The sequence below is a fragment of the Triticum dicoccoides genome, chromosome 2A, assembly GCF_002162155.2.
Source record: "Triticum dicoccoides isolate Atlit2015 ecotype Zavitan chromosome 2A, WEW_v2.0, whole genome shotgun sequence".
NCBI lineage: Eukaryota > Viridiplantae > Streptophyta > Magnoliopsida > Poales > Poaceae > Triticum > Triticum dicoccoides.
This window is the reverse complement of record NC_041382.1, coordinates 674127984-674200072: the sequence shown is the minus strand read 5'-3', so window position 1 is coordinate 674200072 and position 72089 is coordinate 674127984. Positions and strand designations below refer to the sequence as shown.

The 72089-nt window shown below is 52.9% G+C and overlaps 1 protein-coding gene across 1 annotated transcript; it reads left to right on the top strand.

Annotated features, from left to right (window-relative positions):
* Positions 1 to 39295: 39295 nt before the first annotated feature.
* On the top strand, positions 39296 to 44646 carry LOC119356144 (squamosa promoter-binding-like protein 7). Its single transcript, XM_037623058.1, has 3 exons — positions 39296 to 39954; positions 40099 to 40226; positions 43925 to 44646. Exons 1-3 carry the CDS (start codon positions 39503 to 39505, stop codon positions 44392 to 44394), a joined length of 1050 nt encoding a protein of 349 aa, XP_037478955.1. The 5' UTR covers positions 39296 to 39502; the 3' UTR covers positions 44395 to 44646.
* Positions 44647 to 72089: the final 27443 nt, after the last annotated feature.

Here is a 72089-nt window from a genome sequence, read left to right as displayed (position 1 = left end):
CTTTGCACTACGGGCTAATTCGCTTAGCCATCTGGAGCAGATTGAAAGCTACGCCCCTGGCCATCAGGTTAGATTTGGAAGTTTGAACTACATGGCCTACATCCGCGGAGACTTGATCTCCGACGGATTCGAGCCACAGCCGGGCGCGCCGCACTGTCACGATGGGTATGACCTAGCTCTGCCGCTGAACAGTAACCCAGAAGCCGCGCCCGCATGAGCTCCGACCCTTAGTTCGGAGCCAACTGCGCCAATCGAGGACGAGTGGTTAGACACTGCCTCAGGGGCTGCAGTCTCAATGGTGATCGAGCCGAACACCAGCATAACCCTCTGCGCAGCCCGTGAATCCAAGGTGCGGGACTCCTTTTCTGACTCCGAATCGCCCGCGCCCCTGCCAATCGAATCCAATTGGGCGTCGATCATGGAATTCACCGCCGCGGATATCTTTCAGCACTCGCCCTTCGGCAACATTCTGAATTCACTAAGGTCTCTCTCTTTGTCAGGAGAGCCCTGGCCGGATTACGGCCAACAGGATTGGGATGCGGACGACGAAGAAATCCAACGCCCACCCACCACCCACTTAATAGCCACTGTTGATGACTCAACCGACATGCTCGACTTTGACTTTGAAGACATCGACGGTATGGACGATGATGCGGGGGGCGAAAAGGAACCGCCGCCCACAGGGCGCTGGACGTCCACTTCATCATATGACGTATACATGGTGGACACACCAAAATAAGACGATGAAGAGGAACGGAAGGACGCACCGGAGGCTTGTTCCCTCGAGAAGCAGTCAAAGCGGCGGCGCAAGCGCCGCCCCAAATCCTGCCTCGGCGGTAATAATGATCATACAGACCCCGTTGGAGCAGGGCGAACCACTGTCGGACCATGGCAATACAGAGAATCAAACCGAACAAACCAATTTTGTGAAAGATAATAGTCCGGACGACATAACGCCGGACAGGCACCCAGAGCAGCAGAATACCCGTCAAAGGCTCTTTGCCATCGCGAGGAGTCTGAAAAAGCAGAAGCAAAGGCTCAAGGCTGCGCAAGACACACTCCAAATCAGATGGAGTAAAGTACTCAATACAGCAGCGAGGTACGGCGACAATCGCCCCACCAAGAGCTACCCAAAGCGGAAGTTGCTACCTGAATTCGATGAGGAGGCCTCAGACCCCCCACAACCAAAAATCAAAACAGCCACCTGGCCGGATAGACGACCTCACGGCCAACATCAAGCGGCAAACAATGCCACTCACAAGCCAATACGCGATCCACGCGAGGGCTCGCACCAAAAGGACGGCGCAACCAGATCCATCTATGGACCACACAAGCGCGCCCCAGCATATAATGTAACACAACAAACATCTGAACAACGCGGTACACCCAGATACAGGGGTGCCGCACACCCCCTATGTTTCACCGATGAGGTACTGGACCATGAATTTCCAGAGGGATTCAAACCCGTAAACATAGAGGCATACGACGGAACAACAGACACTGGTGTCTGGATTGAGGATTATATCCTCCATATCCATATGGCTCAAGGAGATGATCTCCACGCCATCAAGTACTTGCCCCTCAAGCTCAAAGGGCCATCTCGTCACTGGCTTAAAGGCCTCCCCGAAAACTCCATTGGAAGCTGGGAAGAGCTCGAAAACGCTTTTCGGGCAAATTTTCAAGGGACTTATGTCCGACCTCCGGACGCGGATGATTTGAGTCATATAACTCAACAGCCCGGAGAGTCAGCCCGAAAACTTTGGAACAAGTTTCTTACTAAAAAGAACCAAATTGTCGACTGTCCGGACGCCGAAGCCTTGGCAGCTTTTAAGCATAGCGTCTGTGACGAATGGCTCGCCAGACACCTCGGCCAAGAAAAGCCCAGAACAATTGCAGCATTAACAAGCCTCATGACCCGCTTTTGCATGGGTGAGGACAGCTGGCTAGCCAGATGCAGCACCAGCGACCCCAGTACATCTGAAGTTACAGATGGAAACGAGAAATCACGGCGCAACAACAGTAACAAACGACAGAATAAAGAAGACAGCACGAAGAGCACGGCAGTAAACACCGGATTCAAAAGCTCTCAGCCAGGTCAGCAAAATCCGCCCTGTAAAGGCGCCAGAGATGAACTGTCCAGCCTAAACAAAATTCTGGACCAAATATGTCAGATCCATAGCACCCTTGGTAAACCTGCTAATCATACCCATAGAGAATGTTGGGTCTTCAAGCAGTCCGGCAAGCTCAAGGCCGTACACAAGGGGGAGGATACACCAAGCGAAGACGAGGATGAGCCTCTCAAGCAAGACACTGGAGAGCAAAAGAAATTCCCACCAGAAGTCAAAACAGTAAACGTGTTACACGTGATCAAGGGAAGAAACCAAACGGCACTCCCAGAAAAATATGCCCAAGTGCCTATCACCGCGGAGTCCTGCCACTGGTCGTCTCAACCGATCACTTTCGACCATCGTGATTACTCAGCAAGTATCCGGCGTACAGGATGGGCTGCCCTGGTATTAGACCCAATAATTGATGAATATCACCTCACATGAGTCGTGATGGACGGTGGCAGTAGTCTAAACCTGATATATCAGGATACAATCCGCGAAATAGGGATAAACCCACCAAAAATTTGCCATAGCAATACTACCTTTAAAGGAGTAACGCCGGGCCCAAGGGCTCATTGCACGGGCTCCCTGCTACTAAAAGTTATATTCGGCTCCCCCGATAATTTCCGTAGTGAACATTTAACCTTCCACATCGCTCCGTTCCAAAGTGGCTATCAAGCACTACTCGGACGTGAAGCTTTCGCTCGCTTTAATGCAATACCGCACTACGCTTCCCTCACACTCAAGATGCCCAGTCCACATGGCATCATTATAGTAAACGGAAGTATTAAGCGATCTTTGCGCGCCGAAGAGAGTGCGGCTGCCTTGGCAGCCGCACACTAAAAACGGCCTCACCAACTAAAGCATTTAACAGGTCGTCAAGACCTCGGACATGGTTAGACGAGTCCGGCACAGCTATATGTAATTCATACCGGATCAATGGTCACACCCCTATACAAGGGGCTCAACGCGCGCAGACAAGTGGCAATTTTTACTCATCTTGAATTATACTTGGTTCCCTTAAAAACTATCCTTTTGCACGACAACTTTTTCACGTAAGTTCCTCTCTTTTATAGATGATCATCGTGCTACACCCGTCCAGGATACGGCACAGCGGAGACACAGGCGCAGACGTGCAGCAGGGACCCGCTCCAAGGATTCTTTTTAGATTAAGACCCTGCATAAACGTTTTTTACTGTCTCTTGTTGATACATATCCACCGAATTCTCAGCACAGTTGAGATGGATGCTGACGTCTTGGCATGTGGCCACGTCAGAATAATGCACGTACCTGGACACAAGAGGCTTCTTACAAAGGGCACTATTTAGGCCCGGTTTATACCATAAAGACCGAATACCTTAGGGAGTGTTCGGCGTCGCGAGTTTGGCCTTATATGCATCAGCTCCGAATCATTGTCTTTGGTCAAATGTTGGGTTTGCCCGGCTCCTGTGTTTTGGTGCCTTACGTTCCGCTTTACCAGCTAAGGTAGCACCAGGAGAACTACTGCGGTTGTGCCCTGGTTCATCCAGACGAGCACCTCAGTAGAGAAAGCCGAAAACTGACTGTCATGATATAGCGTGAGACTGGTCAACCACTCAGTGACCTATCGGAATGTTAGAATTCCTCTGCCTTAACGAAGGGCCGTTTTCCGGCCAGGCATGTACGCACCCCGCGATCGGGAGAGTGCGGAGCCACCAAGGGCTATCTAGTAGCCCCACTGTCAAACTCCTATGGCTAAGTGAAAGTGTTAAAGCATTATAGTTCGGTTGCCTCGCTCGCTATGCTATCACCTCCTTAATAGGACCAAGACGTTGGGTTAAGTGTGAACACGCGTTTTTTGCGAGCACCGCCGCATTATATGCGTGGGGGTTGAAGCCGACGGCTGCAATCTTTCAGGTTATACACATGTATACATAAACGGCCGCACAGGAGGCATCATACTACTTTCAGGCAAAAAGTATAAACATAACCTTATAAAAACTTCATAAAAGCATTGTGCTTACAATGAGAATACATATCACTCAAACATAATATTCTTCAAGCACTGGGCCTCTATCAAACGAGCACCCTCGAGAACCTCCTCGAAATAGTGCTCGGCAGCCACCCGGACTATGGCCGAACCCTGCGCCGCAATAGTGGTAGCATCCATCTCCGCCCAGTATGCTTTAACACGGGCAAGGGCCATCCACGAGCCTTCTATGCACGCCGACCTCTTCATCGCATTAATGTGTTGCACCGCATCAAGGAACTGCTGCACTAAGCTGAAATAGTTGTTCGGCTTTGGCCTTTCCGGCCATAGCTGATCCACAACAAACCTCATGGCGAGTCCGGACAACCTATTCTGTTCGGCCCATTCGGCTAGCTGGTTAGTCAATGAAAGCGGATGCTCTGGAACGTAGAATTGCGTCCAGAATAGCTTGTCCACTTCACGATCTGTCTGACCTTGGAAGTACTTGGCCACATCGGCAACGCTCGCCGCCAAATCCATATACGCATCTGCCGAACTCCCAGCCGATCCAGAGGGGCATACCGTGGATCTCCGAACTTCCTCCGTAACATGAAGGGTTTCCCAGCCGTAATATCCCCGGCTTCCCGCAACTCCTCCTTCTTCGCTCTCATAGCAAAAAAGGTGTCTTTGTCTGCCGCCGCGGCCTTCTCAAGGTCCGTTGCCTTCGCTCGGTTTTCTTTTTCAAGGACCCGGCAATGGTCAGCAGTGTCTTTTAATTCTACGGCTATCTTGGCTATCTTCTCTTGGCTCTCGCAATGTGCGGCCTTCTCGGCTTTCGACTCTTCGGCCGCCTTGAAAGCAGCCGCATTACTAATCCTCGCTTGTTCCTTGGCTCGGGCAAGTTCTGCCCACAAGGCTTCCACGGTGGCAGCTCCATCTGCAGTCACAACATATTAAATATACTGGCGTCATGCTGCTCTTACTATATGGCGTTCACCGGATAAATAACACTTACCCTGTGCCTCGTCAAGCCTCTTGTTAACAAGCTCGATGTCGGCGTCTGCCGCATCCAGTTGTCATTTTAATTTGGCAAACTCACTAGTCCGGCTAGCCACCGGAGCTTCCACCACCTGCACATAGGGGCAGTTTGGTTATTGCCTGGGAATATGATCCTCTGTTCGCCGCCGTTCTTGACGACAACCAGAGTCTCAGGGGCTACTATCTATACAAGGCACACCTAACATGTGCAGTACTATCACATATTATCTCACGCACCTCAAAGCCTGTCAGTAGACTCATAAAGGCTTCATGTAATCTGCTTTCGGCGGACGAGATTCTCTCCATCACCGTACCCATCAGCATACGGTGTTCTTCTGAGATGGCCGCTCGCCCCACCAACTCCCTCAGAACGTCCGACCGCACACCAGACGGTGCCGGACTCTTTTGTATGCTCTCTTCGGGAGCCGGACACTGGGGACTTCGGGGGTCTACGGGATTATCTCCTGGCCTCGCCGGATCCGGAGAGGCCCTCCGTGACAACACTTCAGGGTCGCCCGCTTCTGGAGCGGAGGAGTCCGAGGGAGGCGTTTCGCTCTCCATCATCTCTGGAATAAGATCCCTCGAAGACGAGCTCATTTGAGAGGGGCTAAGGCCCGAACTGCAAGATATATGCGGTGGTTATTTTCTCAGAGAAAAGAGATAGCATACCTTTACTATTAAAGTATTTTGGATCACTTACGACTCGTTGGAGGGTTGATCCCCCCGCGGACTTTGTGCGGCAAAAGCACCCCCCGAGACAGGACCCTCTGTGGGAGACTTCTTCTCCCGTTTGGAGGCTTCCGGATCCTCGGAAGCAGTCCTTTTCCTCCCCCGATCGTCCTCCTTCGTGGTGACGCTCGTTCCCTTGGTTGGAACGGGCAGCGACGGGGCCTGCGTCCGCCCGTATTATACCCCCGGTATCTTCCTTCAAGGGCTCCGGGCAAGGTGCGACCTCGAGCATCTTTTCCAATACCGGATTCTCCAAACCCTCAGGGAGGGGGGCCAAACACCGAATCATCTTCGCCTTTGTTAGCCAGTCTTGGTCAAAAAGCAAACTCTCAGAAATAACTTTGAATAAAAGACAGTGTGTTCGGCTAGAGGATTTCTTACTTGTTCGGCGGCGCGGTTACTGCTTAGGCCCACATCCTCGGTAATATCCGGACATTCTACTTGAGGTCCGAAGAATGCCTTGTACATCTCCTCATGCGTCAGGCCGAGGAAACTTTGAATGGCACGTGGTCCCTCTGGGTTGAACTCCCACAAGCGAAGGGGCTGGCGTTTGCAAGGCTGGACTTGACGAACCAGCATAACTTGTATTACCGCAACCAAATTAAAATCTCCCTCAAAGAGATCTCGGATGCGGCTTTGCAGTATAGGCACGTCCTTGGCTGGACCCCAGCTCAGACCTCTGCTAATCCATGACATCAGTTGTGGTGGGGGGCCCGAGCGGAAAGCGGGGGCAGCCGCCCACTTGGCACTTCTAGGAGCCGTGACATAAAACCACTCCCGTTGCCATAATTCGGACACCTCTGGAAAGGAATCTTTCGGCCATGGAGCTCCTTCCATCTTACCTATTGATGCACCTCCGCACGCTGCATGTTGCCCCTCGATCATCTTCGGCTTTACTTCAAAGGTCTTGAGCCACAGGCCAAAGTGAGGGGTAACATGGAGGAAGGCCTCACATACGATAATAAATGTCGAGATGTGGAGAAAGGAGTCCGGAGCTAGATCGTGGAAATCTAGCCCGTAATAGAACATCAAACCCCTGATGAAAGGATCCAGAGTGAGGCCTAGACCTCGCAGGGAGTGGGAGACGAACACAACATTCTCGTTGGATTCGGGAGTAGGGACGATCTGCCCTCGAGCAGGCAGCCGATGCGAAACCTCGGCGGTCAGGTATCTGGCCTCCCTCAACCTCTTAATGTCCTCTTCCATAATGGAGGAGGGCATCCATCGGCCTTGAAGGCTGGATCCGGACATGATTGAAGATCCGGAGCACCTAACCTGGGCTTTGGGTGTTAGAACTTGAGGCGGGGGAAGGGTTCGATTGAGCACAAAAGGGAAAAAGTGAAAACCTTGTCCCCTTATAAAGAGGGTGAATATCAAGCATCATCTCCGTAGCCATTTGGGACTTGCCTATAATCTAGGAGTCCTAGACACGTTTGGGTTACCCACGACCGCATTAATGAGAATCCCGTAATTGGGGGAACACGATCTCCGCTTTGGCAAGACGTGTCAAGAAACCGCCTCGCGTTATGTGTGGAGCTGGTTAAAAGAAACGGTTCGAATAATCACCGGGCCATGACATAACGTCATACTGCCAAAACAAGCCAGCAAATTAGATCTGCGAAAAAATTATTCTTTCTACGATGGAATGTGGAACTTATTTTGCAGGGTCGGACACTATCCTCGTATTCAAATTCTTTTGTGATGTATTCGGAGAAGGAACCCGCCTTGCAATGCCAAAGATAATACTGCGTGCCGGACTCATCGTCATTGAAGCCTGGTTCAGGGGCTACTGAGGGAGTCCTGGATTAGGGGGTCTCCGGACAGCTGGAATATCTCCATTACCGGACTGTTGGACTATGAAGATACAAGATTGAAGACTTCGTCTCGTGTCCGGATGGGACTCTACTTGGCGTGGAAGGCAAGCTAGGCAATACGGATATGAATATCTCCTCCTTTGTAACCGACCCTGTGTAACCCTAACCCTCTCCAGTGTCTATATAAACCGAAGGGTTTTAGTCCGTAGGACAACAATCACAACATACAATCATACCATAGGCTAGCTTCTAGGGTTTAGCCTCTCTGATCTTGTGGTAGATCTACTCTTGTACTACCCATATCATCAATATTAATCAAGTAGGACGTAGGGTTTTACCTCCATCAAGAGGGCCTGAACCTGGGTAAAACTTTGTGTCCCCTGCCTCCTGTTACCATCTGGCCTAGACGCACAGTTCGGGACCCCCTACCCGAGATCCGCCGGTTTTGACACCGACAGCCTACTTGAACAAGTGTTTTTCAATGAAGGACCTTGGACAAGCTGCTTATATATTAGGCATCAAGATCTATAGAGATAGATCGAGACGCCTCATTGGTCTTTCACAAAGTACGTACCTTGACAAGATATTGAAGAAGTTCAATATGGACAAGTCCAAGAAGGGGTTCTTGCCTGCATTGCAAGGTATGAGATTGAGGACGGCTCAATGCCCGACCACGACAGAAGATAGAGAAATGATGAGTGTCGTCCCCTATGCCTCGGCCATAGGGTCTATCATGTATGCCATGCTGTGTACCAGACCTGATGTAAACCTTGCCGTAAGTTTGGTAGGAAGGTGTAGCGACCAAACCTCAAACAGTCTGATCTCTGTGCTCAGGTGTCATCCCTGGATCAGTAATGCTGACACCACACAGTACTTGAAGGATTTATAATAGAGTATCAATCACACACTTATTACAATAAATATGGCTTAAGGCCATCTAATAACAATAACAGCGGAAGGCTTGGAAGATAAGTGAGTCCATCAACTCCAACGGCATCACTGAGTATAGAACCATGACCTAAAACTCCTTAATCGTTGTCTGAAAAGTCAGCAACATTAATGTTGCAGCCCGAAACGGGTCAGCACATGGAATATGCTGGCCGAGTAACACATAGAGAGTAATGGAATGAAACAGCTATAATATATGCATATTTGGCTGGTGGAAAGCTCTATGGTTACAGTTTTGCGTAAAGCTAATTTTTCCCTACTGCAAAGGAATAAATTTTATTTAACTATCATGGTAGTTGTTAAACATTCAGAATGGTTGACAGCATTCTCAATCTCAATTAAGCATCATCAATAAACAAAACCCATCAAAATTAAATTTTAGAGTAACATGATGAGATTCACATGATAATCCAAGTACTAGATACTCAAGACTCTGTAGAGGTTGGCGCACTTTTACCCACAAGACTCGATCGCCTCCGTTTGGTTTCTCGCACTACACGGTGTTTGAGAAACGGATGACCGAGACATAGTCTTTCAGAAGTGCTGGCACCTTACGATGGATAGACCGTTACACCTACTTTCCCCTACATCTGCTAGTCTACCCTGTAAGAGTTCGCACGACTTAATCAACTATGCTAGAGCCCATAATAGCTTGTGGCTACACACGAAAGTTTCTAGTATGAAAAATCTCATGATCCCTTTGGGCCTGGGTGGCGGTCCATAAAGAAAAACAGGCAATCCTGGAATACCCAGGTACCTCAATCCACCCATATGTGTGTTTAAGTCGCCACCTTAGATAAACCATTAATTAACAAACTCACATCTGTCATGGATATCACTCACCCAATCCACGTCTACTAGCATAGCATGGCATAATAGGCAAACGTAGAAGTAACTCCCAAAGGTTTGATAATACAACAGGTAATAGGTACTACCTCAACTACTTCCCATCCCACAATTTAATTAAATCCTAATCATGGAATGTTTGAGGATTGATCTAATGCAATAAAATTGGGTAGTAGGAGGTATGATCAAAGTGTTACTTGCCTTGCTGATGATCCGCGAAACCTAGAGATTCGAAGTAACAGACGGCGCACTCCGGGTATTCTATCGCAGATAAACAAAAAAGCATACAATAAGTATTCATCTAATGCACATGTAAAACTCAAATAAGAGATCTAACCAGAAAGTTCAACTGAAGAACTCTGGTTGGCAAAAAGAATCAAATCAAACGAAGCAACGAAAGTCAAACCGCAAAAGAAACACGCTACGTTTACTATTCTGGATCTAGGGAAATTTGTACAGTGGCAAAAACTTGTTTAAGTTGGTTAAACGGATAGAGGGTTTCGAGACAAAACTCCAGGCGCTTGAATCGCCTGATTCTGATAAACGAGCGAAAAGTTATACTAAAACCAAAATCGGATCAGGAATCGCAATCAGAAAAATCGCGGATTTAATCCGAGAAAAGAAAAACGATGAACGTTCGCTAGAACGAACGAACGAACACTCGCTATTTAAATAAATGGTAAAAACCGATCTATTTAAAAAAAGCGAAACTAAAAAACGAACAAAACCGTCGGAAAAACCGAACGGTTTTTCCGTCGGCGGCGGCGGGGCTCCGGCGGCGGCGGCGGTCGGCGGCGCAGGGCGGAGGCGCAGCGCGGCAGCGGCGGCGCTAGGGCGGCGGGGCGCCGCGCTAGGGTTTGGGGGGGATCCCGGGCTGGGCTCCCTGGCTTATAAAGCCTGGACGGGCCTAGTGTCCGGGTCGGATACGGCCCGTAGGTCGGTTGCCTTTTTTTAATAATTCCGCGCAGAAGAACAAATAAAAGAAATACTAAATGGACTCCAAAAATCCCGAAATAAATTTTCCCTGGCTTCTAAAATCAAGACGCACAAGGTGAACATTTATTTGGGGCCTAAATGCAATTTTGAAAAACGCACATTTTTCCTAAATTCAAATAAAATACCAAAAAACTCCGAAATAAAATCTTAATTGATTTTATTATTAAATCCTCAATATTTCTTTATTTTGGGAAAGTCATTTTATTCCTTCTCTCATATTTTTGTAATAGAAATAATTGATGATAGAATAATTAAAATCAAATGATCCTATTCTCAAAATTTGAGAAAACTCAAATATGAAAATAACGAAATCCCCAACTCTCTCCGTGGGTCCTTGAGTTGCGTAGAATTTCTAGGATCAAAACCGAAAGCAAATAAATTATGATATGCAATGATGATCTAATGTATAACATTCCAAATTGAAAATTTGGGATGTTACAAACCTACCCCCCTTAAGATGAATCTCGCCCTCGAGATTCGGGTTGGCTAGAAAATAGGTGAGGGTGGTCCTTGAGCAAATCTTCCTCTCACTCCCAGGTGGCTTCATCCTCCGTGTGGTGGCTCCACTGAATCTTACAAAACTTGATAACCTTGCTGTGGGTGACTCGGCTGGCAAACTCGAGAATCTTAACTGGTTTCTCCTCATAGGTCAAATTGTTATCCAACTGAATTGCTTCCAATGGCACTGTGTCTCTCAAGGGTATGTCAGCCAGCTCCGCGTGGCACTTCTTCAGCTGAGAAACATGGAACACATTATGAACTCCGGATAATTCTTCGGGCAATTCCAAATTGTAGGCCACTTCTCCCATACGTTCCAATACTCGGTATGGTCCTACAAATCGTGGCGCTAACTTTCCCTTAACACCAAAGCACTTTATTCCCAAAAGTGGGGATACTCGAAGATAAACTCTGTCTCCGACTTCGTAAACTGTCTCCTTGCGTTTAGAATCTGCATAACTCTTCTGCCTGGATTGAGCTACCTTGAGCCTATCGCGAAACAATTTCACCTTCTGTTCAGACTCCTTAATCAAATCAGGCCCAAACAACTGGCGTTCTCCAACTTCATCCCACGACAACGGTGTCCTACACCTCCTTCCATAAAAGGCTTCGAAAGGGGCCATCTTTAAACTGGATTGATAGCTGTTGTTGTAAGAGAATTCTGCATATGGCAAATTGTCGTCCCAACTAGATCCATAATCTAGCGCACAAGCTCTCAGCATGTCCTCCAAAATCTGATTGACTCTCTCGGTTTGTCCATCTGTCTGTGGATGAAAAGCTGTGCTGAACTCTAGCCTGGTACCCAAAGTTTCGTGCAACTAATTCCAGAACTTTGAGGTAAACTAGGTTCCTCTATCTGATACTATACTCCTTGAAACTCCATGTAAGCATACAATCCTGGTCATGTATATCTTTGCCAACTTAGCACAGGTGTAAGTGGTCTTTACCAGGATGAAATGAGCTACTTTCGTCAACCGATCAACTACAACCCAAATCGAGTCATAGCCTGAACGAGTCCTGGGTAATCCCGTGATAAAATCCATGCCTAACTTATCCCACTTCCATTCGGGTATTGGCAATGGCTGTAGCAATCCTGCTGGCTTCTGATGCTCTTCTTTTACTCTCTGACATACATCACAAACCGCTACATACTCCGCAATATCTTTCTTCATTCCGGTGCACTAGAAGGTATCCTTCAAATCCAAATACATCTTGGTATTTCCTGGGTGAATCTAATATGGTGAATCATGTGCCTCTTGTAGAATCAACTTCCTGATCTCCGGGTCATTGGGCACATAAACATGGTCTTCAAACCATAGGGTGTCGTGCTCATCCTCACGAAATCCTTTAGCCTTTCCTTCGCTCATTTTCTCCTTTATAGAGGCAATCTCCTTGTCAGTCTTCTGAGCTTCTCTGATTCTATCCATCAAAGTTGACTGAATCTCCAATGCTGCTACATAGCCTCTCGGAACTATTTCCAAACATAGCTCATGAAGATCCTCGGCTAACACCTTTGGTATTTATCCTGTCATTAGTGTATTGACATGGCTCTTACGGCTCAATGCGTCAGCTACTACATTAGCCTTTCCGGGATGGTAATGCAATCTCATATCATAGTCCTTGATGAGCTCCAACCATCTCCTTTGTCTGAGGTTTAACTCCTTCTGCGTAAAAATGTATTTCAAACTCTTGTGATCCATGTACACCTCGCAATGATTTCCAATGAGGAAATGTCTCCATGTTTTTAATGCATGCACTACGGCTGCTAACTCCAAATCATGCGTGGCATAATTCAATTCGTGGGGTTTCAGTTGTCGTGAGGCATATGAAGCAACTCTCCCTTCCTGCATAAGCACTGCTCCAAGTCCATTGTCGTGAAGCGTCGCAATACACCTCATAATCCTTGGTCTGGTCTGGCAAAATCAACACTGGTGAAGTAACCAAGCGTTTCTTCAACTCCTGGAAACTAGCCTCACACTCCTCAGTCCATATGAACTTGGTATCCTTCTTTAACAACTCCGTCATAGGTTTTGCAATCTTGGAGAAATTCTTAATAAATCTCCGGTTGTATCCTGTGAGTCCAAGGAAACTCCGGATCTCTCCAACTGTGGTTGGTGCCTCCACTTGGTCACGGTATCAACTTTAGTGGGATCAACTGCTATTCCTTCTCCGTATATAACGTGTCCGAGGAATCCTACTTCCTTCAACCAAAACTCACATTTGCTAAACTTGGCATATAGTTGATGTTCCCTAAGCTTTCCAAGAACCAAACGCAAATGTTCCTTATGCTCCTCTTCATTCTTCGAGTAAACCAGAATATCATCAATGAACACGACAACGAACTTATCCAAGAACTCCATAAACACTTTGTTCATCATGTTTATAAAATAGGCAGTTTCGTTAGTCAGACCAAATGACATAACGGTATACTCGTACATCCCATACCAGGTGGTAAAAGCTGTCTTAGGTATATCCTATTCTCGAATCTTCAACTGGTGGTATCCTGATCACGGATCGATCTTGGAAAATACCTTAACTCCTTGCAATCGATCAAACAGATCATTGATCATTGGTAGTGGGTACTTGTTCTTGATCGTTACTTCATTCAACCCACGATAGTCAACAACCATCCTTAACGATCCATCCTTTTTCTCCACTAGAAGTACTGGTGATCCCCAAGGCGACGAACTTGGGAGAATGTAACCTTTATCTAGTAACTCCTTAATCTGCATCTTAATCTCCACCAAATCCTTTGCAGGCATCCTATATGGTCTCTTTGATATTGGCCCTGTGCCTGGCAATAGCTTAATCAAAAACTAAATATCTCTATCCGGTGGCATGCCTGGCAACTCTTCGGGAAATACGTCAGGGAAATCCCTTACCACTGGTACTTCCTCCTGCACAACTCCTGATAAGGAATTTACTTGTGTCTTATTTGGCGCATGCCGGGGTACATACTTGATCCTTCTTCCTTCTGGCGTCGTAAGCAAAATTGTTTTACTGGCGCAATCGATGTTTCCCCCATACATTGACAGCCAATCCATACCGAGAATTACATCCAAACCTTGGGATTCCAGAATAATTAAATCCGTTGGGAAAATATGCCTTCCTATACTTAATGGCACTTGGAAACATCCTTGACTAGCCATATACTCCGCTCCTGGTGAGCTTACTAGCATAGGTGTTCTAAGAACCTTAGTGGGCAAGTTATACTTATCCACAAATCCCCTTGATATGTATGAATGCGATGCACTAGTATCAAAAAGAACGAGTGCAGTAAATGACTTAACCAAAAACTTACCGATTACTGCATCCGGCTGCTCTTCAACCTCCTCCACATTAACGTGGTTCACCTGTCCCCTGTTGAAAGGGTTCGGCTTCTTCCCAGAGCTTCCATTGCCATTCTGGCCTTCAGGACATTCATTGGCATAATGCCCGGTCTTCTGACACTTAAAGCAAGTGACTTGGCTCAGGTCTTTCTTGGCTGGGGTTGATGGGTTGGTACGGTTCTGGCCGTTGCTTCCTCCATTACCATTACTATTCTTGGTGCCATTGTGATTGTGTGAGGTACCTCCTCCATGGGTATGCTGAAAATGTCCTCCCGATCTAGGGGTAAATCGCGGCTTCTGCTGAGCTCCTGAATTGTACTTTCCTTGTGCATACTTCCTCTTGCGATTTTCAATTTGCTGCTGCTTCCCTTCAATCATAAGAGCATGATCTACCAACTCCGGGTAGTTGTTGAAGGTTGCTACCATCAACTGCATGCTCAACTCATCATTCAGTCCTTCCAGAAACTTCTCCTGCTTAGCTGCATCCGTAGCAACGTCATCTGGGGCATAACGTGCTAATTTACTAAAGTCCTCCACATACTGGCCAACTGTCCGTCCTCCTTGGCGCAAGTTGCGAAACTCTCGCTTCTTCAAGGCCATAGCTCCTGCTGAAACATGGGCAGTTCGAAAAGCCTGCTGAAACAGGTCCCATGTGACAGTGTCGACAGGGAAAGTGGCTGTGAAATTCTCCCACCATGATGCTGCGGGTCCTTCAAGCTGATGTGCGGTAAACTTCACCTTCTCCGCATCTGTGCATCCTGCTGTGGTCAACTCTCTAGCTATCTTGTGGAGCTAATCTGCCGGCGTTCTGGGAACGTGGGTCCCCAGACTTGCCTGCCTGCGGCCTGCGGCGTGGCTCAAAGGTGGGCCCAGCATGGCCCATCTTCACCAACACAAACCCAAGACCCTTGCGAGGGGCCAAGCCTCGCGGGGCCGACGATGCGGAGCCTCCTTAGGCACGGCCTCGTCAGGCTGGCTCACGAGGAGGCGGAGAGATCAAGGCAGGGTACCTCACGAGGTGCCCATGACGCAAGCCATGACAACTCAGGGCGCCAGGCGGGTGCCAGCCCGCGCAGCGTCCTCCTTTCCTCTTTGGTGCAAAGGGGGCAAGCGCAGCCGCGGAGTATCGAGGCATCAGGCAAAGGTTGCCATTTCGGTGCAACGAGACCAAGACCAGGAGGACTACGAGAAGGAGGTCACTGTGGAACCCAAGACGGCGTCATCACCAGAGCTTTGCGTAGGCGAAGACTATTTTTGTCAGGATAGCTGATACTTGTTGTCCCCCTTCAAATTAGCCCACCATTGTTGGCTCCCTTCCCGCTCAATATTTGGGGAGAGGACCAGGGCCTCTATAAATAGGACCAGCCACCCACATAGCTGGGGAGAGGACGAAAAAGAGATAGGAAGGAAGAGGCCCGTTAGAAGGGTTCGGGTCGGTCGAGCAGAGAGAGAGAGAGAGAGAGAGAGAGAGAGAGAGAAAGGTGGTTGAACTCCTCCCAGCAGTTCATCGCCTCAGCCAAGAACAGACCCTCGCGAGGCTATTCTTCCTTGTATTGTTCATCATCATCAGCCCAAGAGGCAATCCACACACCACACACTGGAGTAGGGTATTACACCACAACGGTGGCCCGAACCAGTATAAACCCTGTGTCTCTTGTGTTGTTCTTTCCTGAGTTCAGATCCTAGCACGGCGGAGGGGTGCAGGTAGGTAGGAGGAGAAATCTCCGTGCGCACCCCAGTGTTCGAACCTCAAGGGTCTGCCGGAACCCGAAATCCGACATTTGGAGCGCCAGGTAGGGGTGCGCCGGGGTTCGTCTTCCACCGCCCCGTTCTCCTCTGACCGTCACGCCCATGTCTGACGCTCGTCGGGCCCGCGCCGAGCGCCGGGCCGCACTCGCTTCCCGCATCGCCCAGACGGCCCCTATGGGCGGGCGTCCACGTCATTCCCCATCACCTTCCATCAACGCCGCCACCGGCCCGGCGGGGGACGATCGGGAAGCATCGTCCCAGCATCCGTCCGTGCGGCAAGACGGCCGCACCGCAACTCCCTCGCTCGCCCCAGCTGGATCTTCGTCCTGCACGCTCCGCGCGCCCATGGAGGCTCGGGCTGCACTCATCGCGGCAAGCGAGCTCCTGCGCTACCATCCCGTCGACGACGTCTACGAAGAATGGCTCGACCGCGTCGCCGAGCTCGTCCGCGCTGCAAGGGGCTCTTCCGCGCCATCCGTTCTGCTGCACCGCACCCCGCCCCGCGCGGGCGAAGAGGCTTCGGTGGCGCCCGGCCGCCTCCTCCTCAAGAAGACGCCATGGCTCCAAGGCGCATGGCCCCTGGGCGGAACCCGCTCCGTCAGGTGCCACCGCAGCAAGAACAGAGCTGCCAAGAAGTCCCTCGCCCGCCAGAAGCTGCCCGGGCGCTCCCTGCTCCAGCACGTCGTGACCATCCCCCTGCTCCTCCACGTGGGGACATGCAAGACCAGGCTCTCCGTCACCTAAGGCCTCCCATGGCCACAGCAGGCTGCCGCGCCTACACCCCTGAACTACGCAGCGTCGCGTGGCCCAGCAAGTTCAAACCAGACCTGCCTCCTCGCTACGACGGCACGGCTGACCCTGCGGAGTTCGTCCAGCTCTACGAGCTGGGCATCGAAGCTGCCAATGGAGACGAGAAGGTCATGGCGAACTGGTTTCCCATGGCGCTCAAGGACGGGGCACGCACCTGGCTCCTGAACCTGGCTCCAGGCACAATCTCCTCCTGGGAAGAGATGCACACCCACTTCATCGCCAACTTCCAAGGTACTCGCGACCGGCCACCCGCCGTGAGCGACATGCACCGCATCAAGCAACAACCCGGGGAAACCCTGCAGAAGTACATCCAACGCTTCAACAATGCACGCCTCAAGATCCCCAAGGTGACTGAGGAGGCCATCATCTCAGCTTTCTCCGACGATGTGCGCGACGTCAAGATGAAGGAGGAGCTGGCGATGCATGAAGACCTGTGCACTTCCTTTGGAGCTGTTCAACTTGGCAAACAAGTGCGCCAGGGCTGAGGAGGGGCGTCTCAACCTCCTCGAGCTGCCTGCCGCAGACCCAGAAGAGAAGAAGCTCAAGGCCAACGATGTGAAGCGCAAGAGGGCTGCAATGCTCGCGGCAGAACCAGACACCAAGCGGGGCAGAGATCAGCCCGAACCTCCCAAGGGCAGCCGGTACTGCGTGTACCAAGACCTCCACACCCACAACACCAACGAATGCCAAGAACTCCGAGCCGTGCATGAAGGAAGGATCGGCTGTCGCCCCGACCGTGGTGACCGGGGCTACGGTCGAGGAGGAGGAGGAAACGCAGGACGCTGGGAAGACCGTGGGCCGTGCCAAGGGTGGCGGAACCAACCTCGCGAGGATCGCTGGCAAGACCCGCCTTGCGAGGGAGGCTGGAGAGATCAGCCTCGCGAGGAAGACTGGAGGGATCATCATCGCGAGGATTGCCCGCAAGGCAACGCAGGCCTCCCACCGCAGCCGCCGCAGCCAAGGAGAAACGAGGACCGCCACCAGGATGAGGGGGCTGGGGGCTTCCAGGAGCCGCGCGTGATCGCCTGCATCCTGGGCGAGGCACAAGCCCCAGCCTCTCAGCGCATCTTTAAGCAGTTCGCCCGCGAAGTGAACGCAGTCCTCCCCAGGCTCGAAGCCACACGCCCTCTCAGGTGGTCGGCGTGCGCCATCACATTCAGCTCAGCAGATCAGCTCAAGTGTGCGGCAATAGCCGGAGTCCTCCCGATGCTTTGTTCCCCAATCATCGGCAACATGGTGGTCACCAAGACCCTCATCGGTGGCGGGGCAGGGCTCAACGTCCTGTCCGTGGAGACATTTAACGACCTTCAAGTGCCCTACAGCCAGCTTCAGCCAACCAAGCCCTTCTCCGGTATCACTGACGGCTCCACGGTCCCGATTGGGCAGGTCCGCCTCCCTGTCACCTTCGGGGCGCGCGACAACTACCGCACCGAGCTCATCGACTTCGACGTCGCTCACATTCGCCTGCCGTACAACGCCATCCTTGGGTACCCAGCGCTGGCCAAGTTTATGGCCGTAATTCACCACGGCTACAACGTCCTCAAGATGCCAGGAAGTGGCGGAGTCATCACGGTGCCCTGTGAAGAGAAGGACGCGGTGTGTTGCCTAGAACGAGCCTTTCAGGCCGCATCACTGGAAGATCCGGATCGCGGAAGTAGGAGGCTTCCCGAGACCACCCCCAAGAAGAAGAAGACATTGTCCGGCCCGGCCCCTCAGGAGGCAGGCCCCTCAGGGCCCGCGCCTGCCCAGGAGGAACCTCCTTCCATCGCATAGGAAAGCGTGCCCGGCGCCCTCCCCAGGCAGGGCTCGGGGGCTCTTCCCTGGAGGGCCATCGACCTAGCTAGGGTCACGAGGGAGGCGCTTGGGCACCACATGGAGGCGTGTTTTGAAGCACGTTTCCCTCAAGAAGGAGCAAGGCAAGGAGATCCAGACCCACAGGAGTTTGTCAGCAAGGCCATTCAGGAGCTACAGGAGTCAAGAGTCATGAGAGGCGCCCGCCGCCTACCAGCAGTGGCCCCCCATCCAGGCGAGGATGGTGGGCTGCGCGTCTGCATCAACATACCAGGGCTCAACCGAGTCGTCTCTCTGGAGCGCCTCTGACCCTCGCGAGTGGGGCGCTGCGGAGGTCCACCCCACAGCTACGTTCGCATGCCTTACGGCTTGCCGAACGCGGCTGACGCGTACCAGCGCCTCATGAGGGGCATCACGGAGGCACGAGAGGCCAGGCGTTCCGCAGCCCTGGCAGAGATGGAGATGGCCTACGAGGAGCCGCCGGCGCCTCCGGAGCCTCCCGAGGCCCCTGGGCCTGGGGGCTCGTGAGGATCGGCTCCCGCAGCCCCCCGAGCCTGCTACACCAACACCCCTTCATCCTCAACATCATCAGGTGACATCTTTCGAGTTTTACTTCCAGCTGGGAGCACCCCCAGGGCTGCATTATTCCCAGGCCGTGTGGGTCCGTCCCTGCGGCGTGTATCCCTTTATATCATGTTGTTAGCTTACATTGTTGGGGGCGCCCCTCAGGCTGCGTGATCCCCAAGCCGCTCAGGCCAGGCCCAGTGGCCTGTATCCCATTTGCGTTTATTTCCGATCATGCGTTAGACCCACCATGCTTGATTATTCGACGCCGGTCCACGGCACCTCTTCTCCTCCATGCCGACCACTTGCATGTTAAAGGGGGGGCACCTGAGCATCGCGACTCAGGGCTCTTACTGGCTCTCCAGCCCTCACCCTCTGGCCTTGTCCACGGCATCGCGACCTGGCATACCAGCGACGGCTGAGACCAGCTCGAGGGCCGGGACCCGAGGACGTAGAGTGCCGACATCTAACCAAATTTGCAGGGACACATCACAAGATAAGGCCCAGTGCCAGGCGCAACCCGCCTAGAGGTAGGGCCCCGTGAGTCCCGTGCTGGCTCACGGGTGCCCAGATACACCTCGCCAGGCCCTACCGTGCCAGCCACGTGTCAGGGCGTGGATGTACACGCCCCGGGGGCTCCTCTCGGAGGGGGGCCCCCTCCCACATACCAGTGGAAGCACCATGCTCCGCGCTGGCTGACGACACTGCCGAGGAGCGGCTATGCCCGTACACATACGGTAGCACTATGCTCCGCGCTGGTGATAATCAACTGAGGGTGGCCCCCGGGCCGCATCAACCTCAGGGAGCCCAGAGCTCAGTGTCTAGCCTCATCGTAACGCCTCCCCTCGGGAGTGCCATGCGAGGGGGCTGGGCACGGGGGCTGCGCCTGGGTCACACCCAGACGCACGCCGCCGGCCAGTCCCCCCGGGCATGGTTCGTCGCGCGTCTCTCCCAGAGCGGAGCCAAGGTACGAAGGCCGTTTGAGCGTCAAGGGGGACTCCTGAGCATCGCGACTCAGGAGCCTAACTGGTCACGTAGCCCCTCACTCCGTGGCCCCGTCTTGGTTTCCGGTCGGGACCATCGCTGGGTGAGGCACGCGCGCGGCCGGGCCCTGCAGACGTAGAACGATGGATCCACCCGCATCACACCTCCCTACTTGTTGTTCGTGCGCCAAGGGGGACTCCTGAGCATCGCGACTCAGGAGCCTAACTTGTCACGTAGCCCCTCACTCCTTGGTCCCGTCCTGGTTTCCGGTCGGGACTATTGCTGGGTGAGGTACGCACGGGGCCGGGCTCTGCCGGCGTAGAACGTAAGCAAGTAGGAAGGAAAAGCGCTAATCTCAAGGAATTCAAAAGCAAATATTACAGTCCATACTGTTATTTCAATGCCAAACGCAAGTTTAAACGCCTCCCCGAGGCATGATATGTGTGCAGGAATTAAAAGCAGGACAGGAGCCATGAGGAGTCACTTGGCGGCGGGGGAGCAGCACGGAGCGGGTTCGCCTCACGGAGCAGCAGGGTCGGCAGCGCCTTGCTCCGGCTTAGTGCTGAAGGCCCGGAACTTCCCCAGCAGAACCTTCGCGCGACCCTTCACGGCCTCGGCAGCGGCAGCGGCACGCTCACCGCTCACTGGCTCCAGCAGGCTGTCGAGGTCGACACCGGGATCGTGAAGGTAGATGTGGGTGAGGACCCGCGTCAGCGTTGTAGAAGACATGACACGCGCCTTGGCCTCAGCCGTGGGGCCAAGGCCAAGGGCGACATCTTCAAGAGCGTGAACCAGGAAGGGAAGCAGCTTGGCAGGGCCGTCCTCGGCGCCAGCCAGCGGGCTCTCCAGGCCGCTGCCGTCAAGCGTCCTCAGCGAGGAGCGAGCCTTCGCCTCCAACTCCGTGAAGGCCGCACGGTCCTCGGCAAGAACCAGGGCCTTGCCGTCCAGATCGGCCTTCCTCGCCCCCAACTCCTGCTCCAGCGCGCCTAGGCGGTCACGGCGCTTCCTGAGCTTGGCCTCCCGGCCCTCGATGGCTGCCTCGCGAGCCTTCACACCTTCTTCCCGCTCTTGGCAAAGGCGGACCTCTTCCGCGAGCCGATCCCGCAGGCCTTGCAGCTCGTCCTCCAGCGCCTTGCAGCGACCGCGGACGTCGACCACCTCCCCCAAGGCTGCATCACGGGCCGCCTTCGCCTCCAGGACGGCCTGCTTCTCCTTGTCGCATGCCGTCAAGGCCTGGACCAGCACCGCCCGAATCGAGGCTTCGGAGCGAACCCATCCAGAAGCCAGCTCCAAACACCCGGTCACCAAGCAGGGGTCGGCGCCAAGAAGATCCTGCCGCAGTCGGTCCAGCTCAGCAACAGCACGATCTAGAACGGCAGAAGGAATCAGAGAGACAGCGGCCGGTGGAGTAGGAGGAGAAGGTGGCAGCGCAGCCGCAGCATCCTGAGGCGGAGTCTGCCGCGCCCCGACAGCTGTAGTGGCGGCGGCAGGCAAGAGCACCTCGGGAGCCACTTGGGCCGTGGGGGCTTAGCTCGCCCCAGCCGGCTCAGCCAGACCTCGCGAGAACAACCGTGCAGGAGAAGCCTGTGCGTCGTGATCACCTTCCTTCCCGGGCAGAAGCACCGCCGCAGATGGAACCTCGGGAGCCCCCTTCGGCTTCTTTGCTGCGGGCGCCAACCTATCCAAAGATGCGGACGTCAAGCCTCAGAAGCAGAGCAAGAGATAAAGACAAGAATCGAATGCTTATGGGTCGTCGCCAGTGAGCTCAAGCGGCCTCCGGCCAAATTTGAAGCCTGAAAGCCGGCTGGAAGGGTCAACCTCGGGAAGCTTGGAGGCGGAAGGTGCGTCTGCGGTTTGCCCCGGGGCCGGGGGAGACCCGCAGGAGATCAGCCCGGTCCTGTCCTTCTTCGGGATCGGGGGCGAGCTCCCGCTGTCCTGCTCGTCGTTGTCTTCGTCGTCATCCTCGTCGTCATCATTCAGAGAGAGGCGGAGAACGCGGGACCTGCGCCGGGGGAGGGGAGCCCTCGACTCTCCGTTAGTCGCCTTGGAGTCAGCCCCCTTTCCGCGCTCCCCTCCCTCTTCCTCTTTGCTGGAGTCGCCGGAGGGCACGTCCACCGGTTCCTCGGGAGCTTCCAGGGGCACTGGCCCATCCCCGTTGAAGACGGGCATGGACTTCACCACCCGCTCCCAGTCGTTGTGGAGGAACAAGGGCGTAGGAGCACCCTCCAGCCTCGCCACATTGCCCCCGACCAGAGATTGGAGAACCACAGTCAGGTCTCCGGCGGCCAAGGCCGCGGGGTTCGGACGGGCCTCCACATTGGAAGCGAGTACTGCCGAAGTGGAGCCAGCCGGTGCTCCAGGAACTCCCTCAGCAGCGACGCGCCGGTCAGCTTCGCCGCCGCCATGTCGGTCGGCCTCAGATCCGCGTCCTTCTTCTCCAGCACCATCTTCGCGCGGGGATCCGAGAGCTCCGCTCGACCCCAATCGCTGGAGCTCGTGGGCTGCTCCGTGGGCAGGATGAGCCGAGGGTGGATGCGCCCAGCATCCACCAAGATCCACTTGCTCCTGAAGCCCTCAATCCTCTTCCCAGAGTTCAAGATGGCAATGGCGCCGCCGGACGCGACGAAGCTCGCGCACGCGGAAGCAGTCCCACGAGAGGTCCGGAGGTAGAAGTAGTGGTGCAGCAAGGCCACTGAGGGTTGCACCCCAACATGTGCTTCGCAATAATAAGCAAAGATTGCCAGGAGAAGGACGGAGTTGGGATGGAGATGCAGAGCCTGTAGCTTGTAATGGCGGAGGACAGAGAAGAAGAACTCGGAGAAGGGAGGCACCAGGCCAGCAACAATGGCACTTACGAAGAGTAGATAGAAGGTGCTCCTTTGACCCTCAGGGGTGGCGGAGCCGGCCTTGAACACCTTCTCCCCTTCGATGCCCCATGTCGTCGCCATCTGGCGCAACCGGGCAAGGCCCGCCTTCGACATGTTCGGCGAGTTCAGGGCAGACGAGTACCAAGCTACGGCCGGGGGCTGACGAGGCGCCGTGGCTCCCTAGGCCGCATGGTCAGAGCAGATCTGGAAATCTCGGAGGAAGGAAGGAGAGGCGCAAGAAAGGGGATCTGAGCAGCAGCCGAAGAAAGCAAGAAGCAAGGCCTAGGCGGATGCCACTCCTTTATTAACTCGTGCGGTTGCTGAGGCACCCACGTCCAGTCAACCGGCACGCGGCGCCCAAGGCCGCAGGCTGTTAGGGCCCGCAGCGCTTCTCCCTTGCCCTTCCGCCTCCCTGCACGGCCAAGCCCAAGCGCACCTTGGGCCCAGGGGCTACTGTCGGCGTTCTAGGAACGGGGGTCCCCAGACTTGCCTGCCTGCGGCCTGCGGCGTGGCTCAAAGGTGGGCCCAGCACGACCCATCTTCACCAACACAAACCCAAGCCCCTCGCGAAGGGCCAAGCCTCGCAGGGCGGACGATGCGGAGCCTCCTCAGGCACAGCCTCGTCAGGCTGGCTCACGAGGAGGCGGAGAGATCAAGGCGGGGTACCTCACGAGGTGCCCATGACGCAAGCCATGACAACTCAGGGCGCCAGGCGGGTGCCAGCCCGCGCAGCGTCCTCCTTTCCTCTTTGGTGCAAAGGGGGCAAGCGCAGCCGCGGAGTACCGAGGCATCAAGCAAAGGTTGCCATTTCGGTGCAACGAGACCAAGACCAGGAGGACTACGAGACGGAGGTCACCGTGGAGCCCAAGACGGTGACATCATCAGAGCTTTGCCCAGGAGAAGACTACTTTTGTCAGGATAGCTGATACTTGTTGTCCCCCTTCAAATTAGCCCGCCATTGTTGGCCCCCTTCCCGCTCAATATTTGGGGAGAGGACCAGGGCCTCTATAAATAGGACCAGCCACCCACATAGCTGGGGAAAGGACGAAAAAGAGATAGGAAGGAAGAGGCACGTTAGAAGGGTTCGGGTCGGTCGAGCCAAGAACAGACCCTCGCGAGGCTGTTCTTCCTTGTATTGTTCATCATCATTAGCCCAAGAGGCAATCCACACACCACACACTGGAGTAGGGTATTACACCACAACGGTGGCCCGAACCAGTATAAACCCTGTGTCTCTTGTGTTGTTCTTTCCTGAGTTCAGATCCTAGCACGGCGGGGGGGTGCAGGTAGGTAGGAGGCGAAATCTCCGCGCACACCCCAGTGTTCGAACCTCAAGGGTCTGCCGGAACCCGAAATCCGACATAATCATCTGGTACTATCGGCTCAGTGCTACTGGAAACCACCAGTGGATTCAACCAAAGAAAACGGGCTAAGTGATCAACAGGTGGTGGTGGTGGGTTGTTGTTGTTGTTCCCCTGATTCTGATTCTGGACTAGCAACTGCATCAATGTGTTCTGCTGCTGGATCAACTGGGTGAGCTCCGGTGGGAAGGTAAATCCGGGGTCACGTCTCGGAGGCATCTGAGGGTTTAGAAAAGATGAGATTTAAGAATAGAGGGAGTCTAAAGAGAAAACACTACCCATTTGCACATGAGGCAAAAGCAAACAATTCACTTCATTCAATCAAACAAGGGCATACAATCGATCTAACTATCGCAAAAGTGCTCGGACTACCGTATTTACATGGTGGACTACTACTACTGATGAGGTGGTCTACTAGAAATATCCTTCGGTTGCAGACTCCATGATATCTGCTCCGGCTTCATCAACATAGTCATCATCGCTATCATCTGGGTCCGAGTCGGTGTCGTCGATGATGATGATGTCTTCTGGGCGAATCTCCTTGGGTTCTTCGTCTTCATCTACTGGTGTAGGGCCTCCCATAAATATCCCGATCTTCATTGTTAGGTCGGCATTCTTATCCACTAACACTTCAATTTCTTCTTCATAATCTTCACGTGTAGCCTTGAGTTCTTCCTCCAGTTCCTTGATTCTTGTCCTTGCCTTCTTCAGGTCTATCATGTCGGCGCACATCTGGTTCTCCTGACGTCGAATGTGCTGGTATAATTCCTGGATAAAAGCTGCAATTGATCTATCCTTTCTGGTGCTGATCATTTCCCAGTGCTCATCTTGGCGCCCACAAATCTGGTAGATAGTATCCTTGAGATCATTGCGGTAGACTTCTCCAATGCGTCCCATGGCGATGTGAGCTGCCATGCTCTTTCCTAGACTCCAAGTTGGTGCATCAAAAGAAAACTCTATGGGCTCAGTGACTGGCATGAACGTCCTTCCTAGAACTTGAACTTGAATCATCCAGCGCTCTTCTTCAGGTAAGGTGGCGTTGTAGGTTCCGGTGAAGCTTGGTACTCCAATGTTCAGGTATCTAGTGACTTCCTTCAGGTGACATCTAAAGGGTGTATCTTCATCCGGTTGCGTGAACTTGTTCCTTGCATCCGCCATCCTAAAGAGTAGAAAAGATGAGAGGTCAGAAGGGAAGAGAGTGAATAGTGATCTAGGTCTTTAGCTTAGTGGTCATGTCCTACAATCAGCGTGTGCTCTGATACCATCTTTGTAGCGACCAGACCTCAAACAGTCTGATCTCTGTGCTCAGGTGTCATCCCTGGATCAATAATGCTGGCACCACACAGTACTTGAAGGATTTATAACAGAGTAGCAATCACACAATTATTACAATAAATATGGCTTAAGGCCATCTAATAACGATAACAGCGGAAGGCTTGGAAGATAAGTGAGTCCATCAACTCCAACGGCATCACTGAGTATAGAACCACGACCTAAAACTCCTTAATCGTCGTCTGAAAAGTTTGCAACATTAACGTTGCAACCCGAAACGGGTCAGCACATGGAATATGCTGGCCGAGTAACACATAGAGAGTAATGGAATGAAACAGCTATACTGTATGCATATTTGGCTGGTGGAAAGCTCTATGGTTACAGTTTTGCATAAAGCTAATTTTTCCCTACTGCAAAGGAATAAATTTTATTTAACTATCATGGTAGTTGTTAAACATTGAGAATGGTTGACAGCATTCTCAATCCCAATTAAGCATCATCATTAAACAAAACCCATCAAAATTAAATTTTAGAGTAACATGATGAGATTCACATGATAATCCAAGTACTAGATACTCAAGACTCTACAGAGGTTTGCGCACTTTTACCCACAAGACTCGATCGCCTCCGTTTGGTTTCTCGCACTACACGGTGTTTGAGAAACGGATGACCAAGACATAGTCCTTTAGAAGTGCTGGCACCTTACGATGGATAGACCGTTACACCTACTTTCCTCTACATCTCCTAGTCTACCCTGTAAGAGTTCGCACGACTTAATCAACTATGCTAGAGCCCATAATAGCTTGTGGCTGCATACGAAAGTTTCTAGTATGAAAAATCTCATGATCTCTTTGGGCCTGGTTGGCGGTCCATAAAGAAAAACAGGCAATCCTGGAATACCCAGGTACCTCAATCCACCCAGATGTGTGTTTAATTTGCCACCTTAGATAAACCATTAATTAACAAACTCACATCTTTCATGGATATCACTCACCCAATCCACGTCTACTAGCATAGCATGGCATAATAGGCAAACGTAGAAGTAACTCCCAAAGGTTTGATAATACAACATGTAATAGGTACTACCTCAACTACTTCCCATCCCACAATTTAATTAGATCCTAATCATGCAATGTTTGAGGATTGATCTAATGCAATAAAACTGGGTAGTAGGAGGTATGATCAAAGTGTTACTTGCCTTGCTGATGATCCGCGAAACCTAGAGATTCGAAGTAACAGGCGGCGCACTCCGGATATTCTATCGCAGACAAACAAACAAGCATACAATAAGTATTCATCTAATGCACAGGTAAAACTCAAATAAGAGATCTAACCAGAAAGTTCAACTTAAGAACTCCGGTTGGCAAAAAGAATCAAATCAAACGAAGCAACGAAAGTCAAACGGCAAAAGAAACAGGCTTCGTTTACTATTTTGGATCTAGGGAAATTTTTACAGTGGTAAAAACTTGTTTAAGTTGGTTAAACGGATAGAGGGTTTCGAGACGAAACTCCGGGCGCTTGAATCGCCTAATTCCGATAAACGAGCGAAAAGTTATACTAAAACCAAAACCGGATCAGGAATCGCGATCAAAAAAATCACGGATTTAATAAGAGAAAAGAAAAACTACGAACGTTCGCTAGAACGAACGAACGAACGAACGCTCGCTATTTAAATAAATCGGAAAACCCGATCTATTTAAAAAAACGAAACTAAAAAAACGAACAAAACTGTCGAAAAAACCGAACGGTTTTTCGGGAAAAAACCCGGCGTCTAAAAAAAACTACCCGGCAACTCCGGCGAGGCTCCGGCGGCGGCGGCGGTCGGCGGTGCGGGGCGGCGGCGGCGCAGCGCGGCGGCGGCGGCGGCTGCGGCGCAGCGCGGCGGCGGCGGCGCTAGGGCGGCGGGGCGGCGCGCTAGGGTTTGGGAAGGATCCTGGGCTGGGCTCCCCGGCTTATAAAGCCTGTCCAGGCCTAGTGTCCGGGTCGAACACGGCCCGTAGGTCGGTTGCGTTTTTTCTAATAATTCCGCGCAGAAAAACAAATAAAAGAAATAACAGACTCCAAAAATCCCGAAATAAATTTTCCCCGGCTTCTAAAATCAAGCCGCACAAGGTGAACATTTATTTGGGGCCTAAATGCAATTTTGAAAAACGCACATTTTTCCTAAATTCAAATAAAATACCGAAAAACTCCGAAATAAAATCTTATTTGATATTATTATTAAATCCTCAATATTTCTTAATTTTGGGAAAGTCATTTTATTCCCTCTCTCATATTTTTTTAATAGAAATAATTGATGATAGAATAATTAAAATCAAATGATCCTATTCTCAAAATTTGAGAAAACTCAAATATGAAAATAACGAAATCCCCAACTCTCTCCGTGGGTCCTTGAGTTGCGTAGAATTTCTAGGATCAAAACCAAAAGCAAATAAATTATGATATGCAATGATGATCTAATGTATAACATTCCAAATTGAAAATTTGGGATGTTACAGAAGGTACCAAAGTAATCCCGGCATGGAACACTGGATAGTGGTCAAGAATATGCAGAAGTACCTGAAGAGGACTAAGGATATGTTTCTCATTTATGGAGGTGACGAAGAGCTCGTCATAAAGGGTTGCGTCGATGCTAGCTTCGACACAGATCTGGATGACTCTAAGTCACAAACCGGATACGTGTATATTTTGAATGGTGGGGCAGTCAGCTGGTGCAGTTGCAAGCAAAGTGTCGTGGCGGGATCTACATGTGAAGCAGAGTACATGGCAGCCTCAGAGGCAGCACAAGAAGCAATCTGGATAAAGGAGTTCATTACCGACCTAGGAGTGCTTCCCAATGTGTCGGGCCCGATGACTCTCTTCTGTGACAACACTAGAGCTATTGCCCTTGCCAAGGAGCCCATGTTTCATAGGAAGACCAGGCATATCAAGCGTCGCTTCAACTCCATTCGTGAAAATGTTCAAAATGGAGACATAGATATTTGTAAAGTGCATACGGACCTGAATGTCGCAGATCCGTTGACTAAACCTCTTTGTCGAGCAAAACATGATCAACACCAGAACTCTATGGGTGTTCGATTCATAACAATGTAACTAGATTATTGACTCTAGTGCAAGTGGGAGACTGTTGGAAATATGCCCTAGAGGCAATAATAAAATGGTTATTATTATATTTCCTTGTTCATGATAATTGTCTATTGTTCATGCTATAATTGTGTTATCCGAAAATCGTAATACATGTGTGAATATATAGACCACAACATGTCCCTAGTGGGCCTCTAGTTGACTAGCTCGTTGATCAATACATGGTTACGGTTTCCTGACCATGGACAGATGTCATTGATAACGGGATCACATCATTAGGAGAATGATGTGATGGACAAGACCCAATCCTAAGCATAGCACAAGATCGTGTAGTTCGTCTGCTAAAGCTTTTCTAATGTTAAGTATCTTTTCCTTAGACCATGAGATTGTGCAACTCCCGGATACTGTAGGAATACTTTGGGTGTGCCAAACGTCACAACGTAACTGGATGACTATAAAGGTGTACTACGGGTATCTCCGAAAGTGTCTGTTGGGTTGGCACGAATCGAGACTGGGATTTGTCACTCCGTATGACGGAGAGGTATCTCTGGGCCCACTCGGTAAGACATCATCATAATGAGCTCAATGTGACTAAGGGTTGGTCACGGGATGACGTGTTACGGAACGAGTAAAGTGACTTTCCGGTAACGAGATTGAACGAGGTATTGGGATACCGACGATCAAATCTCGGGCAAGTAACGTACCGATTGACAAAGGGAATTGTATACGGGATTGCTTAAATCCTCGACATCGTGGTTCATCCGATGAGATCGTCGTGGAACATGTGGGAGCCAACATGGGTATCCAGATCCCGCTGTTGGTTATTGGCCGGATAGTTGTCTCGGTCATGTCTACATGGTTCCCGAACCCGTAGGGTCTACACACTTAAGGTTCAATGATGCTAGGGTTATTAGGAAGACTGCTATATGATTACCGAATGTTGTTCGGAGTCCCGGATGAGATCCCGGACGTCACAAGGAGTTCTGGAATGGTCCGGAGGTGAAGATTTATATATAGGAAGTTTTATACGGTCACCAGAAAGGTTCGGGGGCATATCAGTATTGTACCGGGGCCACCGGAGGGGTTCCGGGGGTCCACCGGGAGGGGCCACCTCTCTCGGAGGGCCTCATGGGCCATAGAGGAAAGGGAACCAGCCCCAAGTGGGCTGGGCGCATACCCCCTTGGGCCCATGCGCCTAGGGTTCGGGGAACCCTAGAGGGGGCGCCCCCCCTTTGCTTGGGGGGCAAGCCACCCCCTTGGCCCCCCCTCTACATCTCATCTAGAGGGGGCCGACCCCCTTCCTCCTTCCCCTATGAATAGAGGGGAAAGGGGAGGGCTGCACACCACATCAAAGGCGCAGCCCTCCCCTCCCCAACACCTCTCCTCCTCCGTTAAGAGCTTGGCGAAGCCCTGCCGGAGTACTGCCGCTCCACCACCACCACGCCGTCGTGCTGCTGTTGGAGCTCTCTTCCTCAACCTCTCCCTCCTCCTTGCTGGATCAAGGCGCGGGAGACGTCTCCGCTCCGTACGTGTGTTGAACGTGAAGGTGCCGTCCGTTCGGCGCTAGGATTATCGGTGATTTGGATCACGTCGAGTACGACTCCATCAACCCCGTTCTCTTGAACGCTTCCGCTCGCAATCTACAAGGGTATGTAGATGCACTCCTCTCCCTCTCGTTGCTAGATGACTCCATAGATTGATCTTGGTGACGCGTAGAAAATTTTAAATTTGTGCTACGATCCCCAACAGATCGCTGCGGTCTCAAATCCAATGAAGATCAAGTCTCCATGGATATCCGCGACGTATTTCAAGCTTCCAAACCTGACCTGGTGGCCAGGGGCGTGGCTATCGATCTGCTCCAGATGGCCAAGCGAGTTAGCCCGTAGTACGAAGCCTCCGAACACGAAAATCTGTCTGGGGAGGAAGGTTTCTCCTTGGACAGCGCCGCTGTAGACGATTGAAGGAGACATTGAACCTTTCTTGGATGGCACAGTGGAACTCTCAATGAAAGCACCAATGTCGGTGTCAAAACCGGCGGATCTCGGGTAGGGGGTCCCAAACTGTGCGTCTAGGATCGATGGTAATAGGAGACAGGGGACACAATGTTTACCCAGGTTCGGGCCCTCTCTATGGAGGTAATACCCTACGTCCTTCTTGATTGATATTGATGAATATGGGTGTTACAAGAGTTGATCTACCACGAGATCGTGATGGCTAAACCCTAGAAGCCTAGCCTATATGACTATGGTAATGAATGTGTCCTTTCCGGACTATCCCCTCCGGTTTATATAGACACCGAGGGGATCTAGGGTTTACATAGAGTCGGTTACATAAGAAGGAATCTTCGTAGTCGGTTGCCAAGCTTGCCTTCCAGGCCAAGGAGAGTCCAATCCGGACACAGGTATAGTCTTTGGTCTTCATGTCTTCACATCCCATCAGTCTGGCCCATGGATAACAGGCCGGACGTCCGAGGACCCCTTAGTCCAGGATTCCCTCAACCGCCCTCGTCACGACCGTGGCGCCAAGCGGCGATTTCCTTGAGGGTGCGGCGTTGGCGTTCCATCTCCTCGCGGACGTAGTCATCCCGCGCCCATTTGAGGGCGGTCTCGTCGGCGCCGGCCATGTCGATGTGCTCCTGTTTCACGATGACGGGCGGCATCCCCGGCTCCCGCTTTGGCCTGACCAGGCAATGATGGCCGTGGGGAGGAGGGGAAGGCTGGCGACGGCCCTCGTTTATGACGAGGCCACCCCCATGGTTGCGCAGATGCTCCGGCATCTCCATAGGCTCGACCTTGACGGTGGCGAGCGACGCTGTGCCGGGGGAGCGAGAGGAGGAGGAGCCGCCCGCCATGCTACTCGGCAGCCAAGAGCTGCCGCTCCGGTCAGAGACCGGGGGCGTCGGGTACTCGAGCGGCGGCTCGTTGCCGTCCTCGAGGTGCTCAAAGACGGCATGGAGAGTACGCCCGGGCACGCCGCACCACAGGCGGCTGCTGTCGACGTTGTGGCGTCCCCGTCCTGGCGTGTTGTTGGTGGAGGCGAGCTGCTCCTCGTGGCGCCGCCGGAAGTACTCCGTCTAGAATGTGTGGTTGCCGGCGGCGTACTCCGGAAGGCCCCGCACCTCCTCCAGCAGGGAGGCCCGAACGCGCGCGATCTCGGCGTGGCAGCGGTCGACGGCAGGGGACGGGGACGCCTCCAGCGATGAGCCTCCATGAGCCTGACACGCGCATGTCTGGCGGTGCTGGGTAGTTCACCTCGTGGAGGAGGTATACCTCCCACTCGTGGAGGTGGCGGCGGCCAAAGCCATTGGCCGCCGCTCCAATGTCGGGCTATCGCTTGCCCATCAGTGGCTTAAAGAGAGGGAGGGGGAGCAGCGAAGTAAAGAGGGTCGGCGGCGGCGAGAGAGGGAAAGGCTGTGGCGAGGGGGGTGCCCCAGCGGCAAGGGATAGTGCCTTTTATAGTGGCGGGTGCGCGGCAAGCGGGCGGCACCATGTGGATGCATGGCGGAAGAGGGCTGGGAACGCGGCGGCGGCGCCTTTACTATGCCGCCCATGAGGAATCAATGGAAGGCTGACCGACGGCAGCCTTCACATTGATTCCCGTGGGAAACCGAGGCGAGGACGATGACGAAGGCACCAAGTCGCTAACTCAGAGGGTCCACCATGCTTTCGCGCTAAAAAGTTTCCCCCGGCGCACCTGGTTCGGCCTGGGTCCGCCAGCGCCAAATTCCGCCCTAACCGGCGAAAACTGGGCTCCTGGGGGCACGACTGGCCGTTTTTTTCTAGTCGGCGATAATAAAGGGCCGTGGGGGGCTGTTGGGGAGGCGAGTTGAGATGCTCTTACATATGTGTTCCCTCTGTCCCATAAGTAATCGCGCCAAGATAAAGTGACTACCTTGCAACCACTATCTTCAAACAGATGAGACCATGGAGTAACATCACTATCCTGCTACCTCTTGGGCATGCGTTGGTTTTCCCTTGAAGAGGAAAGGGTGATGCAGCAAAGTAGCGTAAGTATTTCCCTCAGTTTTTGAGAACCAAGGTATCAATCCAGTAGGAGACTACACGCAAATCGCCTAGTACCTGCACAAACAAATGAGAACCTTGCAACAAACGCGATAAAGGGGTTGTCAATCCCTTCACGGCCACTTGCAAAAGTGAGATCTGATAAAGATAATAAGATAAATATTTTTGGTATTTTTATGGTATAAATTGGAAAATAAAGATTGCAAAATAAATAGTAAACTAAAATTGTAGATTGAAAACTTATATGATGTAAAGTAGACCCGGGGGCCATAGGTTTCACTAGTGGCTTCTCTCAAGATATAGCATGAATTACGGTGGGTGAACAAATTACTGCCGAGCAATTGATAGAAAATCGCATAGTTATGATGATACCTAAGGCAATGATCATTAATATAGGCATCATGTCCATGAAAAGTAGATCGAAACAATTCTGCATCTACTACCATTACACCACACATCGACCACTATCCAGCATGCATCTAGAGTATTAAGTTCATAAGAACAGAGTAACGCATTAGGCAAGATGACATGATATAGAGGGATAAACTCAAGCAGTATGATATAAACCCCATCTTTTTATCCTCGATGGCAACAATACAATACGTGTCGTTTTCCTTTCTGTCACTGAGATCGAGCACCGCAAGATTGAACCCAAAGCTAAGCACTTCTCCCATTGCAAAAAAGATCAATCTAGTAGGCCAAACCAAACTGATAATTGAAGAGACTTGCAAAGATATCAAATCATGCATATAAGAATTCAGAGAAGAATCAAATAATATTCATATATAATCAAGTTCATAAACCCACAATGCATCGGATCTCGGTAAACACACTACAAAAAGAGTTACATCAAATAGATCTCCAAGAAGATCGAGGAGAACTTTGTATTAAGATCCAAAGAGAGAGAAGAAGTCATTTAGCTAATAACTATGGACCTGAAGGTCTGTGGTAAACTACTCACACATCATCGGAGAGGCTATGGTGTTGATGTAGAAGTCCTCCGTGATTGAATCCCCCTCCGGCGGAGCGCCGAAAAAGGCCCCAAGATGGGATCTCATGGGTAAAGAAGGTTGCGGTGGTTGAAAAGGTGTTTCGTGGCTCTCCCTGAAAGTTTCTGGGTACGAGAGTATATATAGGTGAAAGAAGTAGGTCGGTGGAGCTACGAGGGGCCCACGAGGGTCGAGGGCGCGCCTGGCCCAGCATGGCCGCGCCCTCCTACCTCCTGGCCGCCTGCTGCACTGGGCTTTCGGTTAATAGGTTAGTCCAAAAAATAGTGTAAAAAGGTATATTAAAGCCCATTAAACATCCAAAACAGATAATATAATAGCATGGAACAATCAAAAATTATAGATACGTTGGAGACGTATCATATTCATGTAAATATTTAACGAATATCATAACACGCTGGTTAGAGCAACTCCAATGCGGCGACCCATTTCGTTTGCGCGCGTCCGTTTGGGTTAGCGCGGACAGAAAAGTTGGCCCAACACACCGACCCAAATAGACGTGTGCATCCGCTTTTTGTTCGCTTGCCGACCCATTCCCGGCCCAATTTTGGGCCTCATTTGCATCAGCACGGACACAAAACGGACGCACGCGCGCCCGCCTACTCCTCCCTCTGGCCCGCTAGTCGGTGGCTCATTGGCCATCCTCTCTCATTCCAACAGCAAACCCTCGCCCGCCTCCTTCGTCGTCACCGCCGCCGCCCATTTTCCGGTGCCTCTGCCAGCTGCCGGTGCCGCAACATCCCCCCACCCCTCCAACGCCACCATCGTCGTCTCGTCACCGGGGATACAAAAGCTTCCTACCCCCACCTCCCCGACACAGCCATGACTAGGAAGCCGCCTCTCCGCCCCGCCGGCTCCTTCATCCTAACACCGGCACGCTCATCGAACGCCGGCACGCGCGTCAGACGCCTCCAGGGCAGCCAGCTGGTCCGAGGGTGATACATCCATTTTGCATCATGCTTTTATATTGATATTTATTGCATTATGGGCTGTTACTACACATTATATCACAATACTTATGCCTTTTCTCTCTTTTTTATAAGGTTTGCATGAAAAGGGAGAATGCCGACAGCTAGAATTCTGGACTGGAAAAGGAGCAAATATTAGAGACATATTCTACACAACTCCAAAAGTCCTTAAACTTCACGGAGAATATTTTTGGAATATATAAAAAATATTGGGTACAGAAAGCACCAGAGGGGGGCCACCTGCCATCCACAAGGGTGGAGGGCGCGCCCACCGGTCTTGTGGGCCCCCTGGCGGGCCCTCGACGCCCATCTTCTGCTATATGGTGTGTTTTGACCTGGAAAAAATCAGAAGGGAGCTTTCGGGACGAAGCACCGCCGTCTCGAGGCAGAACTTGGGCAAAACCAATCTAGGGCTCCAGCGGAGCTGTTCTACCGGGGAAACTTCCCTCCGGGAGGGAGAAATCATCGCCATCGTCATCGCTAACGATCCTCTCATCGAGAGGGGGTCAATATCCATCAACATCTTCACCAGCACCATCTCCTCTCAAACCCTAGTTCATCTCTTGTATCCGATCTCTGTCTCAAAACCTCAGATTGGTAGCTGTGGGTTGGTTGTAGTGTTGATTACTCCTTGTAGTTGATGCTAGTTGGTTTATCCGGTGGAAGATCATATGTTCAGATCCTTAATGATAATTAATACTCCTCTGATTATGAACATGGATATGCTTTGTGAGTAGTTACGTTTGTTCCTAAGGACTTGGGAGAAGTTTTGTTATAAGTAGTTATGTGAATCTGGTATTCGTTCGATATTCTGATGAGATGTATGTTGTCTTTTCTCTAATGGTTTTATGTGAACGTCGACTACATGACACTTCACCATTGTTTGGGCCTAGGAAAAGGCATTGGGAAGTAATAAGTAGATGATGGGTTGCTAGAGTGACAGAAGTTTAAACCCTAGTTTATGCGCTGCTTCGTAAGGGGCTAATTTGGATCCACATATTTCATGCTATGGTTAGATTTATCTTAATTCTTCTTTCATAGTTACGGATGCTTGCGAGATGAGTTAATCATAAGTGGGAGGCGTGTCCAAGGAAGGCAGCACCCAAGCACCGGTCCACCCACATATCTAATTATCAAAGTAACGAACATGAATCATATGAGCATGATGAAAACTATCTTGACAACAATTCTCATGTGTCGTCGGGAGCGCTTTGCTTTATATAAGAGTTCGTCCAGGCTTGTCCTTTGCTACAAAAAGGATTGGGCCACCTTGCTGCACCTTGTTTACTTTTGTTACATGTTACCCGTTACGAATTATCTTATCACACAACTATCTGTTACAGATAATTTCAGTGCTTGTAGAGAATACCTTGTTGAAAACCGCTTGTCATTTCCTTCTGCTCCCCGTTGGGTTCGACACTCTTACTTATCGAAAGGACTACGATAGATCCCCTATACTTGTAGGTCATCAGAGGGCGGCGCGACTCCTTTCGCCGGTTGGCTCCTTCGTCAACGCCCGCAAGCTATTTGACAGTTTGACAAGGTACAAAATGGACTCCGCCGACTTATTTTTCCACAGTTTCCTTTGTAACTCTGACGATTCCTCGACCGATGGTGATGAGGAGATCTTGGCTGCCGTGTTGGTCTATCACCACCTCAATAGCCAGCGACCATTGTTCCATGGCTCCATTCCAGGCACCTTCCGGCGTTGAATCGCAACCGAGAGAGTAGGCATTTCCTTATTTGGAAGGACTACTTTGACACAATGAACCCGCTGTTTAAACATCAGAAATTCCGGTGCCGTTTTCGTATGAGTAGGCATCTTTTCAACCGTATTAGAGAGGGTGTGGTTGGCTACAATGACTATTTTGAGTGTAAAGAGGATGCCCTTGGAATGATTGGCTTCTCCTCTTATCAGAAATGCACTGCAGCCGTCCGGATGCTTGCATACGGAGTGCCCAGTGATCTCATTGACGAGTACATCCGTATGAGCGAGTCTACATGCCTAGACTATATGTACAAGTTTTGTAAGGCTGTGATTGCTGTGTTTGGCCCTGAGTACTTGAGAGAGCCGACTCCTCAAGATACAGTCCGCTTGTTGATGATAAATGCCAGCAAGGGCTCCTAGGGATGCTTAGCATAGACTGCTTGCACTGGGAGTGGAAGAACTGCCCTTCTGCTTGGCAAGGGCAATATAAGGGCCATGTCAGGGCTTGCACTATTATACTTGAGGCCGTGGCATCACAAGATCTCTGGATCTGGCACTCTTTCTTTGGTATGGCCGGATCACATAATGGTATCAACGTGCTTCAACACTCGCCGGTGTTTGGAAGGCTTGACGAAGGCAATGGCCCACCGGTGTACCATCAACAGCCACAACTACGACAAATGATACTACCTAGCTGACAGTATCTATCCTCAGTGGGCCACTATTGTGAAGAAAATCCCCAACCCTGTCGGAGAGAAGAGGAAATGATTCGCCCAAGAGCAAGAGAGTCCTAGGAATGCCGTCGAGCGTGCCTTTGGTGTTTTGCAATCTCGATGGGGCATCGTTCGATATTCCGCTAGGACTTGGAGCACGAAAAAGGTGTGGGAGGTGATGACTGCTTGTGTGATCATGCACAATATGATCGTAGAAAATGAACGTCCGGAACGTATCTACAATAAAGGGTTTCAGTTTTACGGTGAGAATGTTTTGCCTGAGCATGTAGGAGCGGCAACGTTTGAACAGTTCAGCCAATTTCATCATGCAGCTGCAAAATGATTTGGTCGAGCATACGTGGGCTCATATTGTCAACCAATAGATGTATCCTTTTTATCTGGCTTGTAAAACTATGTGAGAACAGTTTATTTTATATTTGGGCTTGTAAAACTATGTTTTATATTTGGTTGTGAAAAATATGCTTCTTTGTGAAACTATATATTTACTTTTGAAATATGCAAAGTGTTCATTGAAAACGGAGGCCAGCAGGCCACGCCAGCAAACATAGGTCAGGGCGTTGGATGCACTGCCAACCCAAATCAAAAAGAGGACGGACATCGAGCGGGGTCGATCCAAACGGACAAATGCGTCGTTTGTTTGGGTCGACGCATTGGAGTTGCTCTTAGTGGCCCTAAACCTCGGCATTTCTAGCAGCCTAAATCTCCCGAGGGACGAGTATTCACTGATCACTGCACTCAGTCGCTGGATCAAGCTCACGGCATCAACCGGCACACAACGCGGAGACCCTAGAGCAATGTGCAGGGCCAATAGAAGGCATCATCATCGACCGAGTAGACGTGACGCTGCGACCCTTAATAACCGAGCATGACAATTGACAAAGGAGGCGAGGACGGACGGGCGAGAGGTCCAAGCGAAACGAAACGCGACGAGGTGCCTGCGTCTGCGTGAATACACATGTCAGTGTCAGTACAAAGGGCGCAGTGGTACAAATACACGAGCCTACCCCGATCGACCAAGGGACGTACTCCCTCCGTCCGGGTGTATAAGTCATTCGCGTAGTTCTAGGTCATCGATTTAAGGAATTAAATATGTGTTATATGTCATGAAAAGTATACCACTAGATTTCCACACGGATGTAGTTTTTAAATATATATTTTTTGTCACATATAATACATATTTAGATAGTTAAATTATCGACCTAGAACTACGCGAATGACTTATATACCGGGACGGAGGTAGTACAGCATCTCAGGCTCGCAGGGAATGCGCACGGGAAAGGCCAAACTGGGCGTACCCGTACCCGTGCGTCGCGCCCCCAACACCCAGCACGGCGCTATTATTTCCCCCAAAGCACAGACATACCCCCCGTTCCCCAGCCAATAGGGCCTCCGCCACGCCACGTCCACTGACACTGCCAGGCCGGACCACGCCACGTACCGGGCCCGCCCTGCCCGCCCCGCTGCATGCATGTACACCCCGCTCTGCTGCGCAGGCTTTTTCCCCCTCACCGCCCCGTCACGGCGGCTTTCAACTTGCTCTCCATGACAGGTGGGGCCCGATTCACCCAGTCCCACCGGCCAGTGGGAGGGCGCGTGGTAAAGCTGGTACGCGGGGCATGGTGGCGTCCAGTTCCGGATATGGCATCTTTGTGCAAGTGGGAGGGCCGCCACCCTCGCTTCCCGCGCCAGGCTGCCACGCCGCTCGCCGACGGGTGGGCCTGGACGTGACCGGGGATAACGTGGTCCCACCCCCCAGTGAATAAAGGCCGGGCAGGTGGTGAGGCCAGGAAGGAGGAGCAGTTCGTGTTGTCGCGCCGCGCGCGGCTTTCGATGCGGTGGTGGCAGTCATGTCCTCATGGGGGCCGGGTCCCGCCGCGGATTGAACCCCTCAATGACGCCCATCCATGTGGCGACGGGCCCTGCGCTGTCACGAGCCGGGGTCGTACACCGCCTACTCGCAGCAGGCTACAGTGGCGTAGTACGAGCACACTCCTGCTGCCTGCCAGCGGCCAGCTGCCTCTGCGGGCAGATCCCACCTGTCAGTACGGCGCTGCCGTGCCTTCCAGACCAGCCACCAGTGCGCTGCTCCTCCCTGGGGAGCTCGCTTCGCCTCGCGAGCGGCCTTTCCTAGCTTTTATATCGGCGCCAGCGCCAAGCGCCAGTGGGATAACCTACCTCTGCCTGTACTTACTTACAGCAGGAGCCGCTGCCGTCGCCGCCATTTCCACTTGCTCGTTTACTTGCCGGCCGCAACGGTTTCAGCCTAGCCACCGCGGGTTTCCCTGCTGGCCGGAGGAACGGCGCGCGTGTTCCGTTGCAGCAAGGACATGGAAGGAGACGGCGACGCTAGGTCGAGAGCGACACTGGCCTGGGATCTCGGGGTGCAGTGGGCGCCCGCCGCCTCGGCTGCGTACCCGCAGCATTTCCTGCCGCCGCCGGGGGTGGCTAGCCAGCAGCAGCAGCACATGCAGCAGGAGCTCACTAGCCTCAAGCTGGGGAAGCGCCCGTGCTCCTTGCCCGGCGGCCAGGTGGCTGTGGCTCAGGTCGACGGGAGCGGAGGCGGCGGCGGGCGTGCCGCGGTGGAGGGCAAGAGGAAGGAGAAGGCGGCCGGGGCGGCGGCAACGGCGGCCATGCCGAGGTGCCAGGTGGAAGGGTGCCACATGGCGCTGGCGGGGGCCAAGGAGTACCACCGGCGGCACAAGGTGTGCGAGGCGCACTCCAAGGCGCCCAGGGTCATCGTGCACGGCGCCGAGCAGCGCTTCTGCCAGCAATGCAGCCGGTACGTGAATTCTTTCTTACCCACACCCCCGACTTGTGCTAGCCGTAGCTAGATCCACACTTCACGTACTCGTACGTACGTGCGTGCGGAGTCTCTCTCATGCGCTAGCGTTGACTCTCTGCTCTGCGTATACAATGCGTGCAGCTTCCACGCGATGGCGGAGTTCGACGACGCCAAGCGGAGCTGCCGGCGGCGGCTTGCCGGCCACAACGAGCGGCGCCGGAAGAGCAACGCCAGCGACGCCATGGCCAGGGGCTCTGCGCACGCACACGGTAATCCACGCCATTACTCCCCCACCTCCATTAGCGCGAGCTGTTCTAGACTTCTAGCGCGGTCTCAGCGTGACAGAGTACGGCAGGTAAGAGTGATTACACAGAGAAGAACCATCGTTAAGGCCGGCTGATAGACGCAGGAGTAGCTACTCTTAGTAGTAGTACTAAGCAAAACCGGCAGGGGATAAGAGGGAGTAGAGTGGTTTGATGCCGGGAAACAAGGGGAGATCTGCAGCAGGTGCGCGTAGGGACAGGAAAAAAGCTCTCGGGATGCGTGAGACGGGTGCAGCAAAGCAAATAAACACTCGCGATTTAATGTGCGCATTTACGCGCCCTGCCTCTGCCCGCTTGGGTAGGCCGTGTTGGCTAGCTTGGCACTGGCATGCAAGGCCGACCGTGCATATGACCACGTAAAGGAGCGCCCCAGCGGCTGTTGGCCACACGACAGTGGCTGCGATGCCGCACGCCACTGTTGGGTATTCAGTAACGTACTGGCGCTAGTTATTGAAGAAATGGCATCGATATACGGTTACTGATAGATGCTAGTACAGTGTAGTACTATGCATGGGCGGATCTGGGCCCCAGGCAGCCCAGGCCATTGCCTGGGGCGTGGGAAATTTTCTCGGCCCATATATACGGAAAAAAATGTTTGGCCTGGGGCGCAGCCCACTCTAATCCCAGGCAGCCTAGGCCAACTGGCCCAACCGCCCAGGCCAGTGCCTTTTCGCTGGCTGTGCGTGCGCTACTCACGACCAGGAGTTTGGACCGAACCTGTCCGCCGCCCTTCCCCCAACTTGACGAACCCTAGGCGTGGTCGGTGGCCACGTCCCTGCCCGCCGGCGCCGCCCGCCGTCCTCGTGCTGCCTATCCAGCCCGCCCCCCAGTCCCCTTCTGCTACTCTGCTGCCTATCCAGCTGCATGCCCGCCTCCCTTCAATCCTCTTCAATCACCTCCGTTGTGGGCTGCTGCCCTGTCCGGCGAGGCAGCAACCCCGGCGAACTGCCGGCGAGGTGGCCCTTCTCAGGAGGCGCCTCTTTCCTCAGCAGACTACAGCAAGCCGGAAAGAGCAAAGGTATCGTAGTTTATCCAATTTCGAAACCCCAATTTGTGTTTGCAGATGCTACTGTTTGATGATGAATTTTGTCGGTTGCTAGATGACACCGTTGTTGCTTGATGCAACTGTTTGTTAGATTCTTATTAGATTTGGAAACTAAATTTGACATTTAGTAAATTGTTTCTATATAATGTTACAGGACATTGAATTCTTTTTGGAACAGGACATCTATAGTATGCCTTCAAACTGGAGTTTTTTTTGAGGTAGTTTTTAGCCTTTGGTTTCTCGCCTGGGGCGTCGGCAAATCCTGGCTCCGCCACTGGTACTATGTACACCATTTGTGCGTTATACTACTACCAGAATGGTGACTTATTAAGGGCACTGTGCATTGGAGATATGGCCTAGAGGCAGTACAAAAAGACCGCCAGATTCTGAAGGTACTCGGTCAAACCCATACAGTTACATATAGGAATACATACCTAGCGTAGTAGCGGTCGTACTACTGTCAAGAGGAAAATGCGCCACGGCTTCGAAGATACTCTTTGTAGTACAAAGTTTGTACTACTCCAGTTGTTAGCTGTGTGGGATCAGGAGATCTTTTTAGGGTTTAGTATCCAGGTATAATTGCTGGTGAGGATCTGCAGACAGTAATAATATCATTAACAGGCGAATCAGTTAACTGGTGCCGATCAAATATGTAGTCGCGCTTACTTTAGTTAGCCTGGCGTATAGTATGGTATACGTACTTTCCCTGATCTTCAGAGTTCAGACTTAGAGTCTGCTCTGCTTGTCTCTAAAGTTCAAGTGCTCTCTGTACCGTGCTAGCATACATCGTGTACACAAACAGTGTTATTCGTTATACTTTGTAAATCACTGATGCATGTGGACTTCGAAGTTGCTTCGAAGTAAATACCGATTTTCCTTATATAGTTAATCAGGGTCTTTTCCTTATGTAGTTGATTGAAATTAATTCGATATAAAGAATGGGTTTAGAGTTTAGGTATATTGATAATGGATAAACAAATGATTCAAGTCCAATAATATATGGATACCACTCCCTCGTTCACAAATATAAGATGTTTTAGATATTTCAATTTAGACTATACACATTTGATTCACAAAAAAGTTAGAACATTCTATATTTGTGAACTGAGGAAATAGTTTGTCTAACAGCTTTATAAATAATACTTCTGCACGTCATCGATTTCTTTTCGCGCCTCCTTGATAGGAATGTATATGAACAACAAAACACTATAACTTTGTGGATTTGTGTGTCTGATTCGGGGGAATAGGAAATACAGAGACATCCTAATAAACATGGTCAAATCAAAGTTAGACCACAATTAAATATAAATTTCTCATGCTATTTCGCCAACACTTTTCTGATTCTTCATGTAAAAAATGTTCTAAAAAGAGTCCCGAAGAGAAATGTAGCTAGTAATCATGAGGTTAAGTGAGAACCCCTATTGTTTTTCTTTGCCTCGTTCATTTGAATCAAATGGATGCCATTGCCACCAAAGGAAAATTTGTTGTTCCTATGTTTTTTCTCTACTTTTCCTACAGAGCAAAAAAAAGGTCTCCTTGTTGTTAGAAACACCTACAACGTTCAATTTGCTCCCAAAGCAATGGCCGCAAAGATCCCACTTGGGAAGCGCAAGCAGGAAACATTGTAAACCAACATGCTTATTCTATGCTTGGACATACACAAAGATAGGTGATTATTAAGATCCTATGGTATTATCATTTTGCAGTTTCGATTGAGAAACAAGTATTTCTAAGCAACTACCAGAACAACCTTATCACACTTCAAGATTTCTGAAATTACCAAAGGGATAGGCAATTTTGATCTGATTATTACCAACGGCTGACCAAAAAGTAACTATTTCTAAGTCGACCGAGCCATAGTCATTCCAATTATAACACAGTGGGATAGGCTGTATGCTCCTGTGTTGGAACAATGATCAATGTGCGCGAATCAAATTAAGATCACGGACGTCATCCTGACAAAACTTCTTCAGCTACTGTGCTTCTTCTTCTTTTTCTTCTTTTTTTTTTCTTGCGGGAAGCTGCTGTGCATCTTCATACTATGATACTAAGCATGAAAATAAGCGAATCTGAAAAAAAAACAGAATAATGTCCCGGCGCTCCTGGTTTTCGACAGATAAGGTATCCTGGAACAGTTGGAGAAGGGCCAGACCTGCATCAGCGTGTTCTTTCACACGGTACATGTGATACGAAGCTTGGTAATCCTGCAGTTATTTAGTTTCCCACAAGTCACTGAGGAGGAGAATTACTTTGCATCAGGTTGGCGAAACAGTGACCAAATCTTGATTCCCACCTTTACACGTACGTACATGTCGTGTTTCACTAGGGTTTTTGTGATGTCTGTGGACAAAAGCTGCAGTCATCGTCTACTGGTGCAGACCAACCTGGTAGCCGTCTAGGTAGCACTCGAGTTAATTTCCAGCGCAAATGACGAGGACGAACTCACAAACATGCCGAAACCTTTTGGATTTTGCAGTTCAAAACACAACTGGACATCGTGCGTCTCGTAGCCTGATCTGCACTAGCAAGGAAGGAGTCTATCTTTCGGTATATATACAGTAGTTTGCATGCAACTAATAAGCTCGCTTAATTGTTGCAGGGGTGGCGTCGTTGGTGCACGGCTTCGCGCCGTACGTTGGCCTGCCGACGTCCCCGGCTGGTGCTCTCTCTCTTCTGTCATCGGCCAGAGCCGCCCCCTGGCTAGTCCCGACGACGCCCGGCGACGCATTCTCCGCCCGCTCCAGCAGCGCCGCGCTGGACGAGCTCATCGCCGAGAACCGCGCGGCGCTCCTGGCGTGCCACTTCTTCCCCCAGCGCTCGGCCGCCCGGCCGGCCGCGGCAGAGATGGCGCCCGCCTGGCACCAAGCGCACCAGCAGGCCCCGCCAGGCCATGACCAGGGAGCTCCTCTTCCGGCGGGGGCGGGGCACGTCACGCTCGACCTCATGCAGGCGCCCGGCACGGCGGGCCTGCCGTTCCGGCCCATGGCGCAGGGCAGGCCAGCCGAGGACGGCGACGCGGGCCGTAGCTCGGGCGTGTGGACGCCCCTGCAGGGCGCCCACGCCGTCTGAGCTCGCCACATGGTGCAAGTACGTATACCGGAGTAGTACGCAGCATGGGCGCGGCTGGGGCTTTGGTCGTTGTGTCGACCGTGCAATCAACTTGAGTTGGACAACAGTGTACTGTCTGTCTTGTAGCGGGTGCTAGCTGCATCCCCTTCTTTTCTTCTCCCCCGGCAAAGCGCCCCAAGTAAATTCTGGTCCTGAACTCCAGCTTGGGTTAATTCGAGATCATGGGCGGGCGGGCGGTCTTGCATGCTGTCATTCTTGTTTCTCTGTAGACGCGGGGTGAACTGAATGGAAAAGTTGCATCCATCACAGAAGCTCCGGTCGGGACGCAGTACAGCATATGGTTGGCTGTCGGCCTCGTGTGTCATCGCAACTTACACCACACGACCAATGTTCGGAATGTGCTGCCGTGACAACCACTCGCCATCCTCTCCTTTCGTGACCGCTGGTCCATGGGAACCTATCGATCTGACCTCACCGAATCATTCATCGATTATCTAAAGCTTCTAGAAGAAAGGTGTGGCCTATGTGCACTAGCTTGGCGCATTTCCCAGATCCTCTCGATCCGCGGCACACTCGGGGGAAGTTTGTCGGCTGTCAATGTTCAGAGGCAGGGCTTGTGCTTGCTACTTGCTATCCATACCGAATAGGGTACTGAGGGCAACTCCATTGCGCGACCCTAAACGAACGTCCGGTTTGACCGGATTTTGTCCACTTGGGACGGTGATGTGTTCGGCCATGTCCGCGTTTGTCCGTTGGGTTGTGGGTGTGCCCAGCGCACATCCGCATCTCAAATCATGTCCGGGGTGCACGTGATTAAAAAAACAAAAAACTTAAATAAAATGCCTAAAAAGGTAAATTAACGCACTTAAAAAAACTTAAAACATATATAAAGGTCACGGCCACAAAACGGTCCAGTTTAATGCCGCACTTAAACGGCACAGTTCCATAATTAACATAAAAACAAAATAAAAAAAGCCGCTTGCGCACTGCTGCCGTGCCTGTCCATGCCCTGGCCGTCGCTGTCGCCGTCTTCAGTGGCCGCCGGTGTCGTCTTCATAGCTGCAGAGGTCGACGTAGTCCGGCGGCGTCCAGAGATGGGCCGGCGGTCCACGGTGCACGGGGGCGGCGGGCTGGAAGGTGGCCGGTGCCTGCACCACCTCCTCCTGAGGCGAGGCGTTGCGCTCCGGCGACCGCGGCGGCGTGGGGCACCAGTTGCCCCCCACGGCGGCCGCCATCTGCTTCGCTGTGCAGGACCAGCTCCACCCATGGCCAACGAGGCCCGGGTGGAAGGCGGCCACCGGCGGCTCCTCCATCACCTCCTCCTTCGGCAGCATCTGCAGCTCGGGGATGGCGACGTTGCCGGCCGCAGACAGGGCCATCATCTCCTTGAGGCCCGGCCATTGGCGCTCACCGTGCATGTGCATGGAGTCCTCCATGACACAGGCCATGAGCCGGGCCTCCTCCTCCGCTGTCATGCGAGGAGGTGGAGGTGGTGACGGAGATGAGGAAGGCGACGGCGTGGGCGTCAGGCCGCGCACCCGCGTACGCCCGCGCACCTCCCGACGTGGCCGCCGCGGCCTCGACACTGTGCCGACGAAGTAGGACGCGCGCCGCACGTCATGCTCGTCCTGGAGCCAAGTGTCCCACAGGACAAAGTCGGGGGTGTACCTCTCGCCGTCGAATAGGTCGTCGGGGAGGAGGCGGCGGCAACGCTCGATCTCATCGCACTAGGCACGGCCGCTCGCTGGCACCGGCGGGATGGGGACCCGGTCCGCGGAGAGGTGCCAGTTGTTGGGGAGGTGCACGTCGCTCGACGGGACCGGTGTCCTCGTCTCCCAGTACCGCCAGCACACATCCACGGCCAGGTACTGCCGGTTGCGCTCGCCGGCGGCCCTAGAAGCGATAGTGAAGGGGACAGGCGAGGGGGCTCGAATGGAGGAGCGCGGCGGTGATGCGGGCTCCTCCTTCTTAACGGAGCCGCGGCGGCGTCCCGAGGAGGTGCCGGCCTCGCGGTCGTGCTTCCCCTTGCGGTTGTGCTTCCAAAGGCCCATGGCTGCGGCCGGCCGGCGAGATCGACTACGGGGAGCGGCAAGGGTTTCGAGGGTGTCAGGTTTCGAGGGGGCAGAGAGGGGCCGGAGTGGGAACTGTGGACGACGACCGATCCACGGCCTTCCATTTAAGAAGGACGGCGACCCTTCGCTGTGCGGATGACAGGTGGGGCCACCCGACCATGCGCATTTATGTTGGCGGGTGGGAGGTAGTTGGCCGCCTGCCACATGGCCTCGACGCGGAGGTTCGAAGCGTCCGTTCGCTGTCCGCGGCGACCCAAACCGGCGCAAATTTGCGCTCGAAATGGGTCGGCCCGTACATAAAACGGACCAGATGAGTCCGGGCCGTCGCGCGCTGGGCCGCCCCATTTGTTCGTTTTACCCCAAACGGACGGGACCGGACAAAATGGGGTCGCGCGGTGGAGTTGGCCTGAAGAAATAGAATACAAATTTGCCATATATTTGGTTGGTTTGAAAATTCAATCAAAACTTTGGTTGGTTGAACTGCACGACTAATTTGATAGTATCTTCGTTTATTCGGCAGATTAGCTAGGACTAAGACGTATTTGTCCTGGCAAAAAGCGCAAAGAATCACTACTCAGTCCGTTCCTAGTGGAGTAAAAGTACTTTATGATTTCAAAGGCAGTCTCTTCATGCAGCTCAACACAACCATTGTGGATTTTTGTCACGATCTATGCTCTTTCTCTAAGGGCTTTGCTTACTTCAGTTAGCACTTCCCCTCTCTTTGAAGATTATTGTTTGCCAAAAAAAGGATACATGTTGGCAATAAGACTGACTAGTGGGGATAAGGATTTTCTAGCGGAACCGGTTTCTACCAGGGTCCTTCATGCACACCATATGTGCATGTACACATATGGGATACATATTATGTATTGCTGTACTATGGATTGTGTGACCTATGTACACCATACTATCTTCTCTCTATGACCTGTGAGACAGCTAGCGAGGAGGTCAACAACAAATTGACTACAGGGTATGTTTTGGGAAAATGCCCTTTGGAACATGGTCCGTATTTACACCTGGTTACGTATTTTATTTTTTGAAAATTCATAAAAACGTCAAAACGTTCCAACCAACAAACTTGAGCTTCACGTCAAAAGAAAAACTTGAGATGTCGTTTCTGGCGTACAAAAATATTCTGACAAATATGACAAATATTCTCTGCCAATAGTGTGGACACTATGACGTATATAGCAACAAATTAGTTTCTTTACGTCCACAACAACATGATAGTCATTTCTTCGTGAAAGTTTATAGACGGGTGCAACAATAAATCTACTTTGTTTGCAAAAAGTTTCAGTTTTTTTACTTTCTTACTAATTACTAATTTTGTTTTTAAATTCAGGTGTAATTACACCCGAGAGCCAAACGTTCCCATCCGTATATTTTGTAGTTAAAAGGTAGTATGACATTTTTTGAACCAACCCACAACAGAGTTACATCCCACCCACCCACACTTTTCAATTTGATTATATAATTTGTACAAATTTTAGCTTTCGAACCAAATATCCGATTGACAAACAGTTTGAATATTAGTATATATTCACAATATTTAAATCTGTGAAACAAGATCAAATTTGAACATTTTTTAATACAAACAAAAATAAAATTATGAAACCATATTGAAACTTATACGAAACTATTACATGTGTGTTTCGTCGTATTTTTACATGTTTCATTATTTTTTCCATCACAGTGTTTCGCTACATTTCTATTCCGGCTTTAAGTACTATTTCTTTCAGGTTCCATTTCTATTTTTGAAGCTTTCAATAAGTTTTATATCGTTTTATTAAATTATCTTTCATGGTTGGACTGGGCACTAAAAGTGTTCTCTTCTTGTCGGCATCCTGGGAAAGGGGGTCCCCAGATTTGCCTGCCTGCGGCCCGCGGCGTGACCAAGCCAGCAGGCCGTACGGCCCATCTTCATCAACAAGGCATCCAAGACCCTCGCGAGGGTCCAAGCCCCGCGAGGCGGACGGCACAAGACCTCCTCTGGAGTGGCCTAGCCAGGCAAACCTCACGAGGAGCGGAGATATCAAGGCGGGGCAAACCTCACGAGGCCTTCGTGACGTGAGCCATGACGCACGACACCAGGCGGGCGCCAGCGCACGCAGCGTCCTTGTTTCCTCTTTGGTGCTAAGTAGGCCAGCGCATGCGAAGAGTGCCGAGGCATCAGGCAAAGGTTGCTATATGGGTGCAACGAGACCAAGACCAGAAGGACGGCCAGACGGAGGTCATCGTGGAGCCTAAGACGGCGTCACTACCAGAGCTTTTCACGGGAGAATACCACTTTTGTCAGGATAGCTACTAGCTGCCCCCCTTCAAATTGGCCCGCCATTGTTGGCTCCCTTCCCGCTCGATATTTGGGAAGAGGACCAGGGCCTATATAAGTAGAGCTAACCACCATAGTAGAGGGGGATGAGAGAGGATCGGGGACGATCTGAGGGATCATCTCATCTCATCTCTGCTTGATCCAACCCGATCAAGAGCCTACTCACAAGAACACCTCAACCTAAGGAGGATGTTCTTTCCTTGTACTGCTCATCATCAGCCCTAGAGGCAATCCACCACCACCACACTGGAGTAGAGTATTACACCACAACGGTGGCCCGAACCAGTATAAACCTCGTGTCTTTCTATGTTGCGAGTTCGTCGAGTTCGTCCGCGAGATCTTAGCGAGCTAGGGCGTAGATTGGTAGGAAGGGAAGACTTCGCGCGCACCCTAGTGTTCGAACCTTAAGGGTTTGCCGGAACCCCACATCTGACATTTGGCGCGCCGGGTAGGGGTGTGCCGGAGCTCCTCCTCCACCAGCCAGCTCGTCAACGCTCCTCTGCCACGATGTCCGGCGACTCAGGGCCGCCTCCGACCGCTGGGCAGCCTGGCCAGCCAGGGCAGTGCCGCCTGCCCATGAAGGTCTCGATCCCGCACTCCAGGCGGCACGGGCGTCGCCAAACTCCGCCAGGTGCGGGCGGCACGGCCAGGCGTCGTCCACCCTCACCCCACGGCAGGTACGGGCCGCCGCAAGAGTGGCGAGCCATGCCGCAGCAACGGCACCGCACTCACGGCGGGAGCAAGCAAACATGCGGGCAGCGCTCACCATGGCAAGGGAGCTGCTACAGTGCAGGCTGATGGAAAGCGGTCGAGACACACTGCTGGAGCGTGTTGCCGAGCTGCTGGACGCAGCGGCGTCGGGAGCACCACCCTTCTGCTACCGACTTCCTCCCCAAGCCACTGCTGGGCCGCGCGGCGAACTTTACCACATCAGCGCGCCATCAACTACGCCCGGGGGCTTTGTCAACATTAGCATGGCCGGCGGCGTAGGGGGCTCCGACTCCCCCATGCCGCCCGCGGCGGGCACGGGCGCAAGCGTCGCCCCCCACGGTCCCAGCCGGATGCCGTACAGTCATCCCCAGGGCGCCACGATGGGTCGAGCAACATGGAGCGTGGGGCACCAGGGCGAGGTGTTCGGGGTGACGGCCCCGGAAGCCTACGTGCCCCGCATGATGGACCTACGCACCAGAGGACGACCCTGGCTCGTTCATTGGAGAAGATTGGGAAGAGGGCGCTAGGAGTCGAAGCCTTCCAAGAACCAACGGAGAGCCACAACGATCGCGCCGACAACGACTACTACAGGGTACCGCTAATCTCTCAGGAACAAGCTTATGCTAACCCTGGGCTGCAGATGAATCAGGTTGCAGCGTCGATCGACGACCCTGGCACTGTGGCACCCGTTCCAACAAGGTAGACACGCTGTGGGCCGTCGGGAGGGAGCCAGGAGCAAGGCCCCTCCCCAAGGTACACGAAACCAGGGACCCGGAGGTAGGCCCTCTGCCGGGGTGGCTTTGACAACCCTTCCCCCGGCAGAGGACCCGTGGTCGCCGAGGGAACCGCTGGCGTCCCCTTTCCCTCCTTTGTGTCGTCCTGGTGACCGATCGGCTCAAAGGAGGTCGAGGGTGGCGCAAGGCGGGGCCCTCGACTGGCGATATGAAGCAACACTAGTACCTATGAAGAAGGCCCGGTGGCTGTGAAGCTCGCCGCCCATGACACTCTCATGTAATAATGAGTTGGGGATGTACACGCCCCAGAGTCTCAGGAGCGCCGGCCTCAGGCCCTGGGGCTCCCTCCCACACCTAGTGGTAGCACTTAGCTCCACGCTGGTGAGAAGACTTGAAGACCCGAAGACTAGACTAGGTGCCAGACGCGGCCTTTTGCTTTGGATCTCTCCTTTTGTGGCTTTGCTTTCTGGATCTGGATTTAAGTTGAAGCTGAATTTTTATCGATGTGCGCGAGGGGTGCCTTTTCTCGTTCGAGCCATTTCTTGCCTTCTAGATCTCATTTGGTTTGGGACTCATGTCCATCGCCTTTCCCTCGCAAAGCTCCTCGCGAGCCGGACCGCGCAGAGCGCACACTCGTCAAGCACGCGCTAGCACTACGCCTGGTGCTCACCTCTTATGGGGCCCTCTCAAACGAGGCGATAAGCTCCGCAGGATTCTCAGGAACTCGTCGTCTCACGACCAGCCCTAAGTTGGCGCTGACTAAGGTAAACCACGTCAGGAGGCTCACCCCCAGCTTCACGAGCTCACGAGGACACATACCCACATCGCATAGGAAAGTAAAACCTACAATTTACTTACACGAGGGGCTCCCCCTCTCAAAATGCTCTTACAAAGTCTTCCAAGGGCCACGCCCAAGTTTTGCGTGCAGGATGAAACAACAGGTAAACAAGGGATCAGCCAGAGATATCACTCGCTACATCACCCGCAGACGCGTCACTCGCGTTGTCATCATCTTCGTCGATATCGCCGCCGCCGTCGATGACGCCCCCATCACCGTCATTGACCACGTCACCTTCATCCGCGACGACCACCACCGCGTCATCCTCCGAGGTGAAGGCCCTGACCAACGCATCAACATGGTACTCTACCCAATGCGCCAGGTTGCCCTGGACGGCCGTGGGTACGGGGGCAATGGCGGCGTCGAAGTCGAAGTCGGGGTCGGCATTCAGAAGATGGCTGAAGACACGGGAGAAGGCGTGCTGAAGCAGGCCACGACCCCTCTCCTCCACAAGCTGCCGAGCTCTGGCAGATTGAGCCTCCAGGCGCGTCACCACCTCGGTGAAGAAGATCAGGTGGCTGGCGTAGTCGTTCGAGTGAGGGGCCGGGGCGTTCTCGTCGCAGATATAACCTAGTGCGGTGTTGGCCTTGTTCCGAAGGTCTTGAAGCATAGGTGCATGCTCGCGCTCCAGCGTTCGGCGTTGGAGCACTTCCTCCCTGTTTTGCCGTGCGACGGTCTCGGCGTCGTCAACTCGTTTCCGGAGGGAAAGCAGCTCGGCACGGGCGGAGGCCAAGTCCGCCTGCGCCGTGACCAGGGCGGCGGCTGTGGCCTCCGCATGCCTCTCGGCCTCGTCCAACCTAGGCCTGAGGGCGGCGACCCTGCCCGCACCCTCCTAACCAGCGAGCTTTAGCTTCAAGTCATACCTGCCTTCCAGATCTGTGTGAACCTTGGCCACCCGGCGGTTGATCTCCTCCTCGACTCCGGCTTTGCGGGCCCCGACGACATCTTCTGCTTGGGTGACTTGATGCTCCCTCGTCTCCAGTCGCTCAAGCTCGAGGCTGCGCTCAACGGCTTCCAGGGCCAGCGTCTCCTCACGCTGCCGGGCCTCCTCTTCCTCCGCAGGCATCCCCCTCAGCGATGCAAGAGTGGCCCTGCGTGCCTCCACCTGCTGCTCAAGGGACACGCTCTAGGCCTGAAGCCCCCATGCGCGCTCCTCCGCAGCCTCCCGGCGGCAATCGGCCTCGCGAGCTTCTTCCAAAGCTCGTGAGCGGGCCTCATTGGCAATCTTGAGGGACGCCTCGGCCTTCGCGTTCTCGAGGTCGCGCTGATAGCGACCAAGGTTGATGGCCACTCACAGCTTGCGCCGCTCCTCCACCAACCGAAGACCTTCAGCCTCAAGACGCGAGTCGACACCAGCAAGCTCTTCACTGAGGCGGCTCATCGCGCCCATCGCCTCCTGGAAGAGCTCGTGACGGACTACCTGCGCCCGCGCTCGAGCTCGAATGCTCAACTCACCTCGTCCTCCATCTCGAAGGCTGCGGGTGGAGCATCAAGTGGCGCGCCACCTCCCTGTTGGGGGCTGGGGGCTGGCGTAGCTGATCGAGGCTCGCTGCTTGAAGAGGAACCGAAGACCGAGGTCAGCCGGCGACTGCTCATGAGCAGAGGAGGAGTCTTGGGCACGCCCGCCAAGCCCCACACCAGACCGTGGGCGAGGGGAGGCCAAACCACGGACTCAGCACGTCCCAAGGGCGGGGATGCCCTTCTGACCGCCCCTGCTCCAGGGGCAGTAAGCGGGCCATGAACGCTCAATGCCGACAGGGGATTTGATGAAGGAGGAGGCCCCCCTCGGAAGACGCAACAACTTCAGCAGAAGGAGCCCTGGAGGACATGCGTCCGGATAATAAGAGCACACGCAGAAAGCCACGGCGACAAGATACTTACGCGTCAATAGCGATGTACTTCCGTCGCTTCAACGACCCGAAGATCTTGCTCCGCTGGCGGATCCCTTCCTCTTGCAGAGCTCCTCGAAGTCCACACAAAGGCGACCGAAGCGCTGGACATGACGGCTGGTGCGCGACGGAGCCGAAGAAGACCCAAGAGGGATGGCCTCAGGGGAGCCCGACTGAGACGAACAACCCAGCTCCTTCCCACTGCGACCTCCCGAGGCTCCTGGAGCCTCAGCCTCGGGAGCCGCATGTCGCATCTCCCCGGCAACCGACGGCTCAGGAGGGGAGTCGCAGGCCCCCGAGGACGACGCCTTCGGATCACCACCCAGCATGTGCTCCTCAGCACCTGAGCCGCCGGCCTCCGTCGCAGCTTGCTCCCCCGCACCGTCACTTGGGGCGAGCCCGGCACCGGCGGCGAAGAAGGGCACCACGATGACGGGGTCCTCGCGGGTCCCCACGAAGCCGACTGGGCGCAGCCCCCACTCATCAAAGGAAGGCATGTTCGCGGCAAATGTGGCTTTGTTCTCCCAGCGGTACAACATGCAGTTGTTCCTGGGCATCTCGTCTGGCAGAGGGACACCTGATAGGACCGTGAGCACTGTCTACCGTGCAGCGAGAGGAAGCCCCTCCTCCTGAACCTCATGTTGTCCTGTCTGCTGAGCAAATCCCACATCGGGCGAGAGTGGCGCTGGAGAGGAGCAACTCGAGGCCTGACGAACTCCCTCACCACCATGGGCGCAGTCACGCCAAGGTCCTTCAACCACCTCAGCCTGGCCCAGACAGGGGCAAGGCAGGGGCTCGTGAGCTTCTGATGACCCCAGCCAGAGTTTGGAATAGCAGGCCCCACCGGAGCTTGGAGCAGAGGGTTGAGCACGCCTGCGTCAACAAACACCCATCACGTACGGAACTCGCTCGTGGATGAAGGGAGCTCGAAGTTGATCCCCACGCCTGCCGTCGCAGCCACGGCCTAGAAACCCACGCACCCTGAGTTCTCCCGGGGACCACTGAGATGCAACGAGAAGAAGTGGCGGAGGAGTGCCACGGAGGCGTAGACGCCCACGTCCAATCATCCACCATGCGTCAATCGAGGCCGCAGGCTTTTGGGGACCACGGCGCTGTGTACTTGACCCTTGGCTTCGCCGCGAAGCCAAGCTCGAGCGCACCTTGGGCCCGGGGGCTACTGTCGGTGTCCTGGGAACGGGGGTCCCCAGACTTGCCTGCCTGCGGCCCGCGGCGTGACCAAGCCAGCAGGCCGTATGACCCATCTTCATCAACAAGGCATCCAAGACCCTCGCGAGGGTCCAAGCCTCGTGAGGCGGACGACGCAAGACCTCCTCTGGAGTGGCCTAGCCAGGCAGGCTCACGAGGAGTGGAGATATCAAGGCGGGGAAAACCTCATGAGGCCTTCGTGACGTGAGCCATGACGCACAACACCAGGCGGGCGCTATGCGGGCGCCAGCGCGCGCAGCGTCCTTGTTTCCTCTTTGGTGCTAAGGAGGCCAGCGCAGGCGAAGAGTACCGAGGCATTAGGCAAAGGTTGCTATATTGGTGCAACGAGACCAAGACCAGAAGGACGGCCAGAAGGAGGTCATCGTGGAGCCCAAGACGGCGTCACCACCAGAGCTTTTCGCAGGTGAAGACCACTTTTGTCAGGATAGCTTGTACTAGTTGTCCCCCTTCAAATTGGCCCGCCATTGTTGGCTCCCTTCCCGCTCGATATTTGGGAAGAGGACCAGGGCCTATATAACTAGAGCTAGCCACCATAGTAGAGGGGGATGAGAGAGGATCGGGGACGATCTGAGGGATCATCTCATCTCACCTCAGCTTGATCCAACCCAATCGAGAGCCTACTCACAAGAACACCTCAACCTCAGGAGGCTGTTCTTCCCTTGTACTGCTCATCATTAGCCCTAGAGGCAATCCACCACCACCACACTGGAGTAGGGTATTGCACCACAACGGTGTCCCGAACCAGTATAAACCTAGTGTCTTTCTGTGTTGCGAGTTCGTTGAGTTCGTCCGCGAGATCTTAGCGAGCTAAGGCGTAGATTGGTAGGAAGGAAAGACTTCGCGCGCACCCCAGTGTTCGAACCTTAAGGGTTTGCCGGAACCCCACATCCGACACTTCTCATATTTTTAAAACCCTAACATTTCCATATCATCACAAATTTACATGTTTTCATTACTTATCAATACATTCCCCTTGTATGTTTCCGTTATTGTCTCATTGCACAATCCATCCATTTTTCATCTCGGATTTTATATAAGCTTTATTATGGTTTATTACATTCGCTTGTGCATGTTTTTATTATTGGTTCACTCCAGTTTTATTGTCGTATCATCTCACATTTCATATAAGTTTCATTATGGTATCAATTTTGAATTTAAACTTGTTCAGATATGTTCAAATTTTATCCTTTTTAAAGATTTAAATGTCATGAACATGAATCTGCAAACGGATTCTAAATTGGATCATTGGTTCAAAAGTTGAAAGTGTTGCAAATTTTAGAATCAGACTAAAAGCATGGGTGGATGAACCATGGGATGAAAGTCACTCTGTGCGTTCGGTTTATTCGGTTTACATGGTTCGGTTTATACGGTTTTTGGTTTGTACAGTATTAATACTTCGGTAAATATGGTATGAAATTAAAATACGGTTCGGTTTCAGTATATACTATTTTATTTCGGTATGGTTTCGGTATATACCATAATAACCAAAGTTGACATGAATTTGAAAATGACATAATAATAATTTGCAAATTTATGACTCAAAACACATAGTACTTTACACAAATAGTATATAACTATATATATAAGTGTATATGCATGCATTGACTCATTTGTGGTTATGGACGTGCTTAGCACTTTAAAAAGAGAAAAATCACTATGTTACAAGGAAAAATTACATGTGTCGGCGTTCTGGGAATGGGGGTCCCCAGACTTGCCTGCCCGCAGCCCGTGGCGTGGCTGAGTCAGCAGGCCGTACGACCCATCTTCATCAACAAGGCATCCAAGACCCTCGCGAGGGTCCAAGCCTCGCGAGGCGGACGATGCAAGACCTCCTCTAGAGTAGCCTAGCCGGGCAGGCTCACGAGGAGCGTAGATATCAAGGCGGGGTAAACCTCATGAGGCCCTCGTGACGTGAGCCATGACGCACGACACCAGGCGGGCGCCAGCGCATGCAGCGTCCTTGTTTCGTCTTTGGTGTTAAGGAGGCCAGCGCAGGCGAAGAGTATCGATGCGTCAGACAAAGGTTGTTATATTGGTGCAACGAGACCAAGACCAAGAGGACGACAGACGAAGGTCATCGTGGAGCCCAAGACGGCGTCACCACTAGAGCTTTTCGCAGGCGAAGACCACTTTTGTCAGGATAGCTTGTACTAGCTGTCCCTGAGGGAGTCCTGGATTAGGGGGTGTCCGGATAGCCAGACTATACCTTCGGCCGGACTCCTGGACTATGAAGATACAAGATTGAAGACTTCGTCCTGTGTCCGGAAGGGACTTTCCTTGGCGTGGAAGGCAAGCTTGGCGATACGGATATGTAGATCTCCTACCATTGTAACCGACTCTATGTAACCCTAGCCCTCTCCGGTGTCTATATAAACCGGAGGGTTTTAGTCCGTAGGACCAACAACAATCATACCATAGGCTAGCTTCTAGGGTTTAGCCTCTCTGATCTCGTGGTAGATCTACTCTTGTACTACCCATATCATCAAAATCAATCAAGCAGGACGTAGGGTTTTACCTCCATCAAGAGGGCCCGAACCTGGGTAAAACATTGTGTCCCCTGCCTCTTGTTACCATCCGCCTAGACGCACAGTTCGGGACCCCCTACCCGAGATCCACCGGTTTTGACACCGACATTGGTGCTTTCATTGAGAGTTCCTTTGTGCCGTCGCCATCAGGAAGGATGCCTCATCCCGTCTTTGAAGACGGCACCGTTGCTAAGGGAGCTTTGGCTGTCGGCCAAACTCTCCGGCTAGGTGGTTTCCTTATGACCGCCAGTTCGGCTGCTGCGCCGATGATGATATGGGTCATCAAAAGCAATCTCCACGTCAGCTCGGAATTCGCCGAGCAGCTAGATCCAATGGAACTCTCTTCCCTAAACGAGCTCTTGGATCACCTTACCGCCCTGGGAGTCGCTACGGATTACGACCAGATTGGGCCTAAACCCGATCTGAGAGATATTAACTCTCCCCAGGTCACCCATCACGTTGCCGTGGTAGAGGGACAGTGCGACGACCCTTCATCTATCTTAAGGACTAGCTATGTCCGGATTCCCGATCCCTCCAGGCCGGATACCCGCAGAGGGGAGGGCATCCCTCAAGACCCGAACTTAAAGTTAGGCAATGGGCTAGATTCATTGGACAGCATCCAAGAATCCAAATTTCCGAGTTCGGAAACTCCTTGGCCCCTGGGTCTCAGATTGGGTGAGGTTTCGGATTCGATTCCACCCACCCACCCGTACATAAGTGATCTATCCCAAATTAGGCAAGAGCCCAAAGAAACAGTACATCATTACTGGGCCAGATTCCTCTTGGTTATGAACAGGATAAAGGACTGCCGCGAGGAAGACACAATTTCATTCTTCTGCAATAATTGCATGGACAAGGGAATCCTCAACGCCATAATTCGCCGTGATATTACACGCTTCGCTGACTTGGCATCCATAGTACAAAAGTACTGTGAGATGGAAAGCGCCTGGAAAACTGAAATAAAATTTTGGGACAATCCGGCTAAATACAAACCCAGTCCGAAATAAAAGGGTGCATCATCGCCAGACACCCGAGTTCAATACCAAAAAGCAAAAGCCCTCTACAGGGCACGGAACCATACTGGAAGGATGGCTTAATGGACCCTGTAAAATTCACAGTGCAGAGGGTGCCACACCAACCCACAGCCTTAGAGCATATTGGATACTCCGGCAGGTGGCAAAAATTGGCGAAGATCTTCTAATTCCAGAAGCCACAGAAAGCCACCCCAGAGACACCAGTACGGTATTAACAGTCTTCGAGACTTTTGCATCAAATAATATGCGAAAAAGAACACTCCACAGCCTTGCCGAAGTCTACCAAGTAGCAACAATAAACCCATGGAGTGACACGGCTATTACTTTTAACGCCAGTGATGAACCTAAATTCCGAACAGCCCGAGCACCAGCCGCATTGGTCCTCAGTCCAATAGTGGACGGCTTTCATCTTACCAAGGTACTCATGGATGGCGGCAGCGGATTGAACCTCATTTATGAGGAAACCCTTCAAAAAATGGAAATAGACTGGAACCGCATTGAGCGAAGCAGCACAACCTTTAGAGGAATAATCCCCAGTCGGGAAGCGCGCTGTACAGGAAAAATCACACTAGATGTGGTGTTCGGCACACCGGATAATTACAGGTCCGAAGAGGTCACGTTCCAGGTGGCCCCGTTCAGTAGTGGATATCATGCTCTGCTAGGGCGGGAAGCATTTATAGTCTTCCAAGCAATACCCCATTACAGGTACATGAAGCTCAAGATGCCCGGGCCTAACGGAATCATCACTCTCGCTAGTGATCCGGACATAGCACTCCGCGCCGAAAACAAGACAGCCGCACTGGCCCTCGAGGCGCTATCCGAAGCCCTAGCGGCTGAGGAACTGACTGCGCTGCGCTCCACGGTGAATAGGGACGATGTGGTACTCGACAAAAGATCCAAGTCCACCTCCTTTAAACCGGCGGACGAAATAGTCAAATTCCAGGTCCATCCAACGGACCCCAATAAAACATCTTCCATCGAGGCACAGTTAAACCCTGATGTAGACGCGGCACTGCGAGAGTTCCTACGAGAGAACTGGGACATTTTCGCCTGGCACCCTTCAGACATGCCAGGAATCCCACGCAGGCTGGCCGAACATAGCTTAAATATCCTAAAAGGATTCAAGCCAGTCAAACAGGCTCTTCGGTGTTTTTTCGAACCTAAGAGACAGGCCATGGGAGAGGAACTAGCCAAGCTATTGGAGGCCGGATTCATCAAAGATATAAACACCCAGACTGGCTAGCAAACCTGGTGATGGTACCAAAGAAGGACAAATCCTGGCGCATGTGCGTTGATTTTAAAGACCTTAACAAGGCTTGCCCAAAGGATCCCTTCCCTCTCCCCCGCATCGATCAAATTATCGACGCTACCGCAGGACACGATTCGTTGTGTTTCCTCGACGCATACTCCGGCTACCATCAAATAAAGATGGCAGAGTCAGACCAAGCCGCAACGGCATTTATCACACCATACAACCCATTCTGCTTCAACACAATGCCCTTCGGGCTCAAAAATGCTGGCGCAACATATCAGCGCATGATTCAGACATGTCTGGCAAACCAGATCAGCAAAACAGTGGAGGCATACATAGATGATGTGGTCATTAAAACAAGACATGATGAATCTCTAGTAGACGACTTGAGCTAACATTCGATAACCTCCGAACATACGACATCAAGCTCAACGCAGAAAAATGCGTTTTCGGCGTTCGAGCCGGAAAGCTCTTGGGCTTCATTGTGTCCGCTAGAGGAATTGAAGCAAATCCAGCCAAGATCCGAGCTCTGTCACAATTGGATATCCCGAAGGACCTCAAACAAATACAAAAATTAACCGGATGTGTGGCGGCTCTAAGCCGCTTTATCTCCCGCTTGGGCGAAAAGGCCCTACCCCTTTACCGCCTCCTTCGGCGCACCGAACACTTCGAGTGGACGGATGCAACCACGGCCGGACTCGACGAAATAAAGGCCATCTTGGCAACAAACCCAGTCCTGGCCGCACCAAACATTGGCGAACCAATGCTATTATACATTGCAGCAACCCATCAGGTCGTAAGCGCAGTGCTCGTCGTCGAACGAGAAACAGACGGACACAAATTCCCCCTTCAAAAGCCGGTCTACTATGTGTCCACTATCCTTACTCCATGCAAGTCACAGTACCCGCATTATCAAAAGATTGCGTACGCGGTATTTATGGCATCCCGGAAGCTGCGACACTACTTTCAAGAGTGTTCAATAACATTAGCCTCGGAAGTGCCACTTAACGATATTATAAACAACCGTGATGCAACGGGACGGATTGCAAAATGGGCCATTGAGCTCCTCCCGTTCGACATAACTTACAAGCCACGGCGAGCTATCAAGTCGCAAGTTTTGGCCGACTTCGTCGCAGAATGGACGGAGGCCAAACTCCCTAAAGAGTACGACACATATTCAAACTGGGTCATGCACTTCGACGGCTCCAAAATGTTGGCCGGTCTAGGGGCTGGCATCGTTTTGACATCCCCCACAGGAGACACAGTTCAATATGTACTCCAGATAATGTACACAGACTCCAACAATGCAGTCGAATATGAGGCCCTTTTACATGGTCTCTGGATGGCAGTATCCATGGGCATTCAACGCCTAGAGGTGCGCGGGGACTCGAACCACGCAATATCCCAAATACATGGAGACTCTGATGCCAAGGATCCAAAAATGGCAGCTTATCGCAACACCGTCCTAAAAATGTCAGCTCGGTTCGAAGGGCTCGAATTTCACCATATAGCCCGGGAAAATAATCAGGCGGCAGATGTCCTGGCACGCATCGGTGCAAAACGCGATGTAGTCCTCCCCCAACATCTTCCTGGAAAGGCTGTTCAAGCCATCCATAGTATGGGAAGGGGAACCCGGCAATAACAGCCCGGACCCAACCGCACTGCCCGACATCGAACACTCTGACATAATTGGAGGCTCTGCCAATGAAATAACACCTTCAACCCACGTAATAATGGCCGTCATCGCCCCATGGACAGAACCATTCCTCGCCTACCTTACTAGGCAGGAACTCCCCGAGGATCAAAATGAGGCACGCTGCATAGTGCGGCGATCTAAAGCCTATAAAGTCCATGAGGGAGAGCTTTATAAGAAAAGCACTACCGGAGTCCTTCAAAGGTGCATCCCCAAAGAGGAAGGGCGGAACCTCCTGGCTGAAATTCATGCCGGACTCGGCGGTCATCATGCTGCAGCTCGGTCCCTTGTAAGCAAGGCCTTCCGTATAGGCTTTTATTGGCCGACGGCCCGGGCAGACGCCCAGGACTTATTCCAACGATGCATCGGTTGCCAGCTTTTTGCAAACCAAAGCCATATGCCACCCACCGCCCTCCAAACTATCCCCATCACTTGGCCCTTCGCGGTCTGGGGGCTTGACATGGTTGGACCCCTTAAAGGCGGAACCCACAAGAAAAAATACTTACTAGTCATGGTGGATAAGTTCACCAAATGGATAGAAGCCAAGCCTGATAAGACGGCCGAATCTGGACCGATGATAGACTTTATATCCGGGGTTGTACACCATTACGGCGTCCCCCACAACATCATCACTGATAACGACACAAACTTTACGGCCGATGAGGTAAAACTCTGGTGCAAAAACATGGGCATCAAGCTCGATTATGCTTCCGTCTATCACCCACAAACTAACGGCCAGGTCGAACGTGCAAATGGTCTTATCATGAGTGGCATCAAACCCAGATTAGTGCGGTCCCTTAAGGAATCTAATACACACTGGGTATAGGAGCTCGACTCCGTACTCTGGGGGCTGCGGACCACGCCGAATCGCACCACCAGATACACACCATTGTTCATGGTGTACGGCGCAGAGGTAGTTTTTCCCTGCGACATAATTCATGACTCACCTCGAGTGCGCATGTACGAAGAAAGAGAAGCCGAGCTCGATTGGCAGGACAGTTTGGACGCCTTGAAGGAAGAGCGAGAAGTGGCAAAAGCCCGTTCCGCATTCTATCAACAACAGGCTCGAAGATACCAAAGCAGAGAAGTATGGGCCAAAAATTACAAGGTTGGCGAATTAGTTCTACGCCTGCCGGACAAGAAAAAGGACAAATTCAAGCCCAAGTGGGAAGGTCCCTTCATAATTGACCAAGTCCTGACTGGTGGAGCGTACCGCCTGCGAGATGCATCGGATAACCGACTCGAGCCGAACCCATGGAATGCAGCCCGTCTCCGAAGATTCTATGCCTAGCGCCGGACTCTGTGGTCGTCTCCTTCCTCTGTCCATTTTTTATATACTTTCTGTCTTACATTTCTCTCCTTCTCCTCTCTTTCTCTTATAGCCTTCAAAGGCTCATAAAGTGATGCACTATCCGCGCTCATTAAACCTGGGGGCTTCTTTAAACAGAAGCTTATTTATACGGGCTTCATGCCCAACACATGTGTCACACTTCCGCATGTACCTTTTATTCACCATTATATGCATCGATATGACGTAAGTTTTGGCCAAGCTGGGTTGCCTGGCTCCTGTGCTTACCCCTACGTTCTCGATTGTTTGGCTAGGTGGTAAAGGGAGCACCTCTGCGATTGTTACTGCCGGGTCATCCGGATGTGTACCTCAGACTGGGTGAAGCCGAAAGCTAGCATTCTTAAGGGAATATTCGGTCGGTGAACTAAATATGCTCTTTTCTTTCACTTATTTATCTATACGCCCCCAGATGTTTTTCCTGCGTCTCTTTTCGCAGAATGGACATGCACTTTAGGGCATGCCTCCCAGGGAAAGGAACCCCTAATGGAACTATTCTCCCTGGAAGATGTTTCTTACTAACCATGTAATATAACATAACTAGTTGGGCACTTGTCTGTTCAAGCACTAATGACCCCTACGCCTGGTCTCCATGCATACCCCGGTTTTTATATAACCACGAGGGTATTCGGACACACTCCGGACCATCAGGTCCCGAGATTGAAGCGAAAAGGTCGGCCATGACAAACGATCTACAATCCGGCTAAAAGGCATTACACATGTCAATTAAAATTACATAGTCAATCTGATTGATTGTATTCCTCTTCAATACCATCCAACAAGCTGTCTAGCTTACAGTCCTGTTGGGAATACTTTGCGGCCAATTCTACTTGGCCGTATACAAAGCTCACAGGGATCTCCTTCCCATCGGGTCCCACGGGTCCGACCTCGGCCATGTGGTTTGGGTCAGCCTTCGTGTACCACGTCTTCACCATGGCCCAGGCCTCCCTGGCGCCTTGACGGCAGGCCGACATCTTCCACAATCGGAAGCGCCGCCACGCTCCCTTCAGCTTCTCTACAAGCTCTCCAAGGCCTTCGGGCATGGAGACGGATGGCCACAAGGCCTGGGCGACGCCTTGCATCACCTGCCGAACTCGCTCGTGCAGTTGTGAGAGCTCGGGAAGAAGGTCACCCGTAGAACCGGGCATTTCCTCTGCAGGACGACCTGTTAGCATACCTACAAACATTACTCTGTTAGTCGACTTCCTCGCCGAACTCTTTTTTTCTAAAGTTTGTTTAAGCACTTACTAAATATGCCGCGTCGAAGCCGCTGATTCTCCTTAACAGAGTCCAACAGCTGAGCACGAACATCCTTCAGTTCAACGCCTAGCTTGGTGTTGGCATCTTGGAGATCGTTCTTCTCCCGCCTCACCTTTGTCAGCACACTCTCACCAGCCTTCAGCTGGCGTAGGAGTTGTTGCTTTTCCGGATTTAATCCGGTGCCATCTGCAATTTCATTTGTCAGATTTGCACCTACGCCGCACTTCGCAAAATACTTATCTTTCGAAGCGTATATTACTAGAGGGGGTCTCCTTGGGATCCCCTGTCGCGGCTAGTGCGGCCTCAAGTTGGGCTTTGCACTCTTCCAACTCCTGGGATAGTAGAGTATTCTTTTCTGTAAGAACCTGCATAACAAATGATCATTAAATCGGTTATTCTAACTGTTTCAAGTCTCGGGGGCTACTGGTATATATATAATTACCAAAATTTTCTTACCCGTATGTCTTTTACATATTGCTCCGTGGCTCTGGCTAGACCATTTTGAGCGGCACGGAGGTACGCATCTCCCGAATTGAAGGCATCCAATGCCTTTTGGGAGAAACAAGCGTCGCGAAGAATTGTCCGGCGACGCCTGTGGTTCATGGCACTCTCCACCTCGGAATTGGTGGCAGACAGCCTATCCGCATCCTCTGTTGGAGGAGCGTCCGGTGCGCGCCTTGTGTTCGCCTCCGCTTCTGGACTAGGCTTTGGAGCCTGGCTGGTGGAGGCGCGATTGGCAACCTCTCCGGATATAGTCCGGCGAGGTCTCTTCGTCCTGAAGAGAGTACGAGCGTTAATATGCCTCGAAGGAATAACACCTGGGAATAAGATGGCGCGCTATACCTTTGCGTCGGCGTCTCAGTCCGGACCGCACTTCTTTTCAGCCCGCGATGCCTTGCCGCCCCTCGTTGGCTAGTTGCCGTAGACTCGGCCTCTCGTCTCAAGGACCTCCCCTGCAAAACACGGTTGTCATACGACAATCGAAAACACGCGAGGATAGATCCCTTTTCAAAGTGCTGGGACTTCGGTCTCAGTTACCTGTGAGGCTGGGAGTAGCCCTGGGTAATCGGCCATAATGGCCACCAAGGCGTTGTCCTTGCTCAGTTGATGAAACACCCCATCAATCAGCTCCACAAATAAGTCCGGATCCTCTTGAGAGGCCGGGTCGAGGGACCGTCCCGGATCCTCGGGCTGTGGAGAAGGGCTGTTTATTTCCTTAACAGCCTGGCGCAGTTCCTGCGTTGAAGTCGTTAGACTGAATATTTAGCGATGGGAATATAAAACGGATGGGCAAGTAAAAGTGTCCACTTACCCAACTTGGGGGATTGTACATAGAAAATCCACCCTGAGGGTTGACGCGGAGAAATTCCTCCTCTTCTCCCTTGTACAAAGCGGACAAGGTCTTTATTAGAGCGGCAGCCGAATCCTGCCCCTTACGGCTGTGGCGGGTGGCGTCGTCCTCCCTGTTGAAGTCCCACATGGGGCGGCCTCTATACTGAAGCAGCTGCACCCCTCGCATGATGCATACAGCCATGACCCCGATCATGGTCAGTCCGGAATGAGCTAACAATCTTATCCGGCCCATCAAGTAAAGAACGTCCCTGTCACTTTCCCTCTGAGGGCTCCATGGATGCTAGCTTAGGCGCTTCTTTAGGGGAGCAGTGTCGAACTCAGGGAGGCCGATCCGGATAGGATCCGGTAGCGGGACGTCCTCTATACAAAACCATTCCGAAGGCCAGTCCTCAGACGCCTTCTTTGGGGTTCCAGATAGATATCCGGTCCCGGCGATGCGCCACACTTCGGCTCCGCCCACTTGATATATTGACCCCTTCTTAGAACGGGGCACAAGGCAGAATAGCCTTTTCCACAGCGCGAAATGAGCCTCGTAGCCCAAAAACAGCTCGCAAAGGGCTACGAAGCCCGCGATATGCAATATGGAGGCAGGCGTGAGGTTGTGCAGCTGGAGGCCATAGAACTCCAGGAGCCCCCAGAGAAACGAATGAATTGGAAATCCGAGCCCTCTTATTAAGTAAGGGACAAGGCATACCCACTCTCCTTTGGAGGGATTGGGGGCGCTCTCCGCTTGCTCTCCGCCATTATAGGTGGCAAGTCCGGCTCGAACCGGGACCATATAGGCCGGGGGGAGAAATCCCTTGGTCTGGAGCGTCACTAGCTCGCTGTGCGGGATGGAGCATCTCTCCCAATCTCTAGGTTGAGGGCTGGAAGGGCGAGAGGAGGAGCTGCGGTGGTCGGCCATGATAGAATGGACCTCTGTCGGATACGCTCTAATGAATACTCGCGGAGGGGAGAAGGTGTGGTTTGGATCTAAATCCTCGTCCCCTTAAATAGGCGGCTCATTCACACGGCTAGGGGTGTAAATAAAAAAACACCCTGACTTTTCGTATTCGTTTGACACGTGGAAGACGGCCATTATTGGGCGTAGAAGCCAAGGAGCGCTACATTTACAAGAAACCGGACATTATTTAACAGGTACACGGAATTTGGAGGAGAACCCGCCTTGCAATGCCGAAGACAATTTGCGCGCCGGACTCGTTGTCATTGAAGCCTGGTTCGGGGGCTACTGAGGGAGTCCTAGATTAGGGGGTGTCCGGATAGCCGGACTATACCTTCGGCCGGACTCCTGGACTATGAAGATACAAGATTGAAGACTTCGTCCCGTGTGCAGAAGGGACTTTCCTTGGCGTGGAAGGCAAGCTTGGCGATACGGATATGTAGATCTCCTACCATTGTAACCGACTCTGTGTAACCCTAGCCCTCTCCAGTGTCTATATAAACCGGAGGGTTTTAGTCCGTAGGACCAACAACAATCATACCATAGGCTAGCTTCTAGGGTTTAGCCTCTCTGATCTCGTGGTAGATCTACTCTTGTACTACCCATATCATCAATATCCATCAAGCAGGACGTAGGGTTTTACCTCCATCAAGAGGGCCCGAACCTGGGTAAAACATTGTGTCCCCTGCCTCCTGTTACCATCCGCCTAGACGCACAGTTCGGGACCCCCTACCCGAGATCCATCGGTTTTGACACCGACAGTCCCCCTTCAAATTGGCCCACCATTGTTGGCTCCCTTCCCACTTGATATTTGGGAAGAGGACCAGGGCCTATATAAGTAGAGCTAGCCACCATAGTAGAGGGAGGAGGAGAGAGGATCGGGGGACCTAATCATCATCTCATCTGACCTCAGCTTGATCCAACCCGGTCGAGAGCTTACACACAAGAACACCTCAACCTCAGGAGGCTGTTCTTCCCTTGTACTGTTCAACATCAGCCCTAGATGCAATCCACCACCATCACACTGGAGTAGGGTATTACACCAAGATGGTGGCCCGGACCAGTATAAACCTCGTGTCTTTCTGTGTTGCGAGTTCGTCGAGTTCGTCCGCGAGATCTTAGCGAGCTAGGGCGTGGATTGGTAGGAAGGAAAGACTTCGCGAGAACCCCAGTTTTCGAACCTTAAGGGTTTGCCGGAACCCAACATCCAACATTTGGCGTGCCAGGTAGGGGTGCGTGGTAGCTTCCCTTCCATCGGTTCGTCGCTCCGTCGCTCCGTCGTCTCCATGGAGGACGCATGCCGTGCTTGAGCTGAGCGTCGGGCTGCCCTCACCGCTCGCGTCGCTCAGACGGCTCCCGTCGGTGGGCCACATCGCCGTTCTCCGTCCCCCGCCGCCAATGCTGCCACCGGCCCGGCGGGGAATGAGCAGCAGGCGTCCTCACTGCATCCTTCGGTGCGGCAGGACGGCCGCACCGCCACTCCATCGCTGACCCCTGCCGGTTCTTCGTCTCACGTGCATCGCGCTCCCATGGAGGCACGGGCCACGCTCCTCGTAGCGAACGAGCTCCTGTGCTACCGCCCCGTCGACGACCTCTACGAGGAGTGGCTCGAACGCGTCGCCGAGCTCGTCCACGCCGCGGGGGGCTCTCCGGTGCCGTCCCATTCTCCGCCTCCCCCTCAACCAGCCGCGGGCGACGGGGCTCATGGCGTGCCTCCACCGCCTCAGCCCCAAGACGTCGCCTTGGCACCAAGGTGCGCGGTTCCGCGATGAGATCCGCCGCGCCCGGCGCCAGCGCGCGAAGAGAGAAGCTGCCAAGAAATTCCGCGGCCGCGAGAAACTATACCAGCGGTCCCCGCGCCACCTCGTCAAGACCAAGCTCCACCTCCGAGGCGGGCCCAGGCAACCACGGCTAGCTGGCGCGCCTTCACCCCCGAGCTGCGTAGCGTCGCCTGGCCGGGCAAGTTCAAACCGGATCTGCCTCCTCGCTACGATGGTACCGCTGACCCCATGGAGTTCCTACAGCTCTATGAGCTGAGCATCGAAGCGGCCAACATCGACGAAAAGGTCATGGCGAACTGGTTTCCCATGGCTCTCAAGGATGGAGCTCGCTCCTGGCTCCTGAACCTGTAGCACGGCTCGATCTCCTCCTAGGACGAGATGCGCGACCGCTTCGTTACCAACTTCCAGGGCACTCGCGACCGCCCACCGGCCGCGGGTGATCTACGCTGCATCAGGCAGCAACCAGGAGAGACCCTCCAGAAGTACATCTAGCATTTCAACAACACCCGCCCCTAGATCCCCAAGGTCACGGACGAGGCCATCATCTCTGCATTTTCCGATGGCGTCCGTGACGTCAAGATGAAGGAAGAGCTCGCCATCCATGAGGAGCTCTACATGTCTCGGGAGCTGTTCAATCTGGCGACCAAGTGCGCAAGTGCTGTGGAGGGGCGCCTCTCTCTCCTTGAGTTGCCAGCCATGGGCGCGGAGGAGAAGAAGGCCAAGGCCAAGGACGTGAAGCGCAAGGAGGTAGCTATGCTCGCAGCGGAGCCCGACATCAAGCAACATAGAGATCAACCCGAGTTATCCAAGAACGGCCGACCGTTCTGCACCTTCCACAACCTGAACACCCACAACACCAGCGACTGTCAAGAGCTCAGAGCCATACGAGAAGGACGCTACGGTCAACACCCCGAGCGCAATGACCGGGGCTACGGCCGCGGACGCTGGGACGACCGTGGCCCACGCCAGGAGTGGCACGACCGGCCTCGTGAGGACCGCTGGCAGGACCAACCTCGTGAGGGTGCCTGGAGGGACCCGCCGCGTGAGGATCGCCCCCAGGACAACGTCGGTCTTCTTCCGCTGCCGCCACCAAGAAGGAACGATGACCACCACCAGGACGAGGGGGCTGGGGGCTTCCAGGAGCCGCGCGCAATCGCCTGCATCTTGGGCGGTGCCCAGGCCCTAGCCTCTCAGCGCATCTTCAAACAGTTCGCTCGCGAGGTGAACACGACGCTCCCCAAACTCAAGTCCACGCGCCCGCTCAGGTGGTTCCAATGTGCCATCACTTTCAACTCGGCGGATCAGCTCAAGTGCGCAGCCACCGCTGACACCCTCCCTATGATGTGTTCCCCAGTCATCAGCAATGTGTAGGTCACCAAGACCCTCATCGATGGCGGCGCAGGGCTCAACGTCCTGTCCGTCGACACGTTCCACAACCTCCAAGTGCCATATGAGTAGCTCCAGCCCACCAAGCCTTTCTCAGGAGTGACCGACGACTCCACCACACCGATAGGGTAGGTCCGCCTGCCTGTCACCTTTAGGAGCGCAAGAACTACCGCACCGAGCTCATCGACTTCAACGTCGCGCACATCCGCCTGCCGTACAATGCCATCCTCAGGTATCCAGCCCTGGCCAAGTTCATGGCATTCACTCATCACAGCTACAACGTTCTCAAGATGCCAGGAAGCGGAGGAATCATCACGGTCCCGTGTGAAGAGAGGGATGCGGTGTGCTCCCTTGAGCGCGCCTTTCAAGCTGCAGCAATCGACGACCCCGACAACAGAAATGAAGGCCCTCTGGAGGCCATCCCCAAGAAGAAGCAGCCGCGCCATGCAGGACCTCAGGAGGATGGCATCGCGGCAGGAGCCTCATCAGGACCAGCACCCGCTCCAGGGGCGCATCCCTCCATCGCATAGGAAGGTGCTCCCGACGCCCTCCTTAGGCAGGGCTCGAGTGCTCTCTTCTAGAGGGCCTCAGACCTTGCCAACCTCACGAGGGAGGCGCTTGGGCACCACTTGTAGGCGTGCTTCGCGGCACGTAACCCTCAGGAGAGCACAGGGCAAGGAGTGCCCACCACTCAGGAGTTCATCACCAAGACCACCCAGGAACTGCAAGAAGCAAGAGCCGTGTGCGGCGACAGCCGCCCACGGGGCACAGCTCCGCATCCTGGTGAGGATGCTGGGCTGCGTGTCTGCATCGACGTCACAGGGCTCAAGAGGGTCGCATCTCAGGAGCATTTCTGGCCTTCGCGTGTGGGCCGCTGCGAGGGCCCGCTGCACAGCTACGTTCCTACGCCCTTTGGCTTGCCGAGCATGGCGTCGGCCTATCAGTGAAACATGCAATGTGTCCTGGCAGCTCAGGAAGCCAGGTACCACGCCGTTGTGGAGGAGTTGGAGACGGTCTTCAGGGAACCTCCCGAGCCCCAGAGCCTCCCGAGGCTCAGGGTTCTGGTGGCTCTTGAGGAGTCATTTCTTCAACGCACGCCTTCATCCTGCACCAACTCTACTTTGTCTACAGAAGCATGCCTTCATCGTCCAAGAGACACACAAGCTGGAGGCGGCAGGTACCATCCGAGAAGTTCAATGCCCCGAATGGCTGGCGAACCACGTCGTAGTACCGAAGAAAGGCGGGAAGGAATGGATGTGCGTCGACTTCACCAACCTTAACAAAGCGTGCCCCCAGGATCCGTTCCCGCTTCCATGCATCGACCAAATCATCGACTCCACTACCGAGTGCGACTTCTTATGTTTCCTGGATGCAATCTCAGGATACCACCAAATCAAGATGGCGGTGGAGGATGTGGAGAAGATAGCCTTCCTGACACCATGCAGGGTGTACTGCTACACCTGCATGCCGTTCGGGCTGCGCAATGCGGGCGCAACCTTTCAACGGTTGATGCAAATCGCATTGGGGCGGCAGCTCGGCAGAAACACAGAGGCCTACGTTGATGACATAGTGGTCAAATCTCGCGAGGCAAGGACGTTGATTCAAGACCTGGAGGAGACCTTTGAGAGCTTGCGCCAAGTGAACTTGAGGCTTAACTCGGAGAAGTGCGTGTTTGGCGTTCCCTCCGGCAAGCTACTGGGGTTCCTCGTATCCCACATAGGGATCGAGGCAAACCCGGAGAAGATCAAGGCCATCAAAGACATGAGCCCACCGCAGACCCTCAAGGAAACACTCAAGCTAGCAGGGTGGTTGACCGCATTAGGGCGTTTCATCTCCAAGCTAGGCGAGTGCGCCTTACCTTTCTTTAAGCTCATGAAGAAGAAGGGCCCATTCGAGTGGACCCCGGAGGCCGACCGGGCCTTCCAAGACCTCAAGAAATACCTCACCAGCCCCCCAGTGATGGTGGCACCGCGACCTCTCGAGCCTCTGGTGCTCTACCTTGCCGCCACCCTGTACTCCGCCAGCGCGGCGCTGGTGGCAGTTCAGGAGGAGCACCAAGACAAGGGTGTGCCGCGCCAAGCCAGAGCTGATGCAGCACGGGGTCAGGAAGGCACGACAAAGCCATCAGCGGCGGAAGACCAAGCTCAACAGGGCAACATCGCAGAAGCTCCTGAGGACGGTCAGGTCTCAGGAAACCCACCACCTCAGGATATGCCACAGTCTCCGTGGGACCCGAGCCTCGACAGTGTGCCAGCCCTCGTCGAGCACCTGGTGTACTTCGTCAGCACCGTACTGCGGGACGCGAGGGCGCGCTACCCCATGCCGCAACAGCTCCTGCTCACACTCTTGGTGGCCTCGCGCAAGCTGCGGCACTACTTCCAGGGCCACCCCATCAAGGTCGTCTCAGCCTACTCATTGGAGAGGGTGATCAGGAGCCTAACTCAGCCGGAAGGGTCGCTGAGTGGAATATCGAGTTGCAAGCATTCCAGTTGGAGTTCAACACTACCAGGGTCATCAAGGGAGCCGCGCTCGCCGATTTTGTGGTAGAATGGACAGATGCCCCGACTCTTGAGGAGGGAGAAGACCGGTCCACCTTCCCGGGAAGCGAGGCACCAGACGGCTGGGTCATGTATTTTGATGGTGCCTTCGCGCATCAGGGCGCGGGGGCTAGAGCAGTGCTCATCTCGCCCACTCAGGACAAGCTCTACTACGCCATGCAACTCTGTTTTCAGCACGGCGAGAAGGTCTCCAACAACATCGCAGAATACGAAGGCCTCATAGTTGGCCTAAGGGCTACGGTGGCTCTAGGGGTGAAGCGCCTCACCGTCAAAGGCGACTCGCAGCTCCTCGTCAACTTTTCCAACAAGGTGTACGAGCTGAAGGACGAGCACATGGAGGCCTATCTCGCGGAGGTGCGCAAGATGGAAAAGCAGTTCTCGGGCCTTGAGCTGCAGCACGTGCCCCGGGGCACCAACAAGGAAGATGACGACATCCAAGAGCCCGGCGTCTTTGAAGAGCAGCTCTTCAAGCCATCAGCTTCACCACCTCTTTCAAGCATGACTCAGCCTCGGGAGGAACTCCCACAGCCCCCGGCCACGGGAGCCCTAGCCTGTGGCCCGAGCTCAGGAGCTCGGCTGCTCTTGGTGCTCGAGCCCCAGGAGGAGTGCTGGATCAAGGAATTCAAGGAGTACCTAATGCATGGGACGCTGCCGGAGAAGGAAGAGGACGTGGAGCGCGTGGCCCGGCAGGCCACGACATACTGTATCCAAGACGGCGAGTTTTACAGGAAACGACCGAATGATGTCACGCTGCGCTGCATCCCCAGC

Bases quoted from the DNA above. Each gene is read 5' to 3' on its own strand.
- LOC119356144 (XM_037623058.1), top strand. From the start codon at position 39,503: ATGGAAGGAGACGGCGACGCTAGGTCGAGAGCGACACTGGCCTGGGAT. The intron at 39,955-40,098 runs GTACGTGAATTC...CAATGCGTGCAG, and splicing joins TTCTGCCAGCAATGCAGCCG to CTTCCACGCGATGGCGGAGT. The intron at 40,227-43,924 runs GTAATCCACGCC...TAATTGTTGCAG, and splicing joins GGGCTCTGCGCACGCACACG to GGGTGGCGTCGTTGGTGCAC.